General features: G+C 41.3%; 5 long non-coding RNA genes across 5 annotated transcripts; all 5 read left to right on the top strand.

The window, feature by feature from the left end:
* Positions 1–3,718: 3,718 nt before the first annotated feature.
* Positions 3,719–6,693, top strand: LOC139445923 (uncharacterized). Its single transcript, XR_011651895.1, has 3 exons — positions 3,719–4,078; positions 5,739–5,875; positions 6,587–6,693. It is a non-coding gene; the product is annotated as an uncharacterized lncRNA (long non-coding RNA).
* A 4,466-nt stretch (positions 6,694–11,159) lies between these two features.
* On the top strand, positions 11,160–13,363 carry LOC139446117 (uncharacterized). The gene is made up of 3 exons (XR_011651916.1): positions 11,160–11,449; positions 12,932–13,071; positions 13,266–13,363. It is a non-coding gene; the product is annotated as an uncharacterized lncRNA (long non-coding RNA).
* A 9,212-nt stretch (positions 13,364–22,575) lies between these two features.
* LOC139446016 (uncharacterized) lies at positions 22,576–32,329 on the top strand. The gene is made up of 3 exons (XR_011651906.1): positions 22,576–22,833; positions 24,366–24,502; positions 32,225–32,329. It is a non-coding gene; the product is annotated as an uncharacterized lncRNA (long non-coding RNA).
* Positions 32,330–37,009: 4,680 nt separating this feature from the next.
* Positions 37,010–39,089, top strand: LOC139446756 (uncharacterized). Its single transcript, XR_011651929.1, has 3 exons — positions 37,010–37,092; positions 38,670–38,809; positions 39,004–39,089. It is a non-coding gene; the product is annotated as an uncharacterized lncRNA (long non-coding RNA).
* A 7,620-nt stretch (positions 39,090–46,709) lies between these two features.
* LOC139445951 (uncharacterized) lies at positions 46,710–48,949 on the top strand. The gene is made up of 3 exons (XR_011651902.1): positions 46,710–46,968; positions 48,512–48,648; positions 48,845–48,949. It is a non-coding gene; the product is annotated as an uncharacterized lncRNA (long non-coding RNA).
* Positions 48,950–72,089: the final 23,140 nt, after the last annotated feature.

The raw sequence follows: 72,089 nt of genomic DNA on the forward strand, positions 1-72,089 counted from the left end.
TTTCAAAGAGGTATCATTTCCTTTCTTAGATATGTAAGTTCTTTATCTTAGGCCTTTCCCTTTTCAATAAGGTCAGATTGGTATTGATGGATTCCGTCCAATTTAGTCATATTGTTTGCAAGCATGGGTCCACCAACACCGTGCTGTACGTTTAAATACAGAACGCTAAGTATCCTAGCCTGAGTACCCTATCCAATTATTCGCGACAAGCAATATATCCCTTGTGACCTATTCTAATCCGGAATTCCGCGGGAGTCATGGTACGTTAAGACATGTCAAAATCGTAAATAAGTCGACGACGAAAATGTCTTCATTACCCCAAGACAGAGGCTGTTTGTATTAGATTAATAGATAAAAAATGTTATGAGAACATAAATGAATGAACAAATGGTTTTAGTAAACTGCGTCCAGGATACTCTTGATATGATTGCAAATGTTAATTAGATTAAAGATTAAAACCTTTAAGTAGAAGAGGACGCAAACTATTATCGACTTTTATCAACGCGAACATTTACATAGGAAGGATGAACCTTTTATTATCAATTTACTGTATTATTACATATGGTGTACTGAATTAGATTTCTTACTATTTCCCCTTGTTGATTGTTACCTAAGTTTACAGTCGAGCCAATGTAACCTTGTTACATCATTGTCGTGTGATATTGGTATTAATTGTTCTATGCTTATGTCCCCCACCATCCTATTCCGAGTAATAATACGTTCAAGTTATATTTTGAATCAGGTGCGAAAAGAATCTCTGGTGCATCAAACGACAGAAGAACTGTGCCGAGGCAAGGAAAAACTTGTTCTTCGGCGACACCTTCCAGCGACACCTTGTGGGAGAATCCTTATTCCTAAATCTGCCTCGTAAAGTACGTCTGTCTTCAGCTATTTCAAACCGCACAATGGTATCAATCCTTATTTAGTTCTAATGGAAATATATTTCAAGACACGTTTGAAGAAACTGCAAGGTGTTGCATAAAAATGTTTTATTGGCATCACAGAAGTTGGCCAGTAAATATACAGCTACTGTTTTATTGCATTAAGTGATTTCGATGTAGATTCTTAAACTGTTGTCCAGCTGAAGTAACTTCAGCCAAGTGATGAGAGGTTTACATATACCTGTATGTACACAACAACAGGTAATAAATAACAATATCACACAGAGAAAAAGAAATAACAGACAAAACTTTGGTCATGAAGCTAGATGAACGGTAAGGCTGATTTGAAAATTGTAACAAGCTGATTGGATCCTAATTTAATTAATTTTTTAAGCATTACGTATTTTTGTATTTCCAGTGCCACACAGTGATTGGATTATATGACATACGCGACTGATTAACCAAACGGCAAGCTGCGCCTTTAACAATAAACACAAATTAGAAGTGTCTCGTGTCTCTTTTATTATTTCCACAATATAATTCTTTCTACTGTTGAGGCATCAAGCAACTACATATACTGTTGACTGATATCAACCGCCCAGGTTGAACTGCTGCCTTTGTTCTGATACCCCCTTCAGATATATCATTCGTTTGTTTGTTTGTTTCTTTGTTGTTTAACGCCCCACTCAACAATACGATGACATGCATCAACCACGTCATCGCGCCTGACCCCATTGTCCTGGTATGATTTTACGAGATCGTGATACGCTCGCGATATACATCTCAACAGGATTATACTGTGGGTTTGTTAAGATACTGAAGTGAGCTTGGCTAAAGTAGATGATTACACAATTAAGCATCATGAGCATAGATCCACGCAACTGGGATCGCTGACATGCATTAACCAAGTCAGCGAGCCTGACCACCCGATCCCGTTAGTCGCCTCTTACGACAAGCATAGTCGCCTTTTACGGCAAGAATGGGTTGCTGCAGACCTATTCGTCACGGGTCAATTACTATGAAGAAGAACCATGGCGTACGTAGGTCCTACAGAAGGAAAGTCCTTGAATATTGCTGCATAGTTACTGCTCCGGATCCACCAATCAATCCGTCATAATATTGCTGAGCACACCGTATATCCAATACCGAAAATTCAGCAAAGGTGCTTTAACTATATAACGCAACAAGCCTCGATGATACGACGAAACAGATTCTTCTGGGCACGAAAGGGCAAAACAGCGGTAGTGGTACTTCAACTCATGCATTGCAAGGGAAATATTTATCTACTCAATTAAATCAAATAACTACATGACAAACGAAATGACAAACGAACTTTAAACAAATGTCCTTTAAAGCGGAATTAAAATTATAAGGAAGTCATCCAGGAGCACATAAAAAAAACAAAGCAAAGCTGCAAAACATACTTCTTGAATTATATTGTAAAGAAACTCTTTTGGATCACCCTGAAATTGCATTTGCGAGAAACATTCCATCGGTGAAACAGATGTTACCTGATTCAAACCGTCATGATATTTATGCGACTAAGCTGATTTGAGTGATATCGATGCCCGTGCAAAGGTATTTGTGCCTTGTCTCTAAATTAACCTGAAAGATCCTCAAGCGCATTTTCTTTGGAACCACGGTTTGACTTAATGATGTTAAATAATTCTCTCATAATCAGTAAATTCAGACTTTTCCTCAATTAGACTGACAGAACAACGACATGTCCTATGCAACAACCAAATCGGAGATTGAGTCATATAGAGTTGAAAGTCTTGTTTCAAAATACACCAAGAAGATAAATATAACCCGCCACATGTACAATAATCTCATTTATAATATTCTGGGGGAAAATAAGGCCACGAAGCAGTAAGCTTTATACATTCCTCAAACACATTTGCTTGACTTTCCAGAAGTGATAAGATGGTGGTTTCCTGATGGGATAGTGCTTATGTAATCAGCCGTGGGTGAGTTTAACTTGAACGTCACATAGGTATTATTTATGCGATATGGCGACGATCTGCAGCCAAGGCTGGTTACATCAGCACTCACTATATCATTAGTGGAGCGGTTCACTGACACTTTATATTCTTATCGTATCACTAATAAGGTATGATAAGATAAGATAGCACTTCACTGAGGAAATTTAGGTTACATCAGCACAAGATCTCCGATAATTGACAAACACACATACAAATACTTAAGAAAGAGATCATTATATATGGATGTCAACTTCTTAATTTATCATACATACATACATGCTCTTCATTAAGCGTATCACTTATAAATACCATTCAAAGACTAAATAAATACAAGTATCACAAACATAATTAACATTAAATATAGCACTAGCGAATAATTTATCAACAATTATTGATCACAACACTTATATATAAAATCTGGTACTGGCTGGTATGAATGAATTCCGGGCCCTGTTAATTCTCAACATCGGCAATCGTAGTCGGAGACCAAAAGGAGGAAGCCATTTTATGCCATGTATTAAAAATACAAAATATGTATTACGCTCGCCAAGGTCTCGTATAATACAGTTTTAATTTCGATTGTTAATATATAATATTTGCCATTCCAAAACACACTCGGCTAAAAACTCTATTTACACCGAAGAGAAAGTCGATTCTGAGATCTGATATTACAAGTATGCATTGCCCTTGTCCTGCTCCAAAGCAAGCACACATCTGCGTCCCTTGGATCATTTGATTAGAGCTTGAGTGTCGTCGCACCCATGTCAATACATATATAGTGACAACAATGATAGTGGGCGTGGTGGAAGTATTCCTTTGATGCAATAGCGACACTGTATACAATGAATGTATGGTTGCTATAGATCCGTCTAACACTGATCACCAACAGTTAAAGATCAGCAGTAAGTGAGTGTATCTCCACTCTCACTTATCAAAGAGTACACGGGAAGCTGTCGAATAACTCTGTTATTTCTGCTATTTTGTCCCATACATTCGTAAGGAAGAACAGTCAGCAATGCGATATATCCTCCTAGCTGTGGTGGTCCTAATGATACTGGTGGACCAAACCAATGGCTTACGATGCCAACCGTGCAATGCTCAGAAATGTGTGAAGCCTAGTGGATGCAGAAGAAGGAACTACGTAAAAGACCTCTGCAATTGCTGTGATGTATGTCCCACTAAATTCGGGCAACCTTGCTCTGGACTGAAACCAAAGTAAGTTCTTCACATATGATTTACAGAAGTACAGGGATAATTATTAGGTTAAGAATGATAATTATCAGCTGCTTATCATCAATGCTTTTCTTAAACATAACCGGAGCCCCATTTCAAGATAATAGTGTTAGTATTAAATATATTGTTATGACATATCAAAGGGTTTTATAGTAAGATAGTAAGAACCTTGAAAACGGTATTGACATGATGATTAGTCCATTCAGGAGCCTTATGAAAAGAACAACGCAATGCTTCATAAATTTACTTCTTAAGTTGTACAAAAACTCTTTTGGGTGGTATAACCTTGAAAATGGCATTTATCAATGGCAAAATACATAACATGCAATACTCACCGTGATGTCCTAGAGATGTATCATGGTTTCAAAATTGTTACCCTACGCTAATGCATGAAACACTTAACTCGGCAGTCAATATCAGGTGGCATAATAAGATGTAGACCTGGTATGTAGACCTTCTAAGTTAGGTAAAGAATGATAATTATCAGGCGTTAACATGGCTTTTCTTTTTACAACATTACCGGATCACCATTTCTGGATTATGGTACAAGTATTAAATATATTATTTTAAAATACTAATTTGTTTTAAGATAATGTTACATGCACAGGTGAGTTAGACTTGCTGTTGTCTTTCTAAAAAAACGTCATCGATATTCAGTGTTGTAATTAGGGACCAAAGCTCCTGAATTGTATGACAAGGTTTCCTTACAATTTGAAACAAATCTTCCGTTTCCTATTTTGAATGTTAACATCAAGTCAATATGAAATGTTTGATGCCACCATACTTCATGCCTTCCAAAGTTCTGTGTGGTTGGAGGGGCGGTCGGGTAGCCTAGTGGTTAGAGCATTTGCTCGTCACCCCGAAGACCCGGGTGCGATTCCCGACATGGTACAATGTTAGAAGCCCATTTCTGGTGTCCTCCGCCGTGATATTGCTGGAATATTGCTGAAAGCGGCGTAAAACCATATTGACTGACTGAGTGTGTGGTTGGACTCAACAAAACCCTTTCCATAATCTCTCCTTTAAGTACGATTCCAACTAGATTCATACATGTGTTAAAATAAATAAACGCAACTAGTATTGAAACCAGATGTTCGCAATAAGGTGAGTGTAACTTGTCCCAGTTGTCTAAACCTAGGCTTGTTCGTTTGTTGCTTCACGCCACCCTCAGCAATATTCCAGCTATATGACGGCAGTTTGTAAATAATGGAGTCGGGCAAAGACAATCCAGTGACTGATGGCGTTAGCATCGATCCAGGCAATTGGGATACGATGACATGCATCAACCAAGTCAGCGAGCCTGACCACCCGATCCCGTTAGTCGCCTCTTACGACAAGCATAGTCGCCTTTTACGGCAAGCCTGGGTTGCTGAAGAGTTATACTACCCCGGATCTTCATGGGTCAATTACTATGAGGAAGAGCCATGACGTACGTAGGTCCTACAGAAGGAAAGTCCATGAACATTGCTGCATAGTTACCTAAGCTGATACATATCAAACACTGTAAGGCACCAGAAGTTGGTAACATTTGAGACCTAATAGGCACAGCAAGCTTTCCTGCGGTTGTTTGTGAGATCATGTGTGACATGTAATCCAGTGTTTTAATTTATTCAGCCAATACGATAATATTATGTTTAAACAGGTGCTCAGGGAATATGTGGTGTATCAACATTGAGGAGAATAAAGCCGAGGCCAGGAAGAACTTAGTTTGGAGTGACAGCTTCCGTGGTGTGTGTGGAAGAATTAGACTCCCAAGAATGCAAAGACCTGCTTGGTAAAGTAAGTAATGGAATAAGCGTAGACATATATATCTTAAGCTATTTCCAACAACATCAACATCATCCGAAAAAATCAATCTAGATTATCTGCCGAAAAGATTACATTGGGCGTAAAAGGCAAAATGGTGATGAAAATTAAATGAATGTATCACTTAAAATCCGTGATGACACCAGGTGTTTGCGAAAGGGTAACCATGTCCTGTTCTACCGGTAGCAGCCACCACTCAAAATTTGCATAAAAACGTGTTTGTTTGTTGGCTTAACACCGTACATCAGTGTTCATGCCGCTCTATGACGGTCTCCAAAAGCACAAGGCATTGGCAATGACAGAGCGTTTACTGATTGTTTTTAAGATTATAACTTGTTGTTACTCTGCCTGGCGCTCGGACTTAAGGGGATAGAACACAGACTGGTTGGCTCGGAGTTAGTATGCTGTGTCTGAGTGGGGTTTTCATGTTACAACTGCGGCATGGTCTATGCGTATCTCAGTGGGCTAGCTCTTTAAAATTGGCATTACTCCGGACTAGTACAAGCAGCCTCTAGTACCTCACCAATCCAGTGAATGACATCATGCGCATTGATCACAACTGGGTTATGATGACCAAGTCACCGAGCCTGACCACCCGATCCCGTCAGTCGCCTCTTACTACAAGCATTATGAAACTGTTTCAAGGAGAGAAAGATGTAATTTATTTATATACATTTTTTCCAGGTTGAATCCAGTTCTTGGGCAATATGGAAGGACCGTCTTACCATGTAAACAACACACTACTAAATATTGAACGAAAATATTCAGTAAACTATTTCAGAATCTCTCAAGATTGTTTTTTGTCTTTCTTGCTATTTTTCACAGTTACTTGTTTATCGCTACCATCACATCAAGTTGGATTGTGGCTTGAAACAAATTTCATGGGGCGTGAAATAGTGGTGAAAATGGTATGAATAGATTTATATTAATGAATCAGTGAAATATTTTGTTTGTTTGTTTGTTGTTTTGCGCCGGAATCGAGTCAGGACCAGACAATCAAGTGATTTACATCATGAGCATCGATCCACGCAATTGAGATCGATGACATGTATCAACCAAGTCAGCGAACCTGACCACCCGATCCCGTTAGCCGCCTTTTACGACAAGCATAGTCGCCTTTTACGGCAAGCATGGGTTGCTGAAGAGCTATTCTACCCCGGAATCACTGAACATTATTGATGACACCAGGTGTTCGTGAAAACGGTGAGGATGCCCTGCTCTACCTGTAACACCCGCCACTTAAACTATATTCATTCAAAAAGTAAGTTCGATCGAGTAAGGTGTGAGAACTCCAAAAGAACATACCAACCTGATCCCTCCCTGAGCTTACATCGCGCATAATGTTGATGGCAAGCGACGTGTCACATGTGGTAAATATGATGTCGACTACGCAACTGTTCAATGTTTGTCCACCATGCAGTGTTTTTGTTTGTTTGTTTTTAACGCCGCACACAGCAATAGTCCAGCAATTTGACGGCGGTCTGAAAATAATAGACTCTTGACCAGACAATCCAGTGATTTACATCAAGAACATCGATCTACGAAATTGGGATACGATGACATGCATCAACCAAGTCAGCGAGCCTGATGACCCGATCCCGTCAGTTGCCTCTTACGACAAGCATAGTCGCCTCTTACAAAAAGCATGGGTTGCTGGAGACCAATCCGAGGACAAAAAGTACAGTATATGATTCAATAGTCATGTACAACAACCATCCCCTTTGAAATGTACTGACCTATTGTCTTTCAGTGAGATGAAATAAACGATAAATTGAGGTCAATTAGCAATTTGCATAGGATGTCCATGACACGTCGAATCTTGTCAGATTCATTATCTTCATTAGGGTATTCACACACGATAGTGACTGAGTGAGTTTGGTTTATACGCCGCTTTTAACAGTATTCCAGTTATATCACGGGGTGTCAGCTTAATGTGGGAGGAAAGCCCGAAGTAATGCAGGTTTCAGACGTTAACCACTTCGGTAAACCCACTAGCACGGGTATGATGCTGACAAACCTACAGAAACCGGGAACCGGGATTCGAACCCACAATCATAGGATTGAGGGTTTTCAACACACACGCCTCCAAGGCGATGAAACATCGTTGTCGGTGTTTGCATAGCCAGGAACGGTTATAAAACGCAATTTGGAAGCCCAGTTGATGACATTTCTTCTAACGAGTAAATGACAGTGTGCTCTGAGGAGGGAGTGAGTGAGTTTGGTTTTACACCGCTTTTAGTAATATTCCAGCAATATCACGACGGGGGACACCAGAAATGGGCTTCACATATTGTACCAATGTCGGGAATCCAACCCGTGCCCTCGGCATGCAAAACAGAACCATTCAGCTTCACCTTCACAGTCAGATGAGCTGTAGCTGGGAAGTCAGAATCAAGTCTGGGTGAGGTGAAAAAGGGTTCATTCATATAAATCGGTGTGCAAGCAAGTGCGTGTTTTGGGTTGCATGTGCTTGTGTTAATGCATACTATTGCCACTTTTATAGTACTGTAGTAGACCACAGAGATACCAAGGCGTGGTTTAAACATTGATATCCAACTCCGAACCCACCAATGCTTGTTTTATCCATTAATGCCTAGAACCTGGCAGGGTAACAAGAACGACAATCTTTTAACGTATTTTGGTATGATGCGTCCAGGGGATTGAACCAGCGACCTATCGCTCTCCGGGAAGACACTCGAAGAATATCGCACGCACACGCACGCACACACACACACACACACACACTACATTAGAGAGAGAGAGAGAGAGAGAGAGAGAGAGAGAGAGAGAGAGAGAGAGAGAGAGAGAGAGAGAGAGAGAGAGAGTTGCATCAGTATATTAACCATATCATAACGACGCAACAACAGTAATGGGTTTCACACACTACGAAGTATAATAAGGAGGAAAATAAATTTATTCGGCGCCTTCGGAATAGGCACGACACCTTCTCATTAGAACGACGTCCGCCGCAACAATCCGTCGGATGCGAACTCGCGACCCGATTGGTAGCCCGACAGCTAACCGACTGTGAGGTACGTAATAAATATTTAATTAAAGTTATGCCTAAGCAATGAAGGGCTCTTAAAAAGGTTACATGGTAGGTATGACATTGTGATGCCCGTTGGCTCACTTTTCCCATTCCATATTCGATACCTATTGGTGAGGAATGAGGCGTTAGACGTCGAATACACGAGTATCATGAATCAATGACGTGGTATGTAATAATTCGTTGGGCGACTTTGACAGAACAGAGGCGGGGGAACAACACGAAGGATGATGTGGATCATAGTAAGGAACGAGGACGGTATAGGCATGGCTAGTGGCGCCACAAGGGTGAGTGGGCTTTTGAATCATTACTGAACAAATGTAGCGAGTGAAACTAAAGGGGCCTTAAGTACCAGACAGTTTCAAATAGCCAAAATATTCGACTCTAAACCATTTCATCCTGCTCTCACGGCGTGTGTGTGTGTGTGGAGAATACCAACAAACAACATGTGACCATTAAATTAGTCGGTTATAAGGAGAGTAGCAGATCAAAACCAATCTCAGTAAATTCAGATCTTAGTTCTCGCTATCGCTAAACAAAGATCTGAGGACATCCCATTACGGGTCATGTCCGAACGACCTTTCTTCCAAGCAATCAAAGCGTCGCTTACCAGATCATGAAAGTGACAGTCGGAATGTGTTTTATAATCATGCAACCTCGAAAATGTTAACACGGTGTATTCCGAACGACAATTACGGCCCGTACGACAGATTACGTCAGAATTATCGTCTATCTCTCGCTTCCGTAGGATACACATTTGAACGGAGGAGGCGTTGCACGGTACGTGGGAAGCACTGCCATGCAATCGCAACTATATATTAGACATTCCGGAATGTTTGTTTGTTCAGTTTTCAAAATTTTAATCGAGAACTGTGTCAACATATTTTTCAAGCGTAGTCTGAAATGGAAGTCGCCAGGTTGAAACGAGTGCCGTAAAGCCCGAGAAAGCTGCTTTGTTATTGGCTGATGTTGACTTCTTCTAAGTAATTTCAGTGGTCGGTCAAAGTTCGCGAAAGATCGTTCTGACGTGACCCGTAATGGGATGTACTCAGATCTTTGTTTAGCAGCAGCGAGAACCTAGATCTGATTTTGAGGAGATTGATATCAAAACTGGAACGTCACAAAATCACTAAAACAAATTCATTGTCCCAAACAACACACTCGCGCATGTGATCCATGTGGTGTACGGTCACAGCCTGGCATCATCGTCTGATGCGCCCAATAAGTGTCTGGGTGTTTGCCAAGGGAAAATTGTACCACACTTTAGTAAGAGTATTACCGAGTCTTGTGACCGGACTGGCCACTCCATGCAGACAATGGTCTCCTGCCATAGGCATCAACGACCCTGGCACGATGAGGCCGCCCCTTGTCGTCCATAAAGATGAAGTCCGGTCCCGATTGCACCAGCATACGGTCTCATGTACACATACAGAATTTCATCCCTGAGACGTACACCTGTCATCGTGCCCCGCTATACTTCCACCCCAAATCATGATTGAACCCCCTCCACAGCGGTTATTTTTGGCTACGTTAGAATCCTGAAATCTTGTCTACGGCACACTAGGAAGTGAAGTGTAGACAGTATCTTTGATTCATCAGTGATAAGTACTGGAGCCCGGTCCTGGTCTGTCTAAATGAGTTGATATTCAGCCCAGTCTAAAAGTGCCAGTCTGCGATGACGGGGCAGTCGGATGCAAATACAACGATACATTCCTCTTGCATGACCCTTTCGTTCAATGCATACCAGGATATTTCAAACATCATCTATTGGATCAAAACTTAGTCCTTCGCAAACTTTGAGTAGTTTATTTAACAACAAACAACATTGGAAAAAAAATGTGTTCTTTTTCCCTATGCCTGGCCAATATGTTCTAGTAATATTGTGAGGTTTTGGACATACTGCCAATTCAAAACGACCAACACCCGAGACATATGCACACATTTTAAGTTACAAATCAGAGATAATAGTGGTGCATTGTTGATGACCAGATTTGAAGCAACAACTTTGTATTAGATAGGACACATGCACTATATAAAACTCAACGATTTATTGACTGAGAAGGTGTTTTGTCAGAGGGAAATGTATTTGAATGTATGGGCGTGGTTAACGTACAACCTGCTTTAACTGTATTGCATACATTGATTGTGTGGTGGATATAGACTCGCCTAGACACATACCCCATCCCACCCATCCCACTGTGTCTATACCGAAAGCAGTATATAAGTAATGTTTAGAACTAAAACGTTTCGTCTCTTTTGTGATAGCCAAGCGTTCATCAGTAGAATAAGAAACAGATAGATATGAGATATATCCTCTTGGTTGTGGTTGTCCTTGTGGTGCTTGTAGACCAGGGGAATGGTCTCTCCTGTTATCCATGTGCCGGAACGAAATGCGCGGCGCCCATGGGATGCAGAAGAAAGAACTACGTAAAAGACCTCTGCAATTGCTGTGATGTATGTCCCACTAAATTCGGGCAACCTTGCTCTGGGCTGAACCCAAAGTAAGTTCTTTTCATAAGATTTACAGAGATACAGGAATAATTATTTGGTAAAGAATGGTAAATATCAGCTCTTTCCATTGCTTTTCTTACCAATGTTTGGATCACCATTTTAGGTAAGTGGCGTTAGTATTTTATAATATATTGTTGAAATACGAAGGTGACTGAAACAAATGTACGTTCTTCAACTCGAATAGATCAACACGCGGTTCTCCGAACGACAGTTACGGTGCGTACGAATGATTCCGTAAAAATCATCGCCTGTGTCTCGCTTCAGTGGGATAAACATTTCAAACGAACAATACTGTCCTAAGCCCGTGAAAATTTTGAATCGAGAACGAGGTCAAATTCTTTTTCAGAGCGTTTTCTGGAATGGAAGTTGCCAGTTTGAAATTAATGCTGTAAAGCTCGAGAAATCTGATTTTATGATTGGCTAATGTCGGCTTCTTATTGGACCTTTTATTGGTTGTCAAAGTTCCCCAAAGGTCGTTCAGACGTGGCCTGTAATGTTATGTCCTCAGATATTTGTGTAGAGCTCTGAGATCTGACTTTAATCAGTTGTGAAATGACGGACTTCCTTATAGGTAAATATTTGTGAAATGTGGCAATATGACATGTCGGCAAGAAGAAGGCATTTCCATGGACACAAGTTGTGCTTCCCTCCTTGCTGATCTGTTTCTTTATGCATACGAGTAAGAATGTCCGTTCGGATTGGCAAAATCACCCTCTTGTTACACGACCTCAGTACATGGATGACAATGCCAGACCTCATCGTTCGCATGGATTAAATAAGGGCCAATGCAATAACGACTTTACCCTGACCAGCAATGAGCCCAGGTTTGAACCCCCTTGAACATGTTTTGGATATTCTGGATGGGCGCATACAGGCACGTGATCCTCCTGTACAGGGTTTACGCCATTTGGAAGCAGCATTGCATCAAGGGTGGTTGTTGTTGACCCATCAACAGATCCATCGTCTGACCAGAAGCCTGAGACGTAGGGTGGAATGCTTCACCCGGGCACGTGGCGGTTATATCCGCTACTGATATGTTTCACGTGTCATGTCAAGTAGAGACTTTAAGGAACATTTTCACATGAAGCAGCAAACGTAACTCGTTTAATTAATACTGCCACGCCATACTTTTTGAGGTACCTGTGTTACCATGATGTTTTTGTCAGTAAATTTCAATCACAACTCACCAATATCTTCTTTATTTGTTGTCAAATGTTTGTTATATCCGATGCTCCTATGGTCAGTCATCCCATGCCATGATTTCTGCCATTAGTCATGGTTCAGAAGTAGGGGTGTGCGTAACATTTTTCTTTGTGTTTATAACTTCAAATATGATTTCACTTTCAAACCTTGTTTACACGTGAGATCTTATATTTTAAGCGATAGTATATACCTTTTTGCAACTTTCATGTTTGTCATGTAAGTGGTGATTTAAGTAAACAATTTATCATGATAATGTCCTTTATAAACAGGTGCGCAAAGGACTTGTGGTGTATCAAGATTGATGGGGATTCCGCCGAGGCCAAGAAGAACTTACCAGCAGTCTGTGATGGATTCGAAGGCGTATGTGGAAGAATTAAAATCGAAAGAAAGGAAGGACCTCAATCTTAGAGTAAGTCCTGAAAGCCACAAAGCATTCGACAAACTACACGTATTTCCAAACACAAGTTTGTTTCATTCTGCATACATTTCTCAAATGTGTATAAAAGATCATTTTAAGACCCCTCCGCTGAAGCTGTGTCAAAGTAAGAAAAGATATATCTATGTAATATATATCATATAAAACATATTTTGCATTGTTTTCAGGTTGTATCCAGTTGTTGGCCAACATGAAGGGGTTATCTCGCCTGTAAACAACACACTACTTATTAAATGTTGAGCAAAATTATTCAGTAAACTATTATAAAATCTCTCAAGAGTTCCTTTGTCTTTCTTGCTTGTGTTGAATGTCTGACGAAATATGGCCCAGTCGTCTAAGGCGCCGTGATTCGCTGTGCAGAGTTGCGTCCCTTAGGCTCGCCAGAAACCTATGATTGTGTGTTCGAATCCCGGTTCGCCCCGATTATGTTTCTAGGTTTGTCAGCACCATACCCTTGCTCGTGGGTATCACCGAAGTGGTAACCGTCTTAGACCTGCATCACATTAAGCTGACACGCCGTGATATGACTGGAATACTGTTAAAAACGGCGTTAAACCCAACTCATTCACTCACACACTCTGACGAAATATGGATTTCATATGGCAATACATGGTGGAAAGAAATGGTATGATTTGATCACTGAAGTCAGTGAGGACACCAGGTGTTCGGGAAAAGGGTAAGGATGCCATGCTCTCTCTATAGCATCCGCCACGCAAATAATGTTCTTTAATAAAGTCCCAGTGAGTAATTAAGAAGTTGTGAAAACTCATAACCAAGAAAATCGCACATAATGTTGACAAATGATGTGTCATATTTTGTATATACCTTTAAATGTACCGCCTCGGTTGTCTAGAGGTAGAGCGTCCGCCCAGAGAGCAAAAGGTCCGGGGTTCGATCACCGGCCGCGTCATACCAAAAAGACGTTAAACGATGGCACTTTTTGCAACACTAATTTATAGACACATTCTTTATACTATGCAACTTATAGATGTTTGTCTACCATACAGTGATAAACAGAACACAACATAATTAACATTCATGTGCATCATCCACCACCATTTACATGTTCTGAATACTAAGGGCCTATCAATTGAGTCATTTAATACTTTTGATAAACTATTTATTTTTATACTAAACAATGTGACAGACAAAATACTGCCCTGTGGAACCCCCTGATCCTGATTATAATGATCAGACAGGGTTGAACCAACACGAACTTGAAATTGTCTGTCTGAAAAACTGTGATACAAATTGAGGCAAGCGGCCTCTTAAACCAAAGTCCTGTAAATCTTTTAAAATACCATGCTTCCAAGTGGTATCATAAGCTTTTTCAAGATAAAAAAGATAGATACAGCATGTTGTTTATTGACAAAAACATTTTTAATAAATGATTCTAAACGAACCAAATGGTCAATTGTACTTCGGTTTTTACAGAAACCGCATTGGATATTACTAATCAGATTATTGGTTTCTAAAAACCAAACTAATCGATTATTTACCATGCGCTCCATGGTTTTACAAACACAGCTAGTTAACGAAATAGGTTCTATAATTTGATGGATCTGTATGATCCCTGCCAGGCTTTGGTATGGGTATAATTATGGCATTTCGCCACGAAGGAGGAAAATGTCCTGTTGTCCAAATATCATCCAAAAGATTTAGTAGTGTTGTGAGGCAAGATTCAGGCAAGTGTTTTAAGAGCTGATAATGAATATCATCAGCACCAGTTGCAGTATCATGAGCTTGTACTAAAGCAGCGTGTAGTTCATGTAGTGAAACAACTTCATTATAGTCTTCGCCATTGTCAGAATTAAAATTAATTTTTTTCCTCAATTTGTTTGCAATGTCTGATTTTTAGGTCAATAAGTTATTGTCATCTTTGAGATGATGAATACTAGTTTTAGAACCTTTGCCTTTGATTCTTTGGATCATGTTCCATACCTTTGACATAGGCGTGCGTGAATTTATTTTAGTCACATAATTCTTCCAATACTGACGTTTATTGTCTTTAAAGGTTCGTCGAGCCTTGGCAGAATTGATTTTCACATTGTTTAAATTATGAACGGTAGGATGGCGTCGAAAGTATACTGAACCAAATTAAAAACTTCACAATCCTAAAAAATTTGACCAGTTATCATTGTTGGCCCTTACTGTGTATTTGAACAGTAATGGCCACGTATTGTCTTCAGATAACACCCGTTTTTGTGCAGGTGAATCGATCAAAATAATGTGGACAGCTCTATAGTGGCAAAAGTGGTTTTTCACGTGCAACTGGTCACGTGGCCATAAGACCTCACGTGTTTCAGCCATACTTGTTAGCAGTCATTAAGAAAAAAGAAAAATACAAGAAAACAAAAGTCTTTACGGCCATTTGTCATGCCATGCCTTTCAAATGTGCAACGTGAACATGCCATCGGCATGTTGCAGACGGGAACGTCCGTAGCTGAAGTCGCAAGGACGATGAGTTGTAGTCGACGGACTGTTTATGATTTACAGACGCGTCTACAGCAAACGGGTACCACCGCTGATCGCACTCGCCGACCACTTGTGACGTCGCATGCAGAGGATCGTCAGACTGTCTTACGTCACCTCCGTAACCGAATTTTGACGGCTACATCAACCAGAAATGAACTTTTTAGGGATGGACTGCGTGCGCAAACTGTTCGAAACCGTCTGGGAACTGCTCAACATCAAGCACGACGGCCATACTGCGGGCCGATTCTGACTCAATTACACAGACGTCAACGTCAATTGTGGGCACAGCGACACTTACGATGGACTCAGAGGAATTGGAATCAAGTCGTCTTCAGTGATGAATCCCGATTTAATCTTCGATTTGCTGATGGTAGGGCGAGGGTGTGGAGGCGCCGCCATGAACGTTACGCTCAGTGTTGTGTACAGGAAGTTGACAGATTTCGAGGCGGAAGTGTCATGGTGTGGGGTGCTTTCTGTGGCAATGCATGTTCAAGGCTTCTTGTCATCCGTGGCAACCTCAACGCTGCTGCTTACCGCGACCAGGTACTGGCACCAGAACTTCTGCCTTTTATGGCAGCCCATGGACCCGGTCATGGACTGGCCGTCAAGGTCTCCCGGCCTCAATCCCATCGAACACGTCTGGGATGCACTTGGCAGAAGTCTCTGCACTCTTCAGAACCAACCACAGAATTTGCAAGATCTTGGCATCATTTTGCAGCAACGATGGCGTCGTCTTCCCAATCATGTGTTCACAAGCATCACAAGGTCCATGCGGATGCGTTGTGTGGCAGTTGTCAACGCACATGGTGGCCATACACACTACTGAACTTGTGTGCCATCAGATTCTCGTGCGTGGGACTTATGATTTAAACTGTTGATGTTACCGAATACCGTAGGTGCTTTGGAACAAATTATGGTTACCACCGTTGATTAAAATCCCTCTTTGGACATTAATTATTAAAAATGAAGTTTTTAATTTGACTCAGTATATTTCTCTGCCTTCTTCCTACGCTTCCTAGCTTGTTTGCATTCGTCATTAAACCATGGTTTTCGAATATGTGGGTTCACAGAGGACCTAGGAATAGTTTCATCAGCTATGATTTGGGTCATGAACATCTATAAAAAGGTTTGGTTTCAATTTGTCAGCACATATGGTTTGATATAATGGCTATTTTGCCTTGGAAAAATTCCATCGTGTTGAAGGTGGAGCATCAGTGGGATTTACAGCAGTAATTACAGTCGGAAAATGATCACTTCCACAAAGGTCATCGTGGACTGACCATTCAAATTCAGTATATATGTTAGAATCAGTGATCTGCAGATCTAATGCAGAATACGTATCACCTGGTGGTGAGAAAGAATGATAAGAATTGTACTGACGCAATTCAAATTTATCAGTTGGTTGAAGATATGTTTCTTGCAAACTAAATACTGATGTTTTGTTATCTTGTGCTAATAACTGTACTTCATTAAAATTATTCCAAAGTCCTCTGCAATTCCACTGAATTAAATAAGGAGATTGGCTTATGGCGGTTCTATCGGGGATCTCTCACGTGCACGTGAGGAAGATGGACTCCTGTGTCTGTGTTCTGAAGATGGAGTCACCTCCATCTCCCGAAGGTCAAAGGTGTTATGGATTTCAACCTTGACATGTACCTCTGAAGGTGAGGGTATCTTTGATGAGAGAGAGAGTTGCATCAGTATATTAACCATGTGATAACGACGCAACAACAGTAATGGGTTTCACACACTACGAAGTAAAATAAGGAGAAGAAAAAGTTTATTCGGCGCCTTTAGAATAGGCACGACACCTTCTCATTAGAACGACGTCTGCCGCAAGAATCCGTCGGATGCGAACTCGCGACCGGATTGTTAGCCCGACAGCTAACCGACTGTGAGGTACGTTTTAAATATTTAATTAAAGTTATGCCTAAGCAATGAAGGAAAAGGGTCGCCTAGGTTACGGACACTTAAGCAAGTGCGTGTTTTAGGTTGCATGGGCTTGTGTTAATGCATACTAATACCACTTTTATAGTAGTAGACCACAGAGATACCAAGGCGTGGTTTTAACATTGATATCCAACTCCGGGCCTACCAGTGCTTGTTTTATCCCTTAATGCCTAGAACCTGGCAGGGTGACAAGAACTACAATCTTTTGACGTATTTTGGTATGATGCGTCCAGGGGATTGAATCAGCGACCTATCGCTCTCCGGGCAGACACTCTCACCACCAAACCGCGGAGGCAGTCAAGTCTTGAGGAGACATTCCATTGAGCCACGATGATATGTAATAACCCAAGTCGCCGAGCCTAACCAACTTTATCGGCTTACATGACAAGCATAGGATATTGGGGACTTATTCTTCCGAGTAATCCCCACAGTTTCACATGATCAATCAAACATTGCACATATGTTGCATGTATTGAACTAACTTCTCCCGTTCACTCTTTAACAGCATAAACTACAAACAGAAAAATGTTGTCAACATTTCGTGTATACAGCGCTTGGAGTTCAGTTTGACGCAGATTAATAGATGGGGGAACATAAAGAGAGCACAAAGTAAAAACAATGTGCATTGTGACAGGTATAGCAACAGCTTGGAGAGGGGTAGTAAGAGGAACAGGACTGTGAATGATGCCCTGCCTCACTACAACATCCCCCAGTAGCTTTATCACCTGGACGAGAAAAGCAATGATATGAATTGTAATGTCGAATATCTAATTTATCCGTTGTCTTCAGGAAAGTTTCTTGCAGGCAAAATGCTGATGGCCTGTAGTCTTGAATCAATACTTGTAAATCATTAAAATTATTTTTAAGTCCTCTACAATTCCACTGTATGATGTGATTAGAACTCATGGAGGTTCAATGGGCGTTCTAGAATGGGAGGGAGGACCACTCCCAGACACTGGTCGAGAAGGAGTAACCTCCATCTCTAGAGGTTCAAAAGGATTATGAACCTCCACAGTGATTGATGAAGAAGGAGGCACCTCCAAATGTTGGAGAGCCCTGGCCTTTTTCTTCATTTGTTTTTTTTTCGTTTTTGTCAACGGGGCAACTCCCTTGAGTGTTTTGACTTGTTTTTCTGACATTTGGTCAGTTTGTACGAACTCTGTTTGTGAAGAAGCAGACATTGGAGTAGGGGTTCTGAGCTAGCTGAGTTTAGTAGACTCGTCTGAAATGATCCGCTGATCATGTATCCAAGATATGTCTGTTTGGCATTGTGTTGAAGTTGTGAGAACAGTCTTGACTGGAACTGGAGTTGAGACTGCGGCGGAATAAGATTTTGAAACAGTTATTTGAGACGGGGACTGAATGAATTTCCTGGCTTCATGATAAGTTATGTTTTGAGTGTATTTAATTTTCAGAATTTTGGATTCATGGTGAAACATGGCACATGATTTAGAGGAGGCAACATGTTCACCATAACACTTGTTACATTTGAGTGTTACATTAGTGCACTCAGAGCGCTCATGAGCCCCTGCACAACGTACGCATACAGTTTTGCGAGTGCATGATTTCGCACCGTGTCCAAATTTCTGGCACTTAAAGCATCGGAGTGGGTTAGGCACATACACCTCCACTCCGATGTTAAAGTATCCAGCCTTGATTGACTGTGGTAAATTCTGAAGGTCAAAAGTGACAAGATATGTGTTTGTTTTAATGATTGATTCATCTTGTTTTCTGGTGAAACGCTTTACAGCAGGAACACCTTGGGATCTTAGCTCCGCCACAATCTCTTCTTAACCCATGTCAGCCAGACGACGAGCATAATCTCTAAGGATGCCCCGACACGAATTCAGTGTCCTGTGCACCGAGACAACAACCTTGGTGTTAACAAACTGCTGCATATCCAGCAGATTAACTGATTGTTGTCGCCGTGCACATTCAACTAGAAGTGAACCGCTTCGCAGGCGTGTGACATTTTTAGCAGTTCCACAAATACTTTCAGTACCTTTGGAAATAGCAAAGGAATTTAATTTTAATGGGTTACCATCAGCAGAAGTAATAACTAAGAACTTCGGCCAAGAATCATCATTTTGAGGTACTGCTTCTTCATCAGAAGAAACAGAGTCTACATGTCGACGTTTGTTGGTCTTGGATGAACCAGATTGAGTGTGGTGAGTCATGGTGTAAATGATAAGATTCGGCATCCCTGTTTCCCACCCGCCACCGAGTGTCAACAAGGACGGTGTTGCAGTGGAAGCCAGTCTGCAAGGGTGCTATACTCCAGAAAATACAGACTTGAAAAGCTGTGATATCTAAAAGAATACATGCCAGGCTGGTTCGGCCCATGACACATTTCTAAAGAATACAGAAAACAGAGGTCTATATCACCAGATTGGCCCATGAGCCACCGCCTTCAGGCATAGGACTCTAGGCGAACTTCATTATATCATAATTTAGATGATAATAATCCTGACTAAAAGCTATTTGGAATATTGATGGTCTTGTGAAATTCAAATTTCCATGCACAGGGCATGACGTGACCAGCCGATTGATAGAATCAGGCCAATTCTACCACCCGTCTAGGTGAAGTTAGGGTCAAAGTGGTGTGTTGGGCAAAAGGAACACCGGTTCCTGGCTCCAGTGCCCTCAACCACCAGAATCCCTTCCTCCACTGACACATGGGCGCAACCCACGGCAAACAGGTTGCCCAATTTTGTCGCCTTGTACGACAAGCAATGGGGTGCTGTGGATAAATTCTACCCCGAGTCCACACAGGGGAAGAGCATTTAGCGCTATCCAGCACTCACCACGAGGAGGTTGCTCTTCACGAGTGCCTCGAATACACGAGTATCATGAATCAATGACGTGGTATGTAATAATTCGTTGGGCGACTTTGACAGAAAAGTGACGTGGGAACAACACGAAGGATGATGTGGATCATAGTAAGGAACGAGGACGGTATGGGCATGGCTAGTGGCGCCACAAGGGCGAGTCGGCTTTTGAATCATTACTGAACAAATGTAGCGAGTGAAACTAAAGGGGCCTTAAGTACCAGACAGTTTCAAATAGTCAAAATATTCGACTCTAAACCATTTCATCCTGCTCTCACGGCGTGTGTGTGTGTGTGGAGAATACCAACAAACAACATGTGACCAATAAATACGTCGGTTATAAGGAGAGTATCTGATCAAAACCAATCTTAATAAATTCAGATCTTAGTTCTCGCTATCGCTAAACAAAGATCTGAGGACATCCTATTACGGTCATGCCAGAACGACCTTTCTTCCAAGCAATCAAAGCGTCGCTTACCAGATCATGAAAGTGACAGTCGGAATGTGTTTTATAATCATGCAACCTCGAAAATGTTAACATGGTGTATTCCGAACGACAGTCACGGCCCGTACGACTGATTCCGTCTGAATTATCGTCTATCTCTCGCTTCCGTAGGATAAACATTTGAACGGAGGAGGCGTTGCACAGTACGTGGAAAGCACTGCCATCTAATCACAACTATATATTAGACATTCCGGAATGTTCGTTTGTTCAGTTTTCAAAATTTTAATTGAGAACTGTGTCAACATATATTTCAAGCGTAGTCTGAAATGGAAGTTGCAAGGTTGAAACGAGTACCGTAAAGCTCGAGAAAGCTGCTTTGTTATTGGCTGATGTTGACTTCTTCTTAGTAATTTCAGTGGTCGGTCAAAGTTCGCGAAAGATCGTTCTGACGTGACCCGTAATGGGATGTACTCAGATCTTTGTTTAGCGGCAGCGAGAACTTAGATCTGATTTTGAGGAGATTGGATCAAAACTGGAACGTCACAAAATCACTAAAACAAATTCATTGTTCCAAACAACACTCTCGCGCATGTAATCCATGTGGTGTACGAGCACAGCCTGGCACCGTCGTCTGATGCGCCCAATAAGTGTCTGGGTGTTTGCCAAGGGAAGATTGTACCACTCTTTAGTAAGAGTATTACCGAGTCTTGTGACCGGACTGGCCACTCCATGCAGACAATGGTCTCCTGCCATAGGCATCAACGACCCTGGCACGATGAGGCCGCCCCTTGTCGTCCATAAAGATGAAGTCCGGTCCGATTGCACCAGCATACGGTCTCATGTACACATCCAGAGTTTCATCCCTAAGACGTACACCTGTCATCGTGCCCCGCTATACTTCCACCCCAAATCATGATTGAACCCCCTCCACAGCGGTTATTTTTGGCTACGTTGGAATCCTGAAATCTTGTCAACGGCACACTAGGGCACGACGACCCGTGAAGTGTAGACAATATCTTTGATTCAACAGTGATAAGTACTGGAGCCCGGTCCTGGTCTGTCTAAATGAGGTGATATTCAGTCCAGTCTAAAAGTGCCAGTCTGCGATGACGGGGCAGTCGGATGCAAATACAACGATACATTCCTCTTGCATGACCCTTTCGTTCAATGCATACCAGGATATTTCAAACATCATTTATTGGATCAAAACTTAGTCCTTGGCAAACTTTGAGTAGTTTATTTAACAACAAACAACATTGGAAAAAACATCTGTTCTTTTTCACTATGCCTGGCCAATATGTTCTAGTAATATTGTGATGTTTTGGACATACTGCCAATTCAAAACGACCAACACCCTAGACATATGCACACATCTTAAGTTTAAAATCAGAGATAATAGTGGTGCATTGTTAATGACCAGATTTGAAGCAACAACTTTGTATTAGATAGGACACAGGCACTATATAATACTCAACTATTTTCCGTCACCTGCATATGTCCACGTGAATTGCAATCACACAGCTGCTCATGTCATTGTGAGGAAGTATGAGTTTTGTCACGCTAAAATGTTTATGCATACGTGAATATTGACTGAGAAGGTGTTTTAACAGAGTGAAATGTGTTTGAATGTATGGGCGTGGTTAACGTACCACCTGCAATAACTGTATTGCATACATTGATTGTGTGGAGGATATAGCCTCGCATAGACACCTCCCCGACCCCACCCATCCCACTGTGTCTATACCGAAAGCAGTATATAAGTAATGTTTAGAACTAAAACGTTTCGTCTCTTTTGTGATAGCCAAGCGTTCATCAGTAGAATAAGAAACAGATAGATATGAGATATATCCTCTTGGTTGTGGTTGTCCTTGTGGTGCTTGTAGACCAGGGTAATGGTCTCTCCTGTTATCCATGTGCCGGAACGAAATGCGCGGCGCCCAGGGGATGCAGAAGAAAGAACTACATAAAAGACCACTGCAATTGCTGTGATGTATGTCCCACTAAACTCGGGCAACCTTGCTCTGGACTGAAACCAAAGTAAGTTCTTTACATAAGATTTACAGAGATACAGGAATAATTATTTGGTAAAGAATGATAATTATCAGCTCTTTCCATAACTTTTCTTACCAATGTTTGGATCACCATTATAGGTAAGTGGCGTTAGTATTTTATAGTATATTGTTGAAATACGAAGGTGACTGAAACAAATGTACGTTCTTCAACTCGAATAGATCAACACGCGGTTCTCCGAACGACAGTTACGGTCCGTACGAATGATTCCGTAAAAATCATCGCTTATGTCTCGCTTCAGCGGGATAAACATTCCAAACGAACGAGACTTTCCTAAGCCCGTAAAAAGTGCTTCCTTACAAACTTGGCCATCTCTTAGGCAGTCCAGAATTTGCTTGGTTGGTTAGTTTAAAATTTTGAATCGAGAACGAGGTCAAAATATTTTTCAGAGCGTTGACTGGAATGGAAGTTGCCAGTTTGAAATTAATGCCGTTAAGCTGGAGAAATCTGATTTTATGATTGGCTAATGTCGGCTTCTTGTTGGTCCTTTTATTGGTTGTCAAAGTTCTCCAAAGGTCTTTCAGACGTGGCCTGTAATGTTTTGTCCTCAGATATTTGTGTAGAGGTAGCGAGCTCTGAGATCTGACTTTAATCAGTTGTGAAATGACGGACTTCCTTATAGGTAATATATTTGTGAAATGTGAAAATATGACACGTCGGCAAGAAGAAGGCATTTCCATGGACACAAGTTGTGCTTCCCTCCTTGCTGATCTGTTTCTTTATGCACACGAGTAAGAATGTCCGTTCGGATTGGCAAAATCACCCTCTTGTTACACGACCTCAACACATGGATGACAATGCCAGACCTCATGACATGAGGGCCAGTGCAATAACGACTTTACCCTGGCCAGCAATAAGGCCAGGTTTGAACCCCCTTGAACATGTTTGGGATATTCTGGGGCGGTGCATACAGGCACGTGATCCTCCTGTACAGGGTTTACGCCATTCGGAAGCAGCATTGCATCAGGAGTGGTTGTTGTTGACCCATCAACAGATCCATCGTCTGACCAGAAGCCTGAGACGTAGGGTGGAATGCTTCACCCGGGCACGTGGCGGTTATATCCGCTACTGATATGTTTCACGTGTCATGTCAAGTAGAGACTTAAAGAAACATTTTCACATGAAGCAGCAAACGTAACTCGTTTAATTAATACTGCCACGCCATACTTTTTGAGGTACCTGTGTTACCATGATGTTTTTGTCAGTAAATTTCAATCACAACTCACCAATATCTTCTTTATTTGTTGTCAAATGTTTGTTATATCCGATGCTCCTATGGTCAGTCATCCCATGCCATGATTTCTGCCATTAGTCATGGTTCAGAAGTAGGGGTGTGCGTAATATTTTTCTTTGTGTTTATAACTTCAAATATGATTTCACTTTCAAACCTTGTTTACACGTGAGAACTTATAGTATATACCTTTTTGAAGCTTTCGTGTTTGTCATGTAAGTGGTGATTTAAGTAAACAATTTATCATGATAATGTCCTTTATAAACAGGTGCAGAAAGGACTTGTGGTGTATCAAGATAGATGGGGATTCCGCCGAGGCCAAGAAGACCTTATTCTGGAGTGATGGATTCGAGGGCGTGTGTGGAAGAATTAGAATCGAACGAAAGGAAGGACCTACATATTAGAGTAAGTCCTGAAAGCCACCAAGCATTCGACAAACTACATGTATTTCCAACCACAAGTTTGTTTCATTCTGCATACATTTATCAAATGTGTATAAAGAGATCAATTTTTAAACTTATCCTATATCACACTATGCATTTCTCTTTCTTCTTTCGATTCTGAGTGGAAACATATCTGAAATAAAAGTTTCCAGCTTCTAAAGTTAATTAACCCTGTCATACCTCACATCGTCACGGTCACCTCCCAGATCTGGGTCATGCGCGCTGTGCATGCTGGTTGACCTTCTTGCACTGATCACGTGTCTATCCCAGTCAACTCATTCTCTTTCAAATCGCCACGCAGTGGTGACGTGTTGTTATTACAGGAATCCATTTTGGGTTTTTCTTTTCGCTTGCAAGCGATCTTCATATTTTTGTCGTCTAATTGCCTGCAAATTTACTTATATCCCTGTTTGGGATAGTTATTCATCATAATGGACGAGCATTCCACACGGAGACCTGTCTGCACTTTGTGCCGACATGTTTTCTCTCCGTCTGACCCTCATGCCCAATGTTCGGATTGTCGTGGATTATGCAGTTTTTTAGAGCGCTGAGAGCTCTGCTCCGATCTACCAGATGAATACTTTCAAACTGTACTTGCATAAATGTCGGCGTCGGGTGTCAGATCGTCTCTCTTAGACTGCAGAAAAATCCACGAAAGCCAAGAAAACACCGGTCAAGAAAGCGAGATCGGCCCGATCACCCTCACAGGCGGGCCAGAATACTAGGGATCAAACTGGTCCCATGATTTCGTTAGACGATGAGGGGGTCTCTGACTCTTTTCTCACAGACGACATGTCTAAGGTATCCACGAATCCACTTTCAAAGCCGAACCTACCCTCCACATCCCGAGACTCGGACATTCGACGAGTCCTCTCGTTAGACACGAGTGTTGATGACTGGCTTACGTCAGCCAACGTATCGAACCCGACCGAGGTTCGTACTTTCGACTCGTCGTGTTCTACGACTAACATGGAGCTCGCTCCTGTTTTACCTTCGAAGGGTACACATGGTACTGGTACCTCGGTCGACCCTATAAGTTCGGTCCGTCGTTCGAAATCTCCCATACGACGATCTTCGCAGGATCAATCCTCTTCAAGACCAGGAGTCGTATGACGACTCATCGGATCAAGGTTCACGAACCTCCCATTCCCGAGAGGATTCACAAGACGATAGACATTCGTCCCGGGATCGACTATCATCGACAGTCAGTGCACTTTATTCAGTGCAATCATCGGGGGATCGGCATTCAGACGTGGACCAACGGACTTCTCACTCTCAAGATCGAGATGATTCACCGAACATCCCACCATCGAAGGTTCCTCGTACTTCCGAACCTCGAACTTCCGAACTTGGACCCCCGAACCTCCGAACCTCCGAACCTCGAACCTACGAACATCGGGCCTCCGAACCTCGATCCTCCGAACTTCGAACCTCCAAACCTCGAACCTCCAAACCTCGAACCACCGAACCTCATCGCACCTCCGAACATAACCGACCCTCCGAACCTCGTCAAACATCCGAACCTCGTCGAACATTCGAACATCGTCGAACCTCCGAACGTCGCTGTACTCCCGAGGTGCGACAGTCACGTTCGAATCGTACAAACAAAAGAGATTCGAGCCTCGTCGAACCTCTGAGGTTCAACGAACATCATCGAACCGAACTTCGAAGGACATACGGACTCTTAAGTATCGACACACTTCAAAGGAGGTTCAACGGGACACGAGAGTTCATAAAACCTCCAAGGAATGGATACATTCGAGAGACTCCCCTAATATGCGACGTTCAACTACAGATCGTTACTCATTTTATGACAGGCGAGCGGATTATCGCTCATCCCCTTATCATGTCTCACGAAGCGACTATTCAGACCCATCACGTCTAGGCTCGGAGGATGAACGCTACAACGAGTCTATTAGCCATTCATCCTACATGTCTCGATCTTCTCCTTCACTCACCCATCCGGAGTTTCGACTAAGAGATTACCCTCACACTTTTGATTTTCATCAACGTGGTGATTACCCATGGAACACAACTTCATATAGTGCCTACGCACATGAGTTGGAACGACACCCACACTACAGGGATCCCCACCCTCCATGGCATGGGTATCCTCATGATCCAGATTACAGACCTTCTCAGTCAAGCCACATTTCCTCTTCTCGTCATGAGGATTCTCCTCGGCGACATAGAGATAGACCACTCAGATCAGCTACCGTTAGTAGATGTCCTTCACCTAAAGATAGGCAGAGTTCTACTTCACCTACTCGTCGTACCGGCTCCCCATCGCCACCTCCGGTTCGACGCCCTCCTGTTTCCTCTGAATCACAGACTCCTGCAACATCACAAGCTCCATCTCAAGCTATCCCTACATCATGGATCCCTGCTTTTCCAGCAGAACAGATTCGTTCTCTGTTACAGGCTGTAACAGCAGCATGTCTTCCCCAACTGGCACCTGCATCTGCATCGACACCCATTACATCCCTTTCAGTGGATCAACCACCAGAATCAGAGTCATCAGACCACTATACCTCCCCAGCTTCGTCTTCTGGGAGCTTCGACATAGCGGATCCGATCACTGTACTTATCTGGATAGCAGATAAGTTACAATTGTTAAAAAGCACTTCAACGGAGAACACTTTATCATCATTTGTTGTGCCTTCAGCCTCGTCGCCAAACATCACACTCCCTCCGAGACCAGTCCTACAGGATATGGCCACCAATTTAGACAAAGCATTTGGATCCTTTCGCCGTCTTCGTGATCGGCTTCAATCTCCACGCTTTGTATTGGCGGATGCAGGGACTCATGGCTTGTCTACGATTTCTCCCGAACTAGATGGTGACATCGCAACATTAGCTCCTAAGCGTCCGTACTCAGCTTCTTCAGTGGATGACAGGGACCTCGTTCACCTCGACACCACTGTTCGAAGGACCCTCCCGTTGGTCTCCACTATTTTATCAGCAACTGAAGCACTTTCGTCGGCTCTAGCTCATGCATCTTCCTCGGAAGAATTCTGTATTCGAGGTGCTGTGACCCTCATCCAGGATAAAACGACAGCTATACTAGACCTCCTTGCCCACCATGCGGGATCTATCACTTCTCTTCGTAGACGGGGGGTGTTACAACATTGCTCATGGGATGATCAATTTAAGAACAGGCTGTACCAAATGCTATGGTCAACACCCTCCCTTTTTGCTGGGCGCATACAGGAGGTCACCCATGAAGTCCAAAGAGACACTTCCCTGCAAGTCACTGTTGACTTACTTCGTCTCCAGAAAAATCAACTGGAAGAACAAAGGAAAGACCGAAGACGACCAACCTTTACTCCTTCTCAACAAGACCTTAGAGAAGTTTTGAGTAATAGGTCTGCTTCTTTTCGTGGCCGTGGCCGAGCACGCCAACATCAGAGAGGAGGGAAATCAGGCGGACGCACCGTCTCCTTTTCAGGGACTAAAGCAAACACTAACTCTCCTAAGCCAGGAGACACTAACCACAAATGACTCACTACAACAGCAGAACGACTGGGACCTTCCGACTCCAGCCATTCCGATTTTCTCGTCTCTCGTAAGCGGAAGACTAGGCACGTTCGCTTTAAACTGGACCATCCTAGACGACCCATATGTGTCTCGTCTCCTACAAACAGGTTATCCTCTACCTCTTGCCACCACACCTCCGACGACGTGCAAACCGCCTCAACATCTGTATCCAGCAAAACAACTTCCAGTTCTCATAGACACCATAAACACGTTACTTGTAAAGAATGCAATAGAGTGTCTGGGCACTCAGCCAATGACACCAGGGTTCTATTCTCCAATTTTTCTGGTTCCCAAGAAAAACAGTCCTCAACTACGTATCATCTTCGTCTTGAAAACCTTCAACAAACTATACCTAGAGACTCCTCCACACTTTCGCATGACATCACTCGCTCTACTACGAACGATTATTCATCCCGGCGACTTCATGATCAGCCTAGATATACAAGACGCGTACTTACACGTCCCTATCCTGCCAGAGCACCGCCATTTTCTTCGGTTTGTGTTCCTAGGCCAACACTACCAATGGCGAGTGCTCCCATTTGGAATTTCTTCGGCCCCGTGGCTATTTACTCGCCTCACAAAACCCATCGTCAAGTTCCTACACACTCGAGGCATCGTCTTCGAAACGTACATCGACGACTGCATTCAAGCCAACAAGGATTCGAACACTCTACTTCATCACCTCGATTTCTCTCAACGCCTACTTCATCAACTAGGTTGGATCATCAACCCAAAAAAGTCCGAAACTATTCCAACACAACGTCTCCAGTTCATCGGAGCCCTCTTCGACACGGGTCTGGGCAAGATGTTTGTACCCCAAGATCGTTGGGAGGAAATCTAACGCCTCGTTCCATTGGCACTCAAACAGCCAATTTCCTTACGTCAATGGCAACAACTTCTCGGTCTCCTAACATCAGCACAAGCCCTCACCAAGAGAGGTCAACTTCACTTATGGCCAATCCAGTGCTTCCTCAAGCCCTTCCTTCAGGACGACGATTGTCAGGTTCTAATATCTCTTCCAAACCATCTACACCCACACCTCAAATGGTGGTTAACTCCATCAAATGTCTGCAAAGGAGTCTCCTTGCAACCATTCAGCCCGAAACTCCACCTATTCGTCGACGCCTCAACCGTCGGATGGGGAGCTCATTGCCAAGACCTACAAGTGGCAGGGCGGTGGTCATTAGAAGAAAGCCAGCTTCACATCAACAATCTAGAATTCAAAGCAGTGATTCTGGCAGTGTCTCATTGGTCAACACTCCTTCAGTCCTCCACACTAATGATTCAGTCAGACAACCTATCGGTCGTGTGGTACATAAACAAGATGGGATCCACCAAGTCAACGTCACTTCTATCTCTAGCACTCGACTTCTTCAAACTGATCGACTCACTCAACATTCAAGTTCGAGCGAGACATATTCCCGGCATCGCCAACGTCATAGCCGACTCCCTGTCCCGACCCGACAAACCATCTCCCACGGAATGGCGTCTACATCCCGCTTCAATACTCAGCTATCCCGGTTCGTATCTCCTATCCCAGACCCCCTAGCCTGGGACCACGATGCATTAGCAATCCCATGGGAAGGACTACATGCTTACGCATTTCCCCCAACCGGCATTCTACATCGGGTTCTACAGAAGATATCAACGACCAATCGCCTCACTCTACTTTTGGTCGCGCCCTACTGGCCAACACGCAGTTGGTTCATAACGCTCATTCGTCTCGCAGACAGAAAGTTTTACCATCTACCTCTAAGGGACGATCTTCTGCATCAACCACACTCTCAGCTCCGTCATCCGTCGCCAACAGCCCCCAATCTATGCGTTTGGCGCATTTACAGAAATCATTGATAGCTAAGGGTTATTCTGGACGAGTGGCAAAGACCATTGCGGGGGCGCACAGGTCATCTACTAAAGCACTATATGACCAAAAATGGAAGGCATTTGAATCGTATTGTCATTCACATGACATTTCCACACCTGCCACGGCATCCCCGCAACAAATTGCTGAATACCTTCACTATCTTCGATCATCTCGTAAACTAAAAGGTTCGACTCTAGCTACCTATTTAGCTGCGATCAATTCTGTCATCGCAACTACAACAGGCACTAAGATTTCAACAATCACCGAATTACAATCATTGATCAGATCGTACAAGTTGGCGGACCAAACATCACGTTTTCGACCACTAACTTGGGATCTAAACATCATACTTCGCCATCTAACGTCGGCCGAGTACGAACCTCTCGCCGAGAAAGATTTCGAACACATTTCTTTGAAGACAGTTTTCCTTCTGGCCCTTGCAACGGCGGCTCGAGTGAGTGAAATTCACGCTTTAGACGTCAACAGAGTGCGTTTCGAACGAACTGCACATGGGAAAGTATTTTTGGGACTACGATGGGATTTCATCGCCAAAAATCAACTCCATGGTTAACCCGATCGACTATTCAGTATCCCACCGTTGACTGCCCTCTTAAACCCTGACGTAGACATATCGTTGTGTCCGGTACGTGCACTTCGAATCTATCTGGAAGCGGCGAAACCACTTCGTCGATTACGTAAGAGGTTATTCATCCCGCTCGCTGCGGCAGCTACTACGGAGGTATCCCGTACCACAATCTCGTTTTGGATACGCTCAGTGATCCTTCGAGCCTACACCTTCGCTGGCCTACCTGCTCCAGTCGCATCTAATCCTCACGAAACCCGTGCTGTCGCTTCCATCATGGCACTTCACAGTAATTGCTCCTTGACCGCAATTATGGAGGGATGTTTTTGGAAATCCGATACCGTGTTCGCATCCCATTACCTCCGAGACATCTCAGTGACGGACGTTCAAGGCCTTCACCAGTTTGGACCCTTGGTACTCGCACAACAGATCTCCAAGACACACCTGCGCAGATAGGGAGATGTATAACCAGATTTTCATTACAATACATCCATCTCTATTTATAATAAACATTTGTCATGATTATTGGTGTTTATTGTATTCATTCGGGCTTCCCAGACTGAGTATCCGGTTGGAGGGTATAATCACTCGTCTGTAGAGACCTTGGTCTTCAACTTGAAGTCGTCATTAGACGCGGCCGATTTCGGTGTCCCGATCCCTTATTTCAAACACCTCTACTTTAGGTATGTGTGTTGACTAACGGTTCGATGATCCTTTTGTGGATATTGTTGATGGTTTCCTCTTCTCGTTTTTTACCCATCGATTCAATCACTGACATGATTGAGGGTTCGACGAAGCGATAAAAGAGATGCCGAGCGGGTCCAACCTATCGTCCTCTGGAGATAGGAATATCCCGTCTTGTAGATTCGACGACTGGATGTATACTCTCTCGAATATAAGTCGTACTCGTTCGTTTTAGACATGCGATTACGCTTGATTACGTTTGAACATGTTACACATGTTGTACCCGACTTATTGTGTTTCAGTTGTTCACGTATCAGGATCTCAGCATTCTTTGAGAGTGTTCTTCTTATCCTGTCTACGAGTTGTTGTTTTTGTGTTTTGTTTTTTTGTTTTTTTGTTTTGTGTCCTACGACACTTAACTGTGTTACTGTATTAAGTATTGTAGCACTGTTAAGTTCCAGCTTCCTCGTAAATATCCTACGGTTGTGATCTATAGACAAGGGAGTTGCGCCCCACCATCCAACCGTTGGATAAAATGCCTAGTGTGAGATAGGATAAGTTTAAAAATTTGAAAATTTTATTATAAATTGTATATTTATATACTTATCCTATCTCACACGTTATATGCCCACCCTTCCATCCCCACATCGCAATTCCTTAGTCTATATGCTCTTGAAAGAGAATGAGTTGACTGGGATAGACACGTGATCAGTGCAAGAAGGTCAACCAGCATGCACAGCGCGCATGACCCAGATCTGGGAGGTGACCGTGACGATGTGAGGTATGACAGGGTTAATTAACTTTAGAAGCTGGAAACTTTTATTTCAGATACGTTTCCACTCAGAATCGAAAGAAGAAAGAGAAATGCATAGTGTGAGATAGGATAAGTATATAAATATACAATTTATAATAAAATTTTCAATTTTAAAAACCCCTCTGCTGAAGCTGTGTCAAAGTAAGGAAAGATATATTTATGTAATATATATCATATAAAACATATTTTGCATTGTTTTCAGGTTTTATCCGGTTGTTGGCTAACATGAAGGGTTTATCTCGCCTGTAAACAACACACTACAAATTAAATGTTGAGCAAAATTATTCAGTAAACTATTTCAAAATCTCTCAAGAGTGCCTTTGTCTTTCTTGCTTCTCTGACGAAATATGGCCCAGTCGTCTAAGGCGCCGCGATTCGCTGTGCAGAGTTGCGTCCTTTGGGCTCGCCAGAAACCTATGATTGTGTGTTCGAATCCCGGTTCGCCCCGATTATGTTTCTAGTTTTGTCAGCACCATACCCGTGCTCGTGGGTTTCACCGAAGTGGTAACCGTCTTAGACCTGCATCACATTAAGCTGACACGCCGTGATATGACTGGAATACTGTTAAAAACGGCGTTAAACCCAACTCATTCACTCACTCACTCTGACGAAATATGGATTCCATATGGCAATACATGGTGGAAAGAAATGGTATGAATTGATCACTGAAGTCAGTGAGGACACCAGGTGTTCGGGAAAAGGGTAAGAATGCCATGCTCCCTCTATAGCATCCGCCACGCAAATAATGTTCATTGATAAAGTCCCAGTGAGTAATTAAGAAGTTGTGAAAACTCATAACCAAGATAATCGCACATCATGTTGACAAACGATGTGTCATATTTTGTATATACCTTTAAATGTACCTCCTTCGTGTTAGAGGTAGAGCGTCCGCCCGGAGAGCGAAAGGTCCGGGGTTCGATCACCGGCCGCGTCATACCTAAAGACGTTAAACGATGGTACTTTTTGTTACCCTGCCTGGTACTCGTCATTAAGGGGACTGGTCGGCTCGGCTCGGAGTCAGTAATCTGTGTGTGAGTGGGGTATTCATGTTAAACTGTGGCATGGTATCTCAGTGTGCTAGCTCTATAAATCGGCATCAGTCTGGACAATCAGCCACACACACGTGCATACACGTAGCTATATAAGTGCAATAATCTTGGACGCGACGTTAAACCCAATTTCACCTCACCTCACCTCCTTTGAATGTCTACCTTAACCATTTCTGTTTACAAACCACTTGTCTAAAGCAGTGGGATATATGAGACTAATAAGTTCAATTGACTGCAGTACCAGAAATTCCCCATCAACGAAGTAGGCCCTCCAGATTTCATTAGAAACGTTAAAGGTCGCTTGGCAAATGTATGGTACGTGGAAAGCACAGAAGTTACAGAAACCATCAGCTGTAGTGTTTTTCCCCAAATACGATACTGTCCTTTGGAAATATATCTAGCAGTACTTCTTGTTAATCCCACCGTGTGACAATATGCAACACTAATTTATAGACACATTCTTTATACCAAGCAACTTATCGATGTTTGTCCACCACACAGTGATAAACAGAACACAACATAATTAACATGCATGTGCCTCATCCACCATCATTTACATGTTCTGAATACCAAGGGTCTATCAATTGAGTCATTTAATACTTTAGATAAACTATATATTTTATACTAAACAATGTGACAGACAAAATACTGCCCTGTGGAACCCCCTGATCCTGATTATAATGATCAGACAGGGTTGAACCAACACGAACTTGAAATTGTCTGTCTTAAAAACTGTGATAAAAATTGAGGCAAGCGGCCTCTTAAACCAAAGTCCTGTAAATCTTTTAAAATACCATGCTTCCAAGTGGCATCATAAGCTTTTTCAAGATAATAAAAGATAGATACAGCATGTTGTTTATTGACAAAAACATTTTTAATAAATGATTCTAAACGAACCAAATGGTCAATTGTACTTCGGTTTTTACGGAAACCGCATTGGATATTACTAATCAGATTATTGGTTTCTAAAAACCAAACTAATCGATTATTTACCATGCGCTCCATGGTTTTACAAACACAGCTAGTAAACGAAATAGGTCTATAATTTGATGGATCTGTATGATCCCTGCCAGGCTTTGGTATGGGTATAATTATGGCATTTCGCCACGAAGGAGGAAACTGTCCTGTTGTCCAAATATCATCAAAAATATTCAGTAGTGTTGTGAGGAAAGTGTTTTAAGAGCTGATAATGAATATCATCATCACAAGTTGCAACTTTTTTCCTCTCTTGTTGTTGTTTATACTTCTGAAATTCTGAGAGAGAGAGCAACAACAGTAATAGGTTTCACACACTACGAAGTATAATAAGGAGGAAAAAAAGTTTATTCGCCGCCTTCTGAATAGGCACAACACCTTCTCATTAGAACGTCGTCTGCCGCAACAATCCGTCGGATGCGAATTCGCGACCGGATAGGCAGCCCGACAGCTGACCGACTGTGAGGTACGTTTTAAATATTTAATTAAAGTTATGCCTAAGCAATGAAGGAAAAGGGTCGCCTAGGTTACGGACACTTGAAAAGGTTACATGGTAGGCATGACATCTTGTGATGCCCGTTGGCTCACTTTTCCCATTCCATATTCGATACCTATTGGTGAGGAATGAGGCGTTAGACGTCGAATACACGAGTATCATGAATCAATGACGTGGTATGTAATAATTCGTTGGGCGACTTTGACAGAACAGAGGCGGGGGAACAACACGAAGGATGATGTGGATCATAGTAAGGAACGAGGACGGTATAGGCATGGCTAGTGGCGCCACAAGGGTCAGTCGGCTTTTGAATCATTACTGAACAAATGTAGCGAGTGAAACTAAAGGGGCCTTAAGTACCAGACAGTTTCAAATAGCCAAAATATTCGACTCTAAACCATTTCATCCTGCTCTCACGGCGTGTGTGTGTGTGTGGAGAATACCAACAAACAACATGTGACCAATAAATTAGTCGGTTATAAGGAGAGTATCAGATCAAAACCAATCTCAATAAATTCAGATCTTAGTTCTCGCTATCGCTTAACAAAGATCTGAGGACATCCCATTACGGATCATGTCAGTACGACCTTTCTTCCAAGCAATCAAAGCGTCGCTTACCAGATCATGAAAGTGACAGTCGGAATGTGTAATCATGCAACCTCGAAAATGTTAACACGGTGTATTCCGAACGACAATTACGGCCTGTACGACAGATTACGTCAGAATTATCGTCTATCTCTCGCTTCCGTAGGATACACATTTGAACGGAGGAGGCGTTGCACGGTACGTGGGAAGCACTGCCATGCAATCGCAACTATATATTAGACATTCCGGAATGTTTGTTTGTTCAGTTTCCAAAATTTTAATCGAGAACTGTGTCAACATATTTTTCAAGCGTAGTCTGAAATGGAAGTCGCCAGGTTGAAACGAGTGCCGTAAAGCCCGAGAAAGCTGCTTTGTTATTGGCTGATGTTGACTTCTTCTTAGTAATTTCAGTGGTCGGTCAAAGTTCGCGAAAGATCGTTCTGACGTGACCCGTAATGGGATGTACTCAGATCTTTGTTTAGCAGCAGCGAGAACCTAGATCTGATTTTGAGGAGATTGATATCAAAACTGGAACGTCACAAAATCACTAAAACAAATTCATTGTCCCAAACAACACACTCGCGCATGTGATCCATGTGGTGTACGATCACAGCCTGGCATCATCGTCTGATGCGCCCAATAAGTGTCTGGGTGTTTGCCAAGGGAAAATTGTACCACACTTTAGTAAGAGTATTACCGAGTCTTGTGACCGGACTGGCCACTCCATGCAGACAATGGTCTCCTGCCATAGGCATCAACGCCCCTTGTCGTCCATAAAGATGAAGTCCGGTCCCGATTGCACCAGCATACGGTCTCATGTACACATACAGAATTTCATCCCTGAGACGTACACCTGTCATCGTGCCCCGCTATACTTCCACCCCAAATCATGATTGAACCCCCTCAACAGCGGTTGTTTGGCTACTTTGGAATCCTGAAATCTACGGCACACTAGGGCACGACGACCCGTGAAGTGTAGACAATATCTCGATTCATCAGTGATAAGTACTAGAGCCCGGTCCTGGTCTGTGTAAATGAGGTGACATTCAGCCTAGTCTAAAAGTGCCAGTCTGCGATGACGGGGCAGTCGGATGCAAATACAACGATTCTGTCACGATACATCCAAACACAGTTTTTCAAGCACATCTTACATGCCTCTTGCATGCCCCTTTCGTTCAATGCGTACCAGGATATTTCAATCATCTATTGGATCAAAACTAGTGCTTAGCAAACGTTGAGTACTTTATTTAACAACAAACAACATTGGAAAAAAATCTATTCTTTTTCTTTTTTAATGCCACTGATTCGTTATTTCTATGCCTGGCCAATATGTTCTAGTAATATTGTGATGTTTTGGACATACTGCCAATTGAAAACGACCAATACCCGAGACATATGCACACATTTTAATTTACAAATCAGAGATAATAGTGGTGCATTGTTGATGACCAGATTTGTAGCAACAACTTTGTATTTGATAGGACACAGGCACTATATAAAACTCAACGACTTATTGACTGAGAAGGTGTTTTTTCAGAGGGAAATGTATTTGAATGTATGGGCGTGGTTAACGTACAACCTGCTTTAACTGTATTGCATACATTGATTGTGTGGTGGATATATCCTCGCATAGACACCTCCCCGACCCCACCCATCCCACTGTGTCTATACCGAAAGCAGTATATAAGTAATGTTTAGAACTAAAACGTTTCGTCTCTTTTCTGATAGCCAAGCGTTCATCAGTAGAATAAGAAACAGATAGATATGAGATATATCCTCTTGGTTGTGGTTGTCCTTGTGGTGCTTGTAGACCAGGGGAATGGTCTCTCCTGTTATCCATGTGACGCAAAAAAAATGTGCGAAGCCCATTGGATGCAGAAGAAAGAACTACATAAAAGACCTCTGCCATTGCTGTGATGTATGTCCCACTAAATTCGGGCAACCTTGCTCTGGACTGAAACCAAAGTAAGTTCTTTACATAAGATTTACAGAGATGCAGGAATAATTATTTGGTAAAGAATGATAATTATCAGCTCTTTCCATTGCTTTTCTTACCAATGTTTGGATCACCATTTTAGGTAAGTGGCGTTAGTATTTTATAGTATATTGTTGAAATACGAAGGTGACTGAAACAAATGTACGTTCTTCAACTCGAATAGATCAACACGCGGTTCTCCGAACGACAGTTACGGTGCGTACGAATGATTCCGTAAAAATCATCGCCTGTGTCTCGCTTCAGTAGGATAAACATTTCAAAGGAACAAGACTTTTCTAAGCCCGTGAAAAGTGCTTCCTTACAAACTTGGCCATCACTTAGACAGTCCAGAATTTGCTTGGTTGGTTAGTTTAAAATTTTGAATCGAGAACGAGGTCAAAATCTTTTTCAGAGCGTTGACTGGAATGGAAGTTGCCAGTTTGAAATTAATGCCGTTAAGCTGGAGAAATCTGATTTTATGATTGGCTAATGTCGGCTTCTTGTTGGTCCTTTTATTGGTTGACAAAGTTCGCCAAAGGTCTTTCAGACGTGGCCTGTAATGTTATGTCCTCAGATATTTGTGTAGAGGTAGCGAGCTCTGAGATCTGACTTTAATCAGTTGTGAAATGACAGACTTCCTTATAGGTAAATCTTTGTGAAATGTGGCAATATGACATATCGGCAAGAAGAAGGCATTTCCAAGGACCGAAGTTGTGCTTCCCTCCTTGCTGATCTGTTTCTTTATGCATACGAGTAAGAATGTCCGTTCGGATTGGCAAAATCACCCTCTTGTTACACGACCTCAGTACATGGATGACAATGCCAGACCTCATCGTTCGCATGAATTACATAAGGGCCAATGCAATAACGACTTTACCCTGGCCAACAATAAGCCCAGGTCTGAACCCCCTTGAACATGTTTGGGATATTCTGGATGGGTGCATACAGGCACGTGATCCTCCTGTACAGGGTTTACGCCAATTGGAAGCAGCATTGCATCAAGAGTGGTTGTTGTTGACCCATCAACAGATCCATCGTCTGTCCAGAGGCCTGAGACGTAGGGTGGAATGCTTCACCCGGGCACGTGGCGGTTATATCCGCTACTGATATGTTTCACGTGTCATGTCAAGTAGAGACTTAAAGGAACATTTTCACATGAAGCAGCAAACGTAACTCGTTTAATTAATACTGCCACGCCATACTTTTTGAGGTACCTGTGTTACCATGATGTTTTTGTCAGTAAATTTCAATCACAACTCACCAATATCTTCTTTATTTGTTGTCAAATGTTTGCATGTTATATCTGATGACATTGGTATGGCCCAGCTCCTATGGTCAGTCATCCCATGCCATGATTTCTGCCATTAGTCATGGTTCAGAAGTAGGGGTGTGCGTAACATTTTTCTTTGTGTTTATAACTTCAAATATGATTTCACTTTCAAACCTTGTTTACACGTGAGATCTTATATTTTAAGCGATAGTATATACCTTTTTTCAGCTTTCATGTTTGTCATGTAAGCGGTGATTTAAGTAAACAATTTATCATGATAATGTCCTTTATAAACAGGTGCGCAAAGGACTTGTGGTGTATCAAGATAGATGGGGATTCCGCCGAGGCCAAGAAGAACTTACCAGCAGTCTGTGATGGATTCGAGGGCGTATGTGGAAGAATTAAAATCGAAAGAAAGGAAGGACCTCAATCTTAGAGTAAGTCCTGAAAGCCACAAAGCATTCGACAAACTACACGTATTTCCAAACACAAGTTTGTTTCATTCTGCATACTTTTCTCAAATGTGTATAAAAGATCATTTTAAGACCCCTCTGCTGAAGCTGTGTCAAAGTAAGAAAAGATATATCTATGTAATATATATCATATAAAACATATTTTGCATTGTTTTCAGGTTGTATCCAGTTGTTGGCCAACATGAAGGGATTATGTCGCCTGTAAACAACACACAACTTATTAAATGTTGAGCAAAATTATTCAGTAAACCATTTCAAAACTCTCAAGAGTTCCTTTGTCTTTCTTGCTTGTGCTGAATGTCTGACCAAATATGGCCCAGTCGTCTAAGGCGCCGCGATTCGCTGTGCAGAGTTCGCTTAGGCTCGCCAGAAACCTATGATTGTGGGTTCGAATCCCGGTTCGCCCCGATTATGATTCAAGGTTTGTCAGCACCATACCCTTGCTCGTGGGTTTCACCGAAGTGGTAACCGTCTGAGAACTGCATCACCTTAAGTTGACACGCCGTGATATGACTGGAATACTGTTAAAAATGGCGTTAAACTCAACCACTCATTCACTCACACACTCTGACGAAATATGGATTCCATATGGCAATACATGGTGGAAAGAAATGGTATGATTTGATCACTGAAGTCAGTGAGGACACCAGGTGTTCGGGAAAAGGGTAAGGATGCCATGCTCTCTCTATAGCATCCGCCACGCAAATAATGTTCTTTAATAAAGTCCCAGTGAGTAATTAAGAAGTTGTGAAAACTCATAATCAAGAAAATCGCACATCATGTTGACAAACGATGTGTCATATTTTGTATATACCTTTAAATGTACCGCCTCGGTTGTCTAGAGGTAGAGCGTCCGCCCAGAGAGCGAAAGGTCCGGGGTTCGATCCGAGGCCGCGTCATACCAAAAGACGTTAAACGATGGTACTTTTTGTTACCCTGCCTGGTGCTCGTCATTAAGGGGACTGGTCGGCTCGGCTCGGAGTCAGTAATCTGTGTGTGAGTGGGGTATTCATGTTAAACTGTGGCATGGTATCTCTTTATACTACGCAACTTATAGATGTTTGTCCACCACACAGTGATAAACAGAACACAACATAATTAACATTCATGTGCATCATCCACCACCATTTACATGTTCTGAATACTAAGGGCCTATCAATTGAGTCATTTAATACTTTTGATAAACTATTTATTTTTATACTAAACAATGTGACAGACAAAATACTGCCCTGTGGAACCCCCTGATCCTGATTATAATGATCAGACAGGGTTGAACCAACACGAACTTGAAATTGTCTGTCTTAAAAACTGTGATAAAAATTGAGGCAAGTGGCCTCTTAAACCAAAGTCCTGTAAATCTTTTAAAATACCATGCTTCCAAGTGGCATCATAAGCTTTTTCAAGATAATAAAAGATAGATACAGCATGTTGTTTATTGACAAAAACATTTTTAATAAATGATTCTAAACGAACCAAATGGTCAATTGTACTTCGGTTTTTACGGAAACCGCATTGGATATTACTAATCAGATTATTGGTTTCTAAAAACCAAACTAATCGATTATTTACCATGCGCTCCATGGTTTTACAAACACAGCTAGTTAACGAAATAGGTTCTATAATTTGATGGATCTGTATGATCCCTGCCAGGCTTTGGTATGGGTATAATTATGGCATTTCGCCACGAAGGAGGAAAATGTCCTGTTGTCCAAATATCATCCAAGAGATTTAGTAGTGTTGTGAGGCAAGATTCAGGCAAGTGTTTTAAGAGCTGTTAAAACACATCTGTGACGTCATTCCATTGTTTGAACGCTCCATTATTTTTTCAGGAATGGAGAGTTGCTTGTCAACTGTACATTATCTTGAAGCAAAATTTGAATTAATTTCCACTTGGAACAGACGGAACTATTTTTTTATTTACTATTAAATACTTTCACAATTTTGCATAAGGCTTAAAAGCTCAAAATAATATGTATATATTTTGTGTTAGAGCACGTTAGCCACAACAATGTTCATATTTATAGATAGTTAGATAAACCTTTGACGAGAAAAAACAAATAATGTAACATAAATATCGCTTGTTCGAGGCTCTATATTTCCAATTATACCCATCAGCATGTGTTAACAATGTGCAAGCGATTGATAAATTCTAGTTTAGGACCCAACACAATTATGAAGAGTCGTGTACCATGCATTGTAAATGTCAACTCGCCACGGAGCTTGAAAATATTTTCAAATACAGAATATTTTGTCAAAGTGTAAAAGTAGGGATGAGTTTTAAGTAGGGGAATATCCTCGTAACTCTCCATTCCTTAAAAATAATGGGCCTCGGCCCCTGCGGGGCCTCTGCTCCATTATTTTTAAGGAATGGAGAGTTACTCGGACATTCCCCTCTACATAATGAATATCATCAGCACCAGTTGCAGTATCATGAGCTTGTACTAAAGCAGCGTGTAGTTCATGTAGTGAAACAACTTCATTATAGTCTTCGCCATTGTCAGAATTGAAATTAACTTTTTTCCTTTCTTGTTGTTGTTTGTACTTTCGCACAATTTGTTTGCAATGTCTGATTTTTAGGTCAATAAGTTATTGTCATCTTTGAGATGATGAATACTAGTTTTAGAACCTTTGCCTTTGATTCTTTGGATCATGTTCCATACCTTTGACATAGGCGTGCGTGAATTTATTTTAGTCACATAATTCTTCCAATACTGACGTTTATTGTCTTTAAAGGATCGTCGAGCCTTGGCAGAATTGATTTTCACATTGTTTAAATTATGAACGGTAGGATGGCGTCGAAATTATACTGAACCAAATTAAAAACTTCACATTCCTAACATTTTGACCAGTTATCATTGTGGGCCCTTACTGTGTATTTGAACAGTAATGGCCACGTATTGTCTTCAGATAACACCCGTTTTTGTGCAGGTGAATCGATCAAAATAATGTGGACAGCTCTATAGTGGCAAAAGTGGTTTTTCACATGCAACTGGTCACGTGGCCATAATACCTCACGTGTTTTCAGCCATACTTGTTAGCAGTCTTTAAAAAAACCACAAAAAACACAGAAAAACAAAGTCTTTACGGCCATTTGTCATGCCATGCCTTTCAAATGTGCAACGTAAACGTGCCATCGGCATGTTGCAGAAGGGAACTTCCGTAGCTGAAGTCGCAAGGACGATGGGTTGTAGTCGACGGACTGTTTATGATTTACAGACGCGTCTACAGCAAACGGGTACCACCGCTGATCGCACTCGTCGACCACTTGTGACGTCACATGCAGAGGATCGTCAGACTGTCTTACGTCACCTCCGTAACCGAATTTTGACGGCTACATCAACCAGAAATGAACTTTTTAGGGGTGGACTGTGTGCGCAAACTGTTCGAAACCGTCTGAGAACTGCTCAACATCAAGCACGACGGCCATACTGCGGGCCGACTCTGACTCAATTACACAGACGTCAACGTCAATTGTGGGCACAGCGACACTTACGATGGACTCAGAGGAATTGGAATCAAGTCGTCTTCAGTGATGAATCCCGATTTAATCTTCGATTTGCTGATGGTAGGGCGAGGGTGTGGAGGCGCTGTCATGAACGTTACGCTCAGTGTTGTGTACAGGAAGTTGACAGATTTCGAGGCGGAAGTGTCATGGTGTGGGGTGCTTTCTGTGGCAATGCATGTTCAAGGCTTCTTGTCATCCGTGGCAACCTCAACGCTGCTGCTTACCGCGACCAGGTACTGGCACCAGAACTTCTGCCTTTTATGGCAGCCCATGGACCCGGTCATGGACTGGCCGTCAAGGTCTCCCGACCTCAATCCCATCGAACACGTCTGGGATGCTCTTGGCAGAAGTCTGCGCACTCCAGAACCAACCACAGAATTTGCAAGATCTTGGCATCATTTTGCAGCAACGATGGCGTCGTCTTCCCAATCATGTGTTCACAAGCATCACAAGGTCCATGCGGATGCGTTGTGTGGCAGTTGTCAACGCACATGGTGGCCATACACGCTACTGAACTTGTGTGCCATCAGATTCTTGTGCGTGGGACTTATGATTTAAACTGTTGATGTTACCGAATACCGTAGGTGCTTTGGAACAAATTATGGTTACCACCGTTAATTAAAATCCTTCTTTGGACATTAATTATTAAAAATGAAGTTTTTAATTTGACTCAGTATATTTCTCTGCCTTCTTCCTACGCTTCCTAGCTTGTTTGCATTCGTCATTAAACCATGGTTTTCGAAGATGTGGGTTCAAAGAGGACCTAGGAATAGTTTCATCAGCTATAAATTGGGTCATGAACATCTATAAAAAGGTTTGGTTTCAATTTGTCAGCACATATGGTTTGATATAATGGCCAATTTGCTTTGGAAAAATTACATCTTGTTGAAGGTGGGGCATCAGTGGGATATACAGCTGTAATTACAGTCGGAAAATGATCACTTCCACAAAGGTCATCGTGGACTGACAATTCAAATTCAGTATATATGTTAGAATCAGTGATCGACAGATCTAATGCAGAATACGTATCACCTGGTGGTGTGAAAGAATGATAAGAATTGTACTGACGCAATTCAAATTTATCAGTTGGTTGAAGATATGTTTCTTGCAAACTAAATACTGACGTTTTGTTATCTTGTGCTAATAACTGTACTTCATTAAAATTATTCTAAAGTCCTCTGCAATTCCACTGAATTAAATAAGGAGATTGGCTTATGGCGGTTCTATCGGGGATCTCTCATGTGCACGTGAGGAAGATGGACTCCTGTGTCTGTGTTCTGAAGATGGAGTCACCTCCATCTTCCGAAGGTCAAAGGAGTTATGGATTTCAACCGTGACATGTACCTCTAAAGGTGAGGGTATCTTTGATGATCGTTTACGATTTAGGCGTTTACGTTGTTTTTTCGACATTTCGACCGGAACTTCAACATCAGCAGCTGCTTGAGAGAGTGAGAGAGAGAGAGAGTATATTAACCATGTGATAACGACGCAACAACAGTAATGGGTTTCACACACTACGAAGTAAAATAAGGAGAAGAAAAAGTTTATTCGGCGCCTTTAGAATAGGCACGACACCTTCTCATTAGAACGACGTCTGCCGCAAGAATCCGTCGGATGCGAACTCGCGACCGGATTGTTAGCCCGACAGCTAACCGACTGTGAGGTACGTTTTAAATATTTAATTAAAGTTATGCCTAAGCAATGAAGGAAAAGGGTCGCCTAGGTTACGGACACTTAAGCAAGTGCGTGTTTTAGGTTGCATGGGCTTGTGTTAATGCATACTAATGCCACTTTTACAGTAGTAGACCACAGAGATACCAAGGCGTGGTTTAAACATTGATATCCAACTCCGGGCCTACCAGTGCTTGTTTTATCCCTTAATGCCTAGAACCTGGCAGGGTGACAAGAACTACAATCTTTTGACGTATTTAGGTATGATGCGTCCAGGGGATTGAACCAGCGACCTATCGCTCTCCGGGCAGACACTCTCACCACTAAACCGCGGAGGCAGTCAAGTCTTGAGGAGACATTCCATTGAGCCACGATGAAATGTAATAACCCAAGTCGCCGAGCCTAACCAACTTTATCGGCTTTCATGACAATCATAGGATATTGGGGACTTATTCTTCCGAGTAATCCCCACAGTTTCACATGATCAATCAAACATTGCACATATGTTGCATGTATTGAACTAACTTCTCCCGTTCACTCTTTAACAGCATAAACTACAAACACAACTTCAGAAAAATGTTGTCAACACCGTTATACGAATATTGAATTCATTGAACACACACACACACACACACACACACACACACACACACACACACACCACATATATATATATATATATATGTTACATGAGAGAGAGAGAGAGAGAGAGAGAGAGAGAGAGAGAGAGAGAGAGAGAGAGAGAGAGAGAGAGTTGCATCAGTATATTAACCATATCTTAAGGACGCAACAACAGTTATGGGTTTCAAACACTACGAAGTATAATAAGGAGAAGAAAAAGTTTATTCGGCGCCTTCGGAATAGGCACGACACCTTCTCATTAGAACGACGTCTGCCGCAACAATCCGTCGGATGCGAATTCGCGACCGGATTGGTAGCCCGACAGCTAACCGACTGTGAGGTACGTAATAAATATTTAATTAAAGTTATGCCTAAGCAATGAAGGAAAAGGGTCGCCAAGGTTACGAACACTTAAAAAGGTTACATGGTAGGCATGACATCTTGTGATGCCCGTTGGCTCACTGTTCCCACTCCATATTCGATACCTTTTGGTGAGGAATGAGGCGTTAGACGTCGAATACACGAGTATCATGAATCAATGACGTGGTATGTAATAATTCGTTGGGCGACTTTGACAGAACAGTGACGGGGGGAACAACACGAAGGATGATGTGGATCATAGTAAGGAACGAGGACGGTATAGGCATGGCTAGTGGCGCCACAAGGGTCAGTCGGCTTTTGAATCATTACTGAACAAATGTAGCGAGTGAAACTAAAGGGGCCTTAAGTACCAGACAGTTTCAAATAGCCAAAATATTCGACTCTAAACCATTTCATCCTGCTCTCACGGCGTGTGTGTGTGTGTGGAGAATACCAACAAACAACATGTGACCAATAAATTAGTCGGTTATAAGGAGAGTATCTGATCAAAACCAATCTTAATAAATTCAGATCTTAGTTCTCGCTATCGCTAAACAAAGATCTGAGGACATCCCATTACGGGTCCCAAACAACACTCTCGCGCATGTAATCCATGTGGTGTACGATCACAGCCTGGCACCGTCGTCTGATGCGCCCAATAAGTGTTTGCCAAGGGAAGATTGTACCACTCTTTAGTAAGAGTATTACCGAGTCTTGTGACCGGACTGGCCACTCCATGCAGACAATGGTCTCCTGCCATAGGCATCAACGACCCTGGCACGATCAGGCCGTCCCTTGTCGTCCATAAAGATGAAGTCCGGTCCGATTGCACCAGCATACGGTCTCATGTACACATCCAGAGTTTCATCCCTAAGACGTACACCTGTCATCGTGCCTCGCTATACTTCCACCCCAAATCATGATTGAACCCCCTCCACAGAGGTTATTTTTGGCTACGTTGGAATCCTGAAATCTTGTCTACGGCACACTAGGGCACGACGACCCGTGAAGTGTAGACAATATCTTTGATTCATCAGTGATAAGTACTGGAGCCCGGTCCTGGTCTGTCTAAATGAGGTGATATTCAGCCCAGTCTAAAAGTGCCAGTCTGCGATGACGGGGCAGTCGGATGCAAATACAACGATACATTCCTCTTGCATGACCCTTTCGTTCAATGCATACCAGGATATTTCAAACATCATCTATTGGATCAAAACTTAGTCCTTCGCAAACTTTGAGTAGTTTATTTAACAACAAACAACATTGGAAAAAAAATCTGTTCTTTTTCCCTATGCCTGGCCAATATGTTCTAGTAATATTGTGAGGTTTTGGACATACTGCCAATACCAACACCCGAGACATACTTTGTATTAGATAGGACACAGGCACTACATAAAACTCAACGATTTTCCGTCACCTGCATATGTCCACGTGAATTGCAAACACACAGCTGCTCATGTCATTGTGAGGAAGTATGAGTTTTGTCACGCTAAAATGTTTATGCATACGTGAATATTGACTGAGAAGGTATTTTAACAGAGGGAAATGTGTTTGAATGTATGGGCGTGGTTAACGTACCACCTGCAATAACTGTATTGCATACATTGATTGTGTGGAGGATATAGCCTCGCATAGACACCTCCCCGACCCCACCCATCCCACTGTGTCTATACCGAAAGCAGTATATAAGTAATGTTTAGAACTAAAACGTTTCGTCTCTTTTCTGATAGCCAAGCGTTCATAAGTAGAATACGAAACAGATAGATATGAGATATATCCTCTTGGTTGTGGTTGTCCTTGTGGTGCTTGTAGACCAGGGGAATGGTCTCTCCTGTATTCCATGTGCCCAAACGAAATGTGCGGCGCCCAGGGGATGCAGAAGAAAGAACTACGTAAAAGACCTCTGCCATTGCTGTGATGTATGTCCCACTAAATTCGGGCAACCTTGCTCTGGACTGAACCCAAAGTAAGTTCTTTACATAAGATTTACAGAGATACAGGAATAATTATTTGGTAAAGAATGATAATTATCAGCTCTTTCCATTGCTTTTCTTACCAATGTTTGGATCACCATATTAGGTAAGTGGCGTTAGTATTTTATAGTATATTGTTGAAATACGAAGGTGACTGAAACAAATGTACGTTCTTCAACTCGAATAGATCAACACGCGGTTCTCCGAACGACAGTTACGGTCCGTACGAATGATTCCGTAAAAATCATCGCCTATGTCTCGCTTCAGTGGGATAAACATTCCAAACGAACGAGACTTTCCTATGCCCGTAAAAAGTGCTTCCTTACAAACTTGGCCATCTCTTAGGCAGTCCAGAATTTGCTTGGTTGGTTAGTTTAAAATTTTGAATCGAGAACGAGGTCAAAATCTTTTTCTGAGCGTTGACTGGAATGGAAGTTGCCAGTTTGAAATTAATGCCGTTAAGCTGGAGAAATCTGATTTTATGATTGGCTAATGTCGGCTTCTTGTTGGTCCTTTTATTGGTTGTCAAAGTTCTCCAAAGGTCTTTCAGACGTGGCCTGTAATGTTATGTCCTCAGATATTTGTGTAGAGGCAGCGTGCTCTGAGATCTGACTTTAATCAGTTGTGAAATGACGGACTTCCTTATAGGTAATATATTTGTGAAATGTGGCAATATGACATGTCGGCAAGAAGAAGGCATTTCCATGGACACAAGTTGTGCTTCCCTCCTTGCTGATCTGTTTCTTTATGCATACGAGTAAGAATGTCCGCTCGGATTGGCAAAATCACCTCTTGTTACACGACCTCAACACATGGATGACAATGCCAGACCTCATGACATGAGGGCCAGTGCAATAACGACTTTACCCTGGCCAGCAATAAGGCCAGGTTTGAACCCCCTTGAACATGTTTGGGATATTCTGGATGGGCGCATACAGGCACGTGTTCCTCCTGTACAGGGTTTACGCCAGTTGGAAGCAGCATTGCATCAAGGGTGGTTGTTGTTGACCCATCAACAGATCCATCGTCTGACCAGAGGCCTGAGACGTAGGGTGGAATGCTTCATCCGGGCACGTGGCGGTTATACCCGCTACTGATATGTTTCACGTGTCATTTCAAGTAGAGACTTAAAGGAACATTTTCACATGAAGCAGCAAACGTAACTCGTTTAAGTAATACTGCCACGCCATACTTTTTGAGGTACCTGTGTTACCATGATGTTTTTGTCAGTAAATTTCAATCACAATTCACCAATATCTTCTTTATTTGTTGTCAAATGTTTGTTATATCCGATGCTCCTGTGGTCAGTCATCCCATGCCATGATTTCTGCCATTAGTCATGGTTCAGAAATAGGGGTGTGCGTAACATTTTTCTTTGTGTTTATAACTTCAAATATGATTTCACTTTCAAACCTTGTTTACACGTGAGATCTTATATTTTAAGCGATAGTATATACCTTTTTGAAGCTTTCGTGTTTGTCATGTAAGCGGTGATTTAAGTAAACAATTTATCATGATAATGTCCTTTATAAACAGGTGCGCAAAGGACTTGTGGTGTATCAAGATAGATGGGGATTCCGCCGAGGCCAAGAAGAACTTAGTCTGGAGTGATCGATTCAGCGGCGTGTGTGGAAGAATTAGAATCGAAAGAAAGAAAAGACCTACATCTTAGAGTAGGTCCTGAAAGCCTCAAAGCAATCGACAAACTACATGCATTTCAAACCACAAGTTTATTTCATTCTGCATACATTTCTCAAATGTGTATAAAGAGATCATTTTAAAAACCCCTCTGCTGAAGCTGTGTCAAAGTAAGGAAAGATATATTTATGTACTATATATCATATAAAACATATTTTGCATTGTTTTCAGGTTTTATCCGGTTGTTGGCCAACATGAAGGGTTGATCTCGCCTGTAAACAACACACTACAAATTAAATGTTGAGCAAAATTATTCAGTAAACTATTTCAAAATCTCTCAAGAGTGCCTTTGTCTTTCTTGCTTGTCTGACGAAATATGGCCCAGTCGTCTAAGGCGCCGTGATTCGCTGTGCAGAGTTGCGTCCTTTGGGCTCGCCGGAAACCTATGATTGTGGGTTCGAATCCCGGTTCGCCACGATTATGTTTCTAGGTTTGTCAGCACCATACCCGTGCTCGTGGGTTTCACCGAAGTGGTAACCGTCTTAGACCTGCATCACATTAAGCTGACACGCCGTGATATGACTGGAATACTGTTAAAAACGGCGTTAAACCCAACTCATTCACTCACTCACTCTGACGAAATATGGATTCCATATGGCAATACATGGTGGAAAGAAATGGTATGAATTGATCACTGAAGTCAGTGAGGACACCAGGTGTTCGGGAAAAGGGTAAGAATGCCATGCTCTCTCTATAGCATCCGCCACGCAAATAATGTTCATTAATAAAGTCCCAGTGAGTAATTAAGAAGTTGTGAAAACTCATAACCAAGATAATCGCACATCATGTTGACAAACGATGTGTCATATTTTGTATATACCTTTAAATATACCGTCTCCGTGGTCTAGAGGTAGAGCGTCCGCCCAGAGAGCGAAAGGTCCGGGGTTCGATCCGAGGCCGCGTCATACCAAAAGACGTTAAACGATGGTACTTTTTGTTACCCTGCCTGGTGCTCGTCATTAAGGGGACTGGTCGGCTCGGCTCGGAGTCAGTAATCTGTGTGTGAGTGGTGTATTCATGTTAAACTGTGGCATGGTATCTCAGTGTGCTAGCTCTATAAATCGGCATCATTCTGGACAAGCAGCCACACACACACGTGCATACACGTCGCTATATAAGTGCAATGATCTTGGGTGCGACGTTAAACCCAATTTCACCTCACCTCACCTCCTTTGAATGTCTACCATAACCATATCTGTTTACAAATCACTTGTCTAAAGCAGTGGGATATATGAAACGAAGAAGGCCCTCCAAATTGATCTGTTTTCATTAAAAACGTTAAAGGTCGCTTGGCAAATGTATGCCACGTTGAAAGCACAGAAGTTACAGAAACCATCAGCTGAAGGGTTTTTCCCAAAAAACGATACTGTCCTTTGGAAATATATCTAGCAGTACTTCTTGTTAATTCCACCGTGTGACAATATGCAACACTAATTTATAGACACATTCATTATACTACGCAACTTATCGATGTTTGACCACCATACAGTGATAAACAGAAAACAACATAATTAACATGCATGTGCATCATCCACCACCATTTACATGTTCTGAATACCAAGGGCCTATGGCATTTCAGTAAAAGGAATTATACGACTGATATAAGTGTTGGGTCATTTGCAAATCTGCTAGTGATGTCCATGACATGGCGAATCTTGTCAGTTTAATTGTCTGTACAGTAAACTACATTTATAACGAACACGCTTATAACGAAGTGACGGATATAACACATTCCTGTGTTTGGTCCCGGCCATTTGCGAAAACCTTAAGTTGAAACGCTTATAACAAACAAAATAATGGGTGCCTTCGAGTTCGTTATAACCGCAGTTTACTGTATTTGGGAAATCACCCTCGTGTCTTTGCCACATGAAAGAAAAGAGTCAGTAACACAAATAGATGAGATAAGAAACAAAGTAACTTACATCGTTCACTTACAATCACTCATGGCACCAGATTGAAATGGATTAACTGTTTTTGGAATGATGAAATCGAGATTCAATCCAAGTTTTTGACAGTCTCTGCGAACGCTTCATCGATTGCAGCGTCATAAAAGGCGATGGGTTCGGAGGAGCAAGAAGCAACTAGTCTGGCTTGGTTGGTACATTCGGTAGGTATGACTTGAACTGCGCACGGGCAGAGAAACCAATAAGGAATATGTTATCCTTGCTGTCATATTTGTCCTTTCAAAGCATGAAGTTTTAATAATAAAATGCCTGTACGCATGCTACTCATGATGTATCGACGGCCTTCCAGAATAATATATATGTGTTACTGAAGCTATCAGATCCTAGTCCATAACATAAGAAGCCTGAAACATCATTATTTTTATCAAATCGGGCCAGACACAATTTTTCAAAACTACTACTAATGATTATATTAAGGTGTGTGTAGTTTCATGCCGTACTCAGCACTATATTGCGGCGGTGTGTAAATGATCGAGTCTGGACCGATCCAGATAATAATAATAATAATAATAATAATAATAATAATAATAATAATAATAATAGTAATGATAATAATCCTTTAATTATCCTTTACATGGATAACCTTGAACCTGGTGAACAGGCCCATTTACAGCATCAGACGTATCAAGGACAACAAATCTGATCTTGTCCTTTTTGATAAATCCAATGACATCATTTATATCATTGAATTTTCTGTCCCCTTTGACACAAATATGATTGACAAGATTGAGGAAAAACATGACCTCGCTTTCGAAATGTCACGCTTGCATACCAAGTACCAAGTTGTTCGACTCCCCATTGTTCTCGGTGTCTCAGGTTTTTGGTACCCCCCAATCTGTTGACTGACATTGGGAGAGTACCCGAGTTTGCTACCAGGATTACAGCCCTTCTGACAATCTGGGTAATGCAGAAGGCTGCAGTGTTGGGGAGTCTTCACATTCTCCGAAAAGTTCTGGTTGGGTTTGACAAGGCAGCGTTTCCTTGGAGAACACCCATTCGCTGCGTGTAGAGGGGGCAAGGGCCCTGAGCTGATGATGTGCCTAACCAGCCTGACTGTGCAAGGATCACCCAAACCCTCTTTGCTGCAATTTTTATTTTAATCTGTAAATAATAATAATAATAATAATAATAATAATAATAATAATAATAATCTGGGTAATATAGAAGGCTGAAGTGTTGGGGAGTCTTCACATTCTCCGAAAAGTTCTGGCTGTGTTTGACTAGGCAGCGCTTCCTGGGAGAAGTGCCATTCGCTATCTGGGCTGTGTGTAGAGGGGGCAAGGGCCCTGAGCTGATGATGAGCCTAACCAGCCTGACTGTGCCAGGATCACCCAAAACCCTCTTTGCTCGACTCATTATATCATGGATAACATCTATGTTAATATAGGGGTAAGACATTTAGACAAAAAGTTGGCATCCCCAAATATTCTATTTTACTGACGTGTCACTTTAGATATTTTCTTGGCCACTCCGGGGATAGGTGTGAGTGTAATAAAAGTCACGTGGGCAATACTTCATCCATAATGTGACTTCAACAAGTTGTACAATATTTATAAAAAACTGTCTTGCAATATATCACAGACTGACTTTAAACTAGTTGTAGGACATAACAAATATCTGATTATTGGGGAACGACACGGTATAAAAAAAATTGCCTATAGATCCCCAGAGTGAGTGAGTGAGTTGGGTTTAACGCCGATTTTAACAGTATTCCAGTTATATCACGGCGTGTCAGCTTAATGTGGGAGGAAAGCCCAAAGTGATGCAGGTCTCAGACGTTAACCACTTCGGTGAAACCCACGAGCACGGGTATGATGCTGACAAACCTAGAAACATAATCGTGGCGAACCGGGATTCGAACCCACAATCATAGGTTTCTGGCTTGCACAATGGACGCAACTCTGCACAGCGAATCGCGGCGCCTTAGACGACTGGGCCACCCGTGCCCCCTATAGATCCCCAGAAACAAGGTTAAGGTCACCGTACTAGGGACCAAGGGGACTTACGATACCTCTGCTACCTGCATGGTTTCCCAACAGGATTTGCACCATGGCCCAAAGTACTGGCGATTGTTGCAAGTTTAACCAGAACAAATATTCTGCAGTTAAAATAGAGGTAGATATAAATATACTTTGAAAGAGGTGGTCTTACATTCCCTGTCAGGGGGACAATAATTTTACGCTACTTTAAACCCCGTCGAGCTGAGGGCAAAGCAACGAACAATCTCAGTTAATAATCATGCACTACCGAATTACATTACATAACCTGTTACATCAAAATTTGAGAATTAGTTCTACATCTTTTAAGAAGTTAATGATTAAACGTAAATTAACATTGCTTAAAAGGTCCTTAACTGTTTTGACACTGATATATTGATCCCTTGTAATGGAGAAACGATCAAACTCCTGACCATTTAGGTCACCGCAATTAAGTCTCATTCTACAGTGTATGATTTGTTACTTTCTAGTTCCATAACATTGAAATAAAGGATGCACATTGCTAGTAATATATTGGTGTAATTCTTTTTAACTTATGTTAAAGATTCAGTACTTCTGAAAGTGTCGTCCAACATATTCCAATTATGCAACGACTATATGTCTAATATGTTTCCACGCACATACGCAAATAGTGTTTTCCAGGTACTTGATGTATGTTGGATGATCATGTTCCATACGTGGCAGGAATGTTAAAAGAAAATAAACTGGATAAATACTTGAGCGTTTTATTATGGAACATTTTGTGAAATACATCCATTTTGTGGTTTTGCCGGTGATCACTTTGTGCAATAGAACTCGTTTCATTATATATTTTACTATGATTCACTCCTCTAACAGAACCGCATATGGTTCTTAAGGCATCTAATTGCATTTTTTCTGATAGCAGTTCATGGACATTATTACAAATATTCCAGATGTAGCCACAGGAGTAGAATATTAGTAACATACAAGAGTAATACCAAGTCTCTATGCTGTTTGTATTCAAACGATATTCAAAACTTCTTAAGCAATTGACCATATGGCTTACTTTGGTCATAATTTCATAAATACTTGTATACAACTGCCACTGACCGTCATTTTGCAAAGTAAGTCCAAGGTGTTTATAAGAATCGGTAGTTTATTGCCATCCATAAACAGATCGGATATAGGGGTTATTGATTTCTTCCTGCTAAATAAGATTGATTCTTCTATGTTAGGATTAAACTACACTTTCCAAACTAAAGCCCATTGTGATATCATTTCTATATCTAAACACATACTTAACAAAGAAGCATCATCAGTAAATAATTAGATATTACATTGTATATCTTCAACTATATCATTCATAAAAATTAAAAATCAAAATGGCCCAAACACTGAACCTTGGGGAACGCCTGCAAGTACAGATATAATTTAGCACTGTATGTATACACATTAACTACAGTTTATTGCTTTCTGTTGGCTAGATAACTTTCAAATCAATCTGAGAGTGGTCCTCGTATTCTATTTACATAAAACTTATGTAAAGATATCCTTATGCCAGATTCTATCTAAGGCTTGCTTATATCGCAAAATACAGCTCTAATCTCCTTACAATAATGATTTTGCAATAAATTCATATAAGTGAGTTAACAGGTACACAGTAGAACCCGTGAAGATCCAGGGTAGAATAGGTCTTCAGCAACCCATGCTTGCTGTTAAAAGCGACTCTGCTTGTCGTAAAAGGCGACTAACGGGATCGGGTGGTCAGGCTCGCTGACTTGGTTGGTGCATGTCATTGATCCCAATTGCGTGGATCGATGCTCATGATGTCAATCACCGGATTTTCTAGTCCAGACTCGATTATTTAGACCACCGTCATATAGCTGGAATATTGCGGAGTGTGGCGTTAAACAACAAACAAACACAGTAGAATCTCCCAACATAAATCCTGATTGTAATGATGATATTAAGCCATTATCGAGACAAAAAATTGAAAACATGTATATCAACACATTTTCCAATACCCTGGACATGCAGCTCGTAAGGGCAACTGGTCAATAACTTGAGCAAATGAACATCGTCTTTCGTATGTATTGGAACGATAGAAGAACATATCCATATTTCAGGAAATTTCGAATGCAAAAGGGAATCGTCAAATAGATTACATGATAGTTTGGATAATTTCGTAGCTAAGAACTTTAAAATACGATTATAAATATCATCCGGTCCTGTTACTTTGGAAATATCCAGGGACAATAATATATCTCTTACTTCGGATTCTTCTGGTTGTATAACTTGAAGACAATGGTCAACCTTAATCGATTCATGGTTAACCGCTAGTTCATCGCCAGGATTATCAACATTTGCCATGCCAACAAAATAGTTATTTGATACATTAGCTTTATCAATATCATCTTCATACACAATATCATTCTGCTCTACATCTGGGAAGCATGACTCTCTCTTCTTTGCTTGTTCCATATGGGTCTTTACTAAGCGCCACCATGTTTTTCAACTACACGATATATTAATATTATCCCGATGTTCTGTACATGCCGATGTGCACCTCCTTATTTCACGTATAACAAGATTCCTGCTTCGTCTTTATTTTTCCACAAGTGGGTGATAAGTTATGACGTTTAGCATTTCAATGAATACTATTTGTCTCACGCATAAGTTTCCTAACGAGGCCGTTCGTCCATTGAGCATCATTTGGTCTTATTTGGAATATTAATTTAACATAGCTCTGTTATGGGATCTGCTATATTTGAAGCAGATGCATCGACTTTATCAGTATTCATTATACAATCCCAATCGGTAACTTACTATAATTATTACATATTAGTGTTTTGTAATGTAAATGTCATGTAATGTATTAATGTAAATATGTGTTTATCAATTCCTTATTGATTAATATTACTTAGGCGTCGTATCAGTACAGAAAACAACAACATACTAGTACGTTTTAAGAACACGGCCACGTAAGGCTTGATACTGTTACTGGCTTCACCTTTCTAAATGTTACATTAGAACACACAAGAAACGTTTTGACCGTTTCAATATTAATATATCTCCATGTTAGGCAGAGTATATGTCTGTATCTTTGAATTCGATAAATGGGGAAGAAACACACGATAGTATACCTAAATATACCACTATCGCTCCACTTAAATCAACCCTTTGCCCGATCATGGGTGGGTGAATAGTGTTTTGTTATTTCACATAATATTTCGCTAATAAAGCGCATAAGTCCAATAAATGTTCGAAGCGATACATTATAATTACCCCGGTCAGTGTATCAGTATTGCATTCTCAGCTCAGTGAATAATTATAACTGCCTGTTGGGCGCAAGATAGTTTACAGTCACATTACCTTCTAATCCCACCGGGTACCCATTCATTGCTGGTTGGCCCAGAGGCATATTTCGAGCAAAGGAAGCACAACATATGATACACGTGCTTCAGTGTGGAGCAGAAACGAAGGATTAGAATCTTACAGTTGCAAAGTTGCGCGAACACTTTCACCCATCCAAGGACCAACGCCTGATTTGTGGCATGTGCACTGTGCACAGGAGCACCTGTCACTACATACACAAACCACGGCAGCTTCTTGTGAAGTGAGTCGGGTCTTTAATTCTATTATAGGTCTCTATGTAGTATATAAATGTACAACTACAGGTTCCAGATCAATCACCATAATACTACCTATTAGTCTTATTGACTCTCTTTCAAAGATTATGTCATTTTCTTAATACCCTGGGAGTATGACGCATACATAATCGAGAATGCTCTTTCCACGAAGTTTTCAAAGAGCTTCATATGACTCTTGCTGAAAGTTATTTGACCAGGGTGTCAGCACTCACGTCCCAAGTTAATACCTATATTTTCAGAAGTCCTACTGCATAAGACAACCAGCATTGAAGAATATCACTTTTTAATTTCCGTCGAAGGAACAAAATATGAATTAAAAGGGAAGGTTTCGTAAAAACACAATTCAAGACGGTTGGATTCAGTTATATTTTAATCTTATTTCAGTATTAATACAGTGTGTTGTTTACGTGGTGAGCTGAGATCTGGTCCAAGATCTGGATACAACCTGGGAGACATTAGGTTTATCTCAACATTCATCTGCACACCCATTTGCGAAAATGAAAGAGAGTAGTATGCATTTTGATACAGTAAGACATAACTGTAGATGTAGAATGTTACACTAACTTACTGTATTAATCAGGTTTTCAGACACTTATTCTTCCACACACACCCTCGAAGGTATCAGGTAAGACTACGTGTCTCTTGGCCTCCGCCACGGTATTATTCACTATGTTTATGCACCACCTGTTCCTTGCGCACCTGTTTCAAAGGAATTGATAAAAAGATTAAATGACATGACCTTAATGGATTGTTTTATTAAATGGCTTGCTAGATGTCAGACATGAAATCCACAAGAAAGCTTAAAATATTGCTGAATATATACTACGGAAAAAAAGTAAGGGAACTGATGAAATGAAAATGAAGTGGTCATGACAATAAATTATTTCGAGCGTGAAGATCATTATCTAAAGTGTTCCCCATGATGGACGATATGTGCACGCCATCTTCATGGCATACTGTTAATTAACTTGAGGCCCACCAGTCTGCATAGGATATTGCCAAGGTGGACCATATTGGTGGGTGCTTGGTATCTGGCATGCCCTCCGCCCAAGAACACACCTCAGATGCTCTATTTGTAGACATGTCAGTGGACAGCGGGCCAGTCCAGTGTATGTATGTCTTCTCGTCGGAGATAATCGGTAACGACCTGGGAACGATGTGCTCTATCGTTGTCGTCTTGCAGCTCCTGACGATAATTCTAGCCAATGGTACAACGATGAAATATTTTGTCTACATATATTGTTGGCCTGTTACAGGTCCATTCACAACAGGGCGGTCGGGTAGCCTAGTGGGTAAAGTGTCCGCTCGTGACGCCGAAAACCCGGGTTCGATTCCCGACATGGGTACAATGTGTGAAGCCCATTTCTGGTGTCCCCCGCCGTGATATTGCTGGAATATTGCTAAAAGCGGCGTAAAACCATACTCACTCACTCACTCCATTCACAACAACCAAATCATTGCCCCACACCATGACACTACCGCTCCCAGACCGATCATGCTCGAGAATTCTTTCCTGGGCATGCTGCTCGCCGCTTCGTTGCCAACGTTTTCTGCCATATGTAAAACAGCGGCAAATTTTTTATTCTTCTGTAAATAAGGTATAACGCACATCCCGTCCCTGGTGTGGCCTGACCCACCCAAATCTTTGTCGCCTGGGGTAAGCACACCTTTCACAGCACGCCTTGCATTAAAGCGGGTTGCACAGAGGCGGTTTTAACTGTAGATGTGGAAATTCGCCCTCCTCATAATGTACCGAATTCTCTATAGGTAACAGGACACAATTTGAATCTATTGCGAAATGCTATTACTGTAATGTATTACTGTTGTCTGGGTCTCGTTGTTCAGGCCTGCCACGCCAGGGTCTCATGTAACCAAAATTTGAAAAGTGAAACAATCGAACTGATCGAGAAATCGTTTCTTTGAGCACCTGTACACTGGATTGTCTGAAAAATATTGATCTGTCTGCATAATATGTTTCTTGATGGAATGTATGACAATAACATTATCGCTTATATTTCGCAGGCACGATAATACCAGAAAGCCGAACAGTTTCCTATTTAGACTGGTTTCTCAAATGAAACCATAGCTTGCAAATGACGATAATCATAATCATTCCCCTTTGCGATGTTTTGAAAAAGGAATTGAAAAAAATTGCACCTTTGCAGTGTACAGAAGTTTCTCCGCAGTGAGAAAAGGCATTCACTGGCATTAAAAAGATTGTAAACGTAAAACAATAGTATAGGAAAAAGAAAATAATCGTGTCTGAACAGTGCATGTGCAGTTTTCGATCATATGAAAAAGATTGCATTGTTTTCTTTGCAGCACAGTATATTGGTAATTTAGTCATTGCAATACGATTAAGGACACACAGGCATTTTAGCTTTAGCAGGCCCACTTCTTCTGAATAAATATCGTTCAATAATGGATTAGTAGACAATTGCCTTCCACCGATTTACCCACCTGAACTAGAAATAAAGGAAAAAAGTGAAACTGCTTCATATATTTCATATTTAGGTCTATGAAAAATGGTTCAGAGTGACAAAAACTCTCTACAAGACAAGACAAGAAGGATAACTTCAACTTTCCAATAGTCAAGTATCCTTCAGTCCAGCAGCTCCAAACTTTGGTATCTACATTTTACAACTCTTGAGATACAATTGAGTAAGTAAGTGAGTTTGGTTTTACGCCGCTTTTAGCAATATTCCAGCAATATCACGGCGGGGGACACCAGACATAGGCTTCACACATTGTACCCATGTCATGAATCGAACCCGTGTCTTCGGCGTGACGAGCAAACGCTTTAACCACAAGGCTACCCGACCAGAGATACAATTAAGCATGCTCTTTCTACCAAGATTTCTAAGAGCACCATGCATTTGTTTATCAGGGTAACAACATTCAAGGATCAGTATAGCTTTCAAAACGTTTTATGGTACAAACGTGGAGGATATTTCCAAATTTGACGCATCAGCGACAAAAATGATATCCAAAACAATTCCATAATTTAATTTGTATATATATTCCCATGTTTTTTTTTCAGGTGTAAAGTGACTTGCCTTAAGTTTGCATGTGACGGGTACAACCGGAGGCGCAGGATACGCTCATGTCTCCCCAACACCGAATCATTGTTTGATTGTGATTCATAAACACACGCTCATGATATAGTCGAACAGAAGGACGGAAAGGTACCTATTCTATACCGTTTCATGGATCATAAGTGAAGGACTTACTTTGGTGTCATTGCAGAACAAGGTCGCCCGATTTTAGTTCCACAAACATCACAGCATCCACAGGTGTCTTTTACGAAGTTTCTTCTTCTGCATTCCCTAGGCCTCACACATGTAGTTTCGGAACATGGGGGACAGTTACCATTGGCCTGGTCTACCAGCACGACAAGGACAGCCGCAACCAAGAGGATATATCTCATAGCTGTTTAATATTCTATGGCTAAAAGCGTTTTCTCTGAGAAAACAGACAAAACTTTAGAGGTAACAATATCTTATATACTTTTTGAAATATGGTCGTGGGGGGTCGTCATTGGACTAGACGTTTGAAAATCATTGATTGGCTAGGCAATTTTCACCACTCAATCAATATAAAGTATAGTTCTTGCAGGTGGTACGTTTACCACGCCCAGACAGTCAAACAAATCTCGCTCTGATTAATCTTCTGAACATCTTCTATGTCAGTATAATCACCTGGAAAAAAGAGAAGTACCCCCAGATGTTTTTTCAGTGAAACAAGTACTAGAATGAAATCACTGACAAACCGAGCTCGGAAAAACGACTGTGATCTGACAGAACAACCCTCTGAGAATATGAAACCACCACCATTGTCATCTCATGTTAGATTTTAATCACCATATTGTCGTTCAACCACCTCCGATGTTTTCACCCTGATGCAATATCCCTTTCAAGTATGGGGGTGCAGATATTTTACTATTTCAGGTAACTGATTATTATCTGGCGTTGATGTTCTCATATTCACTAAACTTGGTGACCATAGAAGTATGTTTTATATGTTAGTGTTTTGTTGTCAATGGGTAGAGTTCCACGCCATGTCCAATATGTAATACACCAACCTTTCCACTGAAGGAATTACAGACAACAGTATTATTTAGTTCCTCGCAGTATATGCAAAAATGTAATGTGTAAGTTGTCCTTAAAAGATGTGATGTAGAAGTGTATCAGTTGTAATTAAAATATATTAATATAATTGAAAACCAACCGAAAACCAATAAGGGCAGAGACTTCATATCGGTTTCAGAAGGGAGAGAAACATTTTCAGTGATCCAGTCCTACAATTTTGCCTTTTCCGCCAAAAGAAATCTGTTCCACAAAAGCGATCGTAGTGTAGAGGATCGTGACTCTCATAGGCCTACGACTGTTTCGGAGCTTTGTTTTTGTCTGTCGTTGACGTCTTATAAGACGTCTTATATAGGTACACCACTACATAATATATTTCAATGTGTCAACATTAATCGTTAGATATATAATTGAGTGAGTTGGGTTTAACGCCGTTTTTAACAGTATTCCAGTTATATCACGGCGTGTCAGCTTAATGTGTGAGGAAAGCCCGAAGTGATGCAGGTCTCAGACGGGGCGGGGCACACAGAAATGGGCTTCGCACATTGTTCCCATGTAACTTATATGTAAACTAGCACATCAGCTGTAAGATCAGTTTTGAGGTGTATCAAAACGAATCAGTCTTACATGCACCTTCATTGACAGAACGAAACAGTATTCAAGGTGCAGTTTAAAAACCAACTCATTTTGATAAGATAAATATAAAATACAAAAGAAGAAACACCTGTCAGTGCAACATAATAGTCCCGATGTGTCCGACTACACAATAAGAGCACGCCAACAGTGGAGTAAAACTGTATTAGGAAGAAAATGGCTACCGGAAATATGACAATGCGCATGACTACAGCAGTACGATGGCACGGAGACTTGATCGCAATGCGAAGTCACACTAACCAATCTCTTTGCTATTGGGTTAGTAACATTAGATATCTTTCCCACAAACAATACATAACATTCAACAATTACCCATTAAAGAAATGTAGTTGCTTTTCAACAAATGAATAGTCCGACAGCAAGGTACACTATAATCTGATTCGTGCGTAGCTTAAGAACTGGCATGTGTGCAGCGGAACGTACAAGAAACTTATGCTGAACATGCATTTACATGCTTGTACATAGCATCTACAATAGTTTCAGATACTTTATGAAATATATGACGGTAATCTTGCTCACCATATTTAATCAAGATATACAATTTTGAAACAATCATTAGAAAACCTAAATGAAATTGACTGTTTAGAATGTTTGGTTTGTAAATAGAAATATCCGTACTTGTTCAGGGACACCCCAAACAGAGAAACAGTTCAAGTAGCGAGTCAACAATGAGCCTGGCCAAACGATCCCGTTAGTCGCCTCGTACGACAAGCAGGGTTTCTGAAGACCAATTATAACCTTCATATCTTTATTACTAAGCCACCCCACTGTTCAAGTAGTCCCCATGGACCCTAGCATGGTGGTCTACCTTCAGCTGCTGGCGATCTATAGCCTGTTTTTATCTTGTATCCTTATGTATAGTGCTCTTCTCTTTTATAATTCCGTACTAGTTTTATATCTTTTTCTGTGATGAATATAGTAATTTTACTGTCCTTCGTTGACAGGTTTTTATACAAGTTTTCAATAATTATATCTATTATGTTTAACTATTGATAGTCACGATATGGCTGAAATATTGCCGATGTGACTTAAAATTTTACTCACTCACTCACTCACTCACTCACTCACTGTTCAAGTAAATAATATCGTTTACAAGCATAATGTAGATAATAGCACTGAAGGCTACACCAAGCAACACGCACATTTACTGCCTGTGATCATGCGTGTCCGTTTCATTAAAATAAGAATTAGATTCTAAAGTGATGGGCAAAAACACCACTGACAATATGTTGGACAGTCTCATTAAATTCATTGCATAATCAAACATTGACGGTTTTGTGAGGAAAGTGGCTGGTCCTCAGCAGCAAACATAAAGCCTTCTGTTTCACTTTCAGACCAGCAAACTTCATCCAAGCGACGGATTCTGCCGGGTCTCGAAAGACTGCACATAAACTCGATAAACTGGGCTGAGATTATGAGATAATATCCAACATCCTTGGCTCGTCAGAGAAAACTGTGAAATTCCTTTTTATCTTGGCATGCTTCACAAGAGGATCATCGACAAAAAATGTGTGCGAAAGTGAACAATATAAATCAAATATGAACAACCTCCACGTTAATCAAACCACACCCTCCCATTAAAATTGGTAAATATAAGCATTTGAGGGAAGTGCGAGGGTGGTTGGATCTATTGTCTGACATGATTCTTCGTATAGGGGTGTCAATATAGGGTTGCTTTTCTTGTTTCGTCCAATTAACAAAACTAAAGGAATACGAAAGCATACGCTGTGTTCACCAAGCTAGTGACCGCTTCCGTGGTCTAGTGGTAGAGCGTCCGCCCGGAGAGCGGAAGGTCCGGGGTTCGATCCCCGGCCGCGTCATACCAAAAGACGTTAAAATATGGTACTTGTTGTTACCCTGTCTGGTGCTCGGCATTAAGGGGCTAAAACAAGGACTGGTCGGCTCGGAGTCAGTATACTGTGTCTGAGTGGGGGTATTCATGTTAAACTAGCACTATGAGCTAGCACTATAAATCGGCATCAGTCCGGACTAGTACAAGCAGCCACACAAACACACACATATACATGCACGTCGCTATATAAGTGCAATAATCTTGGACACGACGTTAAACCCCATTTCACCACCACCATCACCAAGCTAGTTTACATTCCATGAAATATTCAACCAAATAGATTTCAGTATTTGTATGAATGGCACAGAAGAGTTTTGTTTATAATTAAAACCGACCGCCTCCGTGGTCAAGTGGTAGAGCGTCTGCCCGGAGAACGGAAGGACCAGGGTTCGATACCGACAGCGTCATACCAAAAGACGTTAAAAGATGGTACTTGTTGTTAACCTGCCTGGCGTTCGTCATCAAGGCCCTGAAACAAGTCCTGGTCGGCTCTGTGTCAGGACACTGTGTCTGAATGGGGTATTCATGTGAGGCATGGTATCTCAGTGGGCTAGGACAATAACATCGGCATTTGTCCGGACTGTACTCTAAGCAACCACACACTCACTTGTGCTTGCACGTCGCTACATAAGTGCAATAATCTTGACCGCGACGTTAAACCCCATTTCACCTCACCTCACTAAAATTACAACCATATAACAATAAAACTGTCACTTTCCACTGTCCTGGGATTTTACAGTAGATTGATAGTACTTCATAAATGCATAGCTACATGGTTACCTGGGTAGTATATAATAAAAAGCACTTATGAGACAGAATGTTCACAGTCACATCTCATCCTACCGGGTACCCATTCACTGCTGGGCGGAGCAGAGGCACACATCGAACATAGGAGACACCACAAGTGCTACATTTGTTGTTGGTCAGCAACGAAGCTTTAGAAACTCTACGAGGCCATAATGCCGAATACGATCATCCATCCAAGGACGTTCCGTTCGCCTGATTTGTGACCTCTGCGTTGTGTACAGGACCATCTGCTACTACATAAATCACGGCAGCTTATTGTGAAATGATACGGGTCTTAAACGTGTAAATATAGGTCTCTGTATATACGTTTAAACCTTAAGATTCCAGACAAATACATTTTACACAACTAGATGCCTTATGAGCTCAAAGATTAATCCAGTGGCTTAATTCTACTGGGGTGTGACGCATACACCAGCTGTGACCGTGAATCTAATCTAAAATATCAACACCAGCGATGAGCCTCGAGATTATCTGCCAAAACTGATTAAATTAGGCGTATAGCTCAAGACAGTGATCTCTGAAAATTTGCGATGACGCCGGGATCGAACCATTGAAAAAACTGCTAATTTTTTTCATAATTCATTCTCCGATAATTGTAATTATGACTTATGACAGAAAAGAGTAGTAAAGAAATATAAAATCAGTGATACCGATGTAAGTAGCCGAATTTTTAAACTTGAAAAAATTAAGATCAATGTGTTGTCGTTGCTTACTTTGTATGCAAGTGTGACATTTCGAAAGCGAGGTCCGCATATTTGCCTTGTCATTGACGTACGTGTCAAAAGGGGCAGAAAATGCAATGATAAAAATGATTCTAGGCTTGTTGGCCTGGATACGTCTGGATACATCTGTACGGGCCTATTCCAAAGAATTTTATCATTTTCCATTTTTCATATTTACATTTGATGCAAAATCACACAATGACGGTTTCGAGAGAGAAAAAACTGGTCCTGAACAGCAAACAGAAAGCCTTCTGTTTCACTTTTCTGGCCAGCCGACTTCATCCAAGCGAAGGACCCCGCAGGGCTGCTGATCCTCTCAACACACTGCACATAAACTCGATGCAGTGGTCGTTCAGATAGGATGTCCTTGAAAAACTGAGTCTGGTCCGATATGATATGGCACTTCGCTTGGTTGACACTCATTTCAGTATCATTAAGTGACATAGCATTTTGAAAAGTTATGTTTATCACGCCAGGATTGATTTTAAATTTTCTAAACTCAACGTAACCTTAATATAACTGTATGTCCTCCCCAACAGTGGCACCTGTGTTGTATGCATATCGAGGTCATTAAATAAGTGGCCCTGTACATATTTTCACGAAAAATTATTTCTCTGGCGTAGTAATATCGATATTCTCATTTCTCAGCGTTCTATACAACCATCACAAGACCTTGGTATTCAAGGTTATCCCCAAACTTCCCTCATAATAAGTGTCCCGTCTGTGTAAGTGTACCTTATAAATACACCTACATGTCATATGATCAATGAAATTAAGGGACGCAGGAGACACAATACGTTCACACAAAACCAACATCCCACAACTGCAATATTTATCTAATAATAGTGATGTGTAGAGAGTCATTAATTTCCAGAAATAAAGTTATCTTATTTAAAAGTTAATGTCTTTTAAATAATGATATCCCAACGTAGACGTGAAGAATCCTTTCTTTGAGGGACTAACCAAATGCAAACAGTTTACTTGCCACTGCTACTTAGACGGCATATTTCTGACCACTCCATGACACCCCCTTCTTCTTGCTATCCCTCTTCTCCTCAATTTGGCACTGAGACTGTTGATTTCTTGTGCTTTGTAGCTCTTTGTATAAAACTCATGCAATTTCAAATGTTAGTGACTTTCCACTTCCAGTTCGTGAAACAAAATAGCACATCTTTTCCTTTGAAGTAAAACACAAAAATTCGTTTCTGATTTGTACGGATCTGCTTACTATCACGCTTGAAAAGTGCAGACAGAATTGCCTTTTATACCTCACTAGATTCCATTGCAAATATATCTGTTAATGTTTGAAGCAGTGACTCTTCCTCTTCATAAAGCATCAAGTCAGTGTATTGTGTAATTGGGAGATCCCACAGCTGGCATTAGTTAAGCCAGAGGATCTACCACATCAGGTCAGACCCTAGAGCTGAGGTAATCTAGACTTGCCAAATCATTCTAGACTTGAGTTGGACTCCTGTTTCCTCTAGTGTTTGGTAGACAGACTATGTGGGTTTGTGAACAATATAAACCTAGGTCTGAAGATAGTATGCACTCATGTTTGATAGTGACTTAAGATTAACATCAAGAAATAGTTATTTGATGACGATATGTTTGACATGGGCATCATAGTTGAATATTTTACCTTACGTTTGCAGTATTTCACCCTTGTAACGTTTTGATAACGTGATATAACGTGAATACTGTTAAAAGCGGCGTTAAACCCAACTCTCACTCACTCACACTTTCTCTTTCTCCCTCTCTCTTTCACAAACACACGCGCGCGCGCATAAAAGTGCAATTATGTTGAAAGCGACTCTAAACCCCACCATCTTCATCAGTAACATTCACACGCAAATGTAACGTGTCTGCTTTCACGTCACATGTACATGTTATTGAACATGTGACTTCACGGTTCTTTTAGCCCTCGTGAAGAGCAACCACCCCGTGGTGAGTGCTGGATAACGCTAATAGCTCTTCCCTTGTGTGGACCCGGGGTAGAATGTGTCCTCAGCACCCCATTGCTGGTCGTATGAGGCGACCAAATTGGGCAAACTGTATGCCGTGGGTTGGGTTGCGCCCCTGTGTCGGTGGAGGAGAGGTGTCTGGTAGTTGAGGGCACTGGTGAGCTGAGATCTGGTTCAAGAACTCGATACAACCTGGAAACAAATCAAATAGAGACGTAAGGTTTTCATCTTTACACTCATTTACACACCCACTTGCGCACCAATTTGCGAATATGAAAGTATTCATTTTGATTTAGTAAGATATAGAATACTACACTAACTTACTCTATTAATCAGGATTTCAAACTCATATTCTTCCACACAAACCCTGAAAGGTATCGGGTAAGATTACGTGTCGGCAGTATTATTCACTATGTTTATGCACCACTCGTTCGAACGCACCTGTTTCAAAGGAATTGATAAAAAAGATTAAATGATATTACCATGATGGATTGTTTTGTTAATGGGCTTGCTACATGACAAACATGAAAGCCACAAGAAAGCTTAAAATATTGCTGGATATATACTACGGACAAAAAGTAAGGGAACTGATGAAATGATAATGAAGTTGTCATGACGATAAAATATTCCGTGAAGGTCATTATCTAAAGTGTTCACCATGCTGGACGATATGTGCACATTAAATGACATTACTTTGATGGATTGTTTTACTGGAAGTACTTGCTAGATGTCAGACCAGCCACAAGAAAGCTTAAAACAATTGATGTATATATACTATTGAGAAAAAAATAAGGCAAGTGATGAAATGACACTGAAGGTGCCATGACGATAATTGTGTGTAAAATTATTTTCGAGAGTGAAGATCAGTAACTGGAGCGTCCACCAAGTCGTATGATACATTCACGACATCCTGGTTACTGTTAATGAACTTGCGTATGGTTGCCGTAGGTATTGAGCTGCCCGAAAATGGGCCACGTTGGAGGGGGCATAATTTATGTTTTCCATGCTAATGATGTCGTACTGGCGTACACTCTTCGCCCCAGAACATCCCACAGATGCTCTATTGGGGACATGCTTGGGGTCCCAACGGGCCAGTCTAATGTCCGTATGCCTCCTTGTCGGAGATAATCAATGACGACCTGGGCACGATGTGGACTGGCATTGTCATCTTGCATAAGTGGCTGAAATATTGCCGATGTGACGTTCAACTTTAACTCACTCACTCACTGTTAGGGTCACATACTTAACACCTTAACAACAGCCACATTCAAATCTTTAGTTCCCTTATACTTTGTTGGTAGTATAATAGTTCTCAAATGTTACCAAAGTTTGAAAGTCAAACTATCGAATGTTTTTTTCAAGACTATCGATCGAGGAATCACTTCTTTGCTCACTGTACAATGGATTAATACCTGTCTGAATAATATGTATCTTGTTGGAATGCAAAACCATAGCATTAGTAGCATCGTTTACATTTACGTTTACATACTGACAGAAAGACAAACATTTTCCTTTTTACACTGGTTTCCCAAATGTAACCAAAGCTTGAAAATGATGCTAATCATAATTATACACCTTTGCGATTATTTAAAAAAATAAATTGAAAAATATTGCACCTCAGGAAGGTCACAGAGGTTTCTCCGGAGCACGAAAAGACGTTCACTGACATTTAAAATAATTCTAAAATCTAAATCCAAATATATGTAAATGAAAATAATCCTATTTTGGACAGTGTCATAATTGCCTGTTTAGTTTAAGATCATATGAAAAATATTACGATGTTTTCTTTGCAGCACAACATATATCAGTAATATTGTAATTTTAAGACGATTGAGGACACTCTCTCGTAGAAGCATTAACATTTCTTCTTCTGATCTTTTATCATTCAATGATGGTCAAGTAACCAATAAGATCTATGCATGAAGATTCAGAGTGATACAAACTCTCCACAAGACAAGACAAGAGGGATGACGTCAACTTTTCAATGGTCAAGTATCCCTTTATGTCTTTGGTTTCCACGTTTTGAGATACAATCGAACATGCTCTTCTACCAAGATTTCTAAGTGCATCATGCGTTTGTTTATCAGGGTAACACTAATTCAGATCATTGAATTTACTGTGCGTTTTGACAGTTACATGAATGGCAAGATTCAGGAAAAACAAGGCAAATACGCGGACCTCGCTTTCGAAATGTCACGCTTGCATCCCAGGTACGCAACGACAACACATTGATCTTAATATTTTCAAGTTTAAAAACTCAGCTACTTATATTGGCACAACTGATTATAATATTACGTTTCTTATATTTCCTCAATTTCGGTCATAAGTAATAATCAGAATTATTGGAGAATGATTTATGAATAGAATTAGCAGATATTTCAAGGGTTCGATCCGAGTGTCATTGTGCAGGGATAACTGTATTGCCTTTTACGCCCAATTTAATCAGTTTCGGCAGATAATCGAATTTATTCTTTGGTGTTGAATTTTTGGATTAGATTCCCGGTTCACAGCTGGAATATGCGTGCATCCCAATAACATTAAGCAAATGGCATAATCTAATAAGACAACTAAGTTGTTTAAAATGTATTTGTCTCGAACCTAAAGATTTAAACGTATATACAAGAAAAGGGACCTATATTAAAACGGTTAAAACCCGCATAATTTCACAATAAGCTCCATGATTTATGTAGTAGCAGGTGGTCCTGTGGACAGCCCAGAAGTCACAAATCAGGCGAAGTTAAAAAAAAAAAAAGCTGGTCGCGGAAAGTGCTTGGATGGGTAGTTGTGTTCAGCATCTTTCTTATGCTTCCCCACACTGAAACAAATGTAGCACATGTGATGTCTCCTTTGTTCGAAGTATGCCTCCGCTCCACCAACAAGTGAATGGGTAATACCCGGTAGGATGAGGTTGTCATGTAACTGTGAACCTTCTATCTCACAAGCAGTTTATTATACACTACCCAGGCAGCCGCGAATGAAAAATCGAGTGCACACTAATCCAGTGACCGGGGTAATTCTAATGCAGCGCTTCGAACATTCATTGTAGGTATCAGCACTATAATCGGACTATCATATCATAATATACACACTATTCACTCACTCGTGATCAGGAAAAGTGTGTAGCTTATTCAACAAATGCATATATTGCAGTGTTTATATTTTCCATGCTAATGATGTCGTACTGGCGTACACTCTTCGCCCCAGAACATCCCACAGATGCTCTATTGGGGACATGTTAGGGGTCCCAACGGGCCAGTCTAATGTCCGTATGCCTCCTTGTCGGAGATAATCAATGACGACCTGGGCACGATGTGGACTGGCATTGTCATCTTGCATATATGGCTGAAATATTGCCGATGTGACGTTCAACTTTAACTCACTCACTCACTGTTAGGGTCACATACTTAACACCTTAACAACAGCCACATTCAAATCTTTAGTTCCCTTATACTTTGTTGGTAGTATAATAGTTCTCAAATGTTACCAAAGTTTGAAAGTCAAACTATCGAATGTTTGTTCAAGACTATCGATCGAGGAATCACTTCTTTGCTCACTGTACAAAGGATTAATACCTGTCTGAATAATATGTATCTTGTTGGAATGTAAAACCATAGCATTAGTAGCACCGTTTACATTTACGTTTACATACTGACAGAAAGCCAAATATTTTCCTTTTTACACTGGTTTCCCAAATGTAACCAAAGCTTGAAAATGACGCTAATCATAATTTTACACCTTTGCGATAATTTTTTTTAAAAAACATTTGAAAAATATTGCACCTCAGGAAGGTCACAGAGGTTTCTCCGGAGCACGAAAAGGCGTTCACTGACATTTAAAATGATTCTAAAATCTAAATCCAAATATATGTAAATGAAAATAATCCTATTTTGGACAGTGTCATAATTGCCTGTTTAGTTTAAGATCATATGAAAAATATTACGATGTTTTCTTTGCAGCACAGCATATCAGTAATATTGTAATTTTAAGACGATTGAGGACACTCTCTCGTAGAAGCATTAAAATTTCTTCTTCTGATCTTTTATCATTCAATGATGGTCAAGTAACCAATTCCCTCCCACCTTAACTACAAATAAATGAAACCAGTGAAACTGCTTCATTTGTTTCATGTTTAGATCTATGCATAAAGATTCAGAGTGATACAAACTCTCCACAAGGCAAGACAAGAGGGATGACGTCAACTTTTCAATGGTCAAGTATCCCTTTATGTCTTTGGTTTCCACGTTTTGAGATACAATCGAACATGCTCTTCTACCAAGATTTCTAAGTGCATCATGCGTTTGTTTATCAGGGTAACAATAATTCAGATCATTGAATTTACTGTCCGTTTTGACAGTTACATGAATGGCAAGATTCAGGAAAAACAAGGCAAATACGCGGACCTCGCTTTCGAAATGTCACGCTTGCATCCCAGGTACGCAACGACAACACATTGATCTTAATATTTTCAAGTTTAAAAACTCAGCTACTTATATTGGCACAACTGATTATCATATTACGTTTCTTATATTTCCTCAATTTCGGTCATAAGTAATAATCAGAATTATTGGAGAATGATTTATGAATAGAATTAGCAGATATTTCAAGGGTTCGATCCGGATGTCATCGTGCAGGGATAACTGTCTTGCCTTTTACGCCCAATTTAATCAGTTTCGGCATATAATCGAATTTATTCTTTGGTGTTGAATTTTTGGATTAGATTCCCGGTTCACAGCTGGAATATGCGTGCATCCCAATAACATTAAGCAAATGGCATAATCTAATAAGACAACTAAGTTGTTTAAAATGTATTTGTCTCGAACCTAAAGGTTCAAACGTATATACAAGAAAAGGGACCTATATTAAAACGGTTAAGACCCGCATAATTTCACAATCAGCTCCATGATTTATGTAGTAGCAGGTGATCCTGTGGACAGCCCAGAAGTCACAAATCAGGCGAAGTTAAAAAAAAAAAGCTGGTCGCGGAAAGTGCTTGGATGGGTAGTTGTGTTCAGCATCTTTCTTATGCTTCCCCACACTGAAACAAATGTAGCACATGTGATGTCTCCTTTGTTCGAAGTATGCCTCCGCTCCACCAAAAAGTGAATGGATAATACCCGGTAGGATGAGGTTGTCATGTAACTGTGAACCTTCTATCTCACAAGCAGTTTATTATAAACTACCCAGGCAGCCGCGAATGAAAAATCGAGTGCACACTAATCCAGTGACCGGGGTAATTCTAATGCAGCGCTTCGAACATTCATTGTAGGTATGAGCACTATAATCGGACTATCATATCATAATATACACACTATTCACTCACTCATGATCAGGAAAAGGGTGGAGCTTATTCAACAAATGCATATATTGCAGTGTTTATATTTTCCATGCTAATGATGTCGTACTGGCGTACACTCTTCGCCCCAGAACATCCCACAGATGCTCTATTGGAGACATGTTAGGGGTCCCAACGGGCCAGTCTAATGTCCGTATGCCTCCTTGTCGGAGATAATCAATGACGACCTGAGCACGATGTGGACTGGCATTGTCATCTTGCATATATGGCTGAAATATTGCCGATGTGACGTTCAACTTTAACTCACTCACTCACTCACTGTTAGGGTCACATACTTAACACCTTAACAACAGCCACATTCAAATCTTTAGTTCCCTTATACTTTGTCGGTAGTATAATAGTTCTCAAATGTAACCAAAGTTTGAAAGTCAAACTTTCGAATGTTTGTTCAAGACTATCGATCGAGGAAT

The sequence above is a fragment of the Haliotis cracherodii genome, unplaced genomic scaffold (assembly GCF_022045235.1).
Source record: "Haliotis cracherodii isolate W230 unplaced genomic scaffold, xgHalCrac1.p SCAF_6, whole genome shotgun sequence".
NCBI lineage: Eukaryota > Metazoa > Mollusca > Gastropoda > Lepetellida > Haliotidae > Haliotis > Haliotis cracherodii.